This window comes from Pinus tabuliformis, chromosome 1_2, assembly GCF_031772625.1.
Source record: "Pinus tabuliformis cultivar Carrire ecotype Pingquan chromosome 1_2, CPIR1, whole genome shotgun sequence".
Lineage (NCBI taxonomy): Eukaryota > Viridiplantae > Streptophyta > Pinopsida > Pinales > Pinaceae > Pinus > Pinus tabuliformis.
In genome coordinates, this window is record NC_142298.1 from 917,994,669 (window position 1) to 918,066,757 (window position 72,089).

Genomic DNA, 72,089 nt, shown 5'->3' on the forward strand with positions numbered 1-72,089 from the left:
ATCTAGGGTGAGTCCAATTATTCCTTTAAGTAAGAGTTGTCAATTTCTTGGCTGCTGATGACTGACGGTGGGAACCACATCCTTAATTCCTCCAATTGAATTTGGCATCCAAAACACCAAACACCAAATTTGTTAAATATCTATCGATTTCTAAAGTGTTTTAGGTGATCTGATCAAAATTGATGGTAGATAAGTCATTACCCACCCCACCTTGACTATCTAAAACTTAACAGGTGGGTCCACATTTTTGTCTTATGTGCAATTAAATATTCCTTGACTTTTTAAAGTGCACCTTGTGATCTCATGATATGATCAAAATGGACATCAGAGAAGTCACTTCACCCCCGGCCCACAACTATTCGAACTATAATAGGGGGTTCATTTTTTTCCTATGCAATTTACTACTACACAACATGACATTGCATGAGGTTAATGAGGCTCATTGCATGTCACTACTCCTATGCACCAATGGCTTATGAATGATGGGCCATGTTAATTTGAAGTCACTCCTCCATCATTTTCTACTAAGTTTCATGCCACATTACCAACTCATCATTGTCACATGTCACTCATAAAATTTCTACTTGGCCACCTAAAAAGGCCAAACCCACTTGCCACACCACTCCAACGTAGTACTACCTGAGTGCCACATGTTCTGTCATTTGGATACCATGTGTCATATCCTCCTGCTACCATGTCATTGACATAATGACCACATCACTTCCACTTGTATACCACATCATCTTACCATGTCAGTACACTGCCACATGTGTTTTGATGTCATGTTGGGTCCACTTGGTGCTAATCGTTGGGAAATCTAGGATTCAACCATTTTCGTCATTCATTACATATTGAACCTCTTGCACCTCAGATTCATGGATAACCTCAATAGGCCTAGATTAATCCGAAGATTCCACCCATCCATCCTATCAATTGAATAAGAGAACCTTGCCTATCCCGGACCCCAAATTCGCAGATGCATTGAATCCATCTCTGCTTGCTAACACTACCTTCACTTAAAAATAGTATTATTTTCATTCTTGGGGAGTTATATTAAGTTCCATATACCACTATAAATATCCCTAAGAAGGATGTATAATGAAGCACTTATCATACTCTTTTGATTAAGATAATTACAAGCAAAATTTCTACCAAGTTAGCATGTCATAAACATTTTCATTCGTGACTTCAGTTAAAAGAATATGCAACATATATACTCAACAATCGAGGACACTAGACACCTTAAACATAAATGACAATACTATCATTATAAATACTCAATAAGCTCCCCCCGAGTTTAACATCACTTGACATCAATAACTAAACTTGACATTAATGACAACAAAAAACTACCAAGAATCTCCCCCTTTTTTATTGATGGCAACTACACTAGACATTGTTGGTCATTGATGGTTGTAGATTTGAATCCCCTTGTCAAGTTGTTGGAATTCCCACTAACTTTGAAATTCCATTATTAGCCCAGTTTTCCTTGCTTTGAGTTACCAATGTTTACTAAATATTCCCCCTTGACATCAATGAAAAAGGACTTTAGTTGTTCACTTACCCAAGTGATGTGAATAATAAGTATCTCTAAAATTCATGTACCAGAGTACAATTAGGGTTGTTACAAGGGAAAATTTCTCCCCGCTACTTCAATATATCATATTGTTGATGTTGTTAGGCTACCATAATGAATAATATGAGTCATATAAAAATAAAAACTTTTAATTTCATCATGTTGAGTGAAAATCTCATCCCTTGAACACATGCTACATTTGTTGAGCTTGCAACTCCTCTTAAGTTGATTCTATATCCTTTCTTGAGTATTTGGCATACAACTATCCATGCCACATTTCAATAGATGCCCTCTTTCCTATGTAAGAAATTTTTGGATGAGATGAGAAAGATGCCATTCTCAATCTCTATATGAGATACTCAAAAGGGTCTCTCAGAAGAGGTTTAGAAAAGATGTTTGCAATCTTCTCCTTATTAGGTACATATTCTAACTTAACTATTTGACCCAATACTTGTTCTCTAAGAAAATGATATTTAATAGGAATGTGCTTTGTCTTGGAGCGCATTGCAAGATTCTTTGATATATTAATTTCACTTGTGTTTTCACAAAATATAGATGCATGTTTAGTGAAATCTATCGAAATATATTTAATATTTTTCATCATCCATAGCATCTATGTACAACATGATGCATCTCAATGCATTCTACTTCAACAGTAGACAATGAGATTGAGCTTTGTTTTGTGTTGAGCTAGGAGACAAGAAAATTTCCTAGAAAGAAAGCTCCACCACTGGCACTTTTCGTGTAATTATTAATTCATGCCCCATCAACATTAGTATAAGCTTATAGAGTAAATTTGGTATCCTTGGGAGACCATAAACCAAAGTCTAAAGTTCCTTGCAGATATTTAAATATCCTCTTGACTGCCTTGAGATGAATTTACTTAGGATTTGACTGAAAGCGTCCCACCAATCCAATTGTGTGCATAATATTAGGTCTTGTAGTTGTGAGATAGAGTACACTTCCAATCATTGATCTATAAACATATTGATTAAATTATGGGGATTTTTCATCCTCACTGAGGTTGTAGCCTATTACCATGGGTGTACTTATAGGTTTATAGTCTTCTATCCCAAACTTTCTTAGAATTTCTTTAAGGTACTTAGTTTGAGAAAAAAAAAATTTCCTATTTGCTAAACTTGTAGTACATGAAAGGACAATTCTCCAAGCATAGAAATTTCAAATTCTTGATGCATACCTACTAAAAAGACTTGACTCATTGATTCAATATTACTACCAAAAAATATATCATCAACATACACTACAACTAATAGCAGATTATTGTGTTAGGTCCCTATACTACTAGTGTAACACCTTATTGTTATTAGTGCAACCCCCTTATTGTATTATTGTGCCCCATAGAATTAGAGCCTACATAACAATAATATTGTAGGGGCACAACAATAAGAATAGTGGGCTTCTATGGGGCACAATAATAACAACATGGGGAGTACATGGGCACAATAATACAATAAGGGGGTTGCACTAATAACAATAAGGGGTTACACTAGTAGTATAGGGACCTAACATATACCTTCAACCTTGATGTAAATATTGTTGTTAGTTGTTCCTTTCTTAAATCCTTGTTGCTAAAAATATTTTTCTAACCTGTGATACCATGTACTTGGTGCTTTCTTTAATCCATACACATAATTCTTGAGTTGACATACATAATCTTTATTGTTTCTTAATAGAAAACCTTTTGGTTGCTCCACATAGACTTCCTCTTCTAAGTCAACATTTAAAAATGTTGACTTAACATCCATTTGATACACTTTGAATTTTTTATAGCAAGTAAAACCTAAAAACATTCTAATGTTTTCAATTCTTATAATAGGAGGAAATGTTTCTCCAAAATATATTCCTCCTTTCTAAGCATAATCCTTACAAACAAGTCTTCCCTTGTTTCTGACAACCTATCCATCATAATTTAACTTATTTTTGAAAGCGAATTTAGTCTGTATCACATTTTTATTCAAGGGTCTTGAGACAAGGACCCATGTTTTATTTTCCCCTATATTATTTGGTTCTTCATTCATTTCCTTAATCTAGTGCTCATCTTGGTTTTCTTGTGCAAAACTATGAGGTTTTATCATAGATAACAATTCTTGATTTGCATGATTAGAAGTTCCTAGGAACTTTATTCCAATTTGTGATCCGAATCTAAACAAAAACGCAAAAAATTATAGAGATAAATGTAAATACATAGATACAACAGAAATAATACTTCATTTAATTAATGTAAAATACTGAAATATGATTACAAACAGAAATGGAAATAAACTATCTCGGGCAATGGTAGCTTATCTCTGAAGAGAGATGTGGCAGCTACATGCCTTTGAACTGTATTACAATGAGGTTCGAAGGCCTATTTATTGTTGAGAAATAATGGAAAACACTAAACATCCAAAACCCTAACCCTAGGAGATGAAGCGCCAAACTATGGGCCCCGTTTTGGGTAAATTGGTACATCAACTTCCCGGGGTCGTAACTTTGGCATGCGATCTCCATTTGATGCGAACAATACCTCATTAGAAAGATCTATCCGAGGACTAAAACTATGGGAAGAGAAACATAGGTCCATGGACCCATGTTGCTCCTAGTTTTCCCAAAAAACGTCATTTAGGTCCTTAAATGGCTCCGAAAGTTTATGACCTGAAAAATTGCCAAAAATAGTAAGTTGTGCTACAAATAAGGAAACTGAAAAATTGAAAGAAACAATGGTGGGGGTCCAAGTGGAATTGGTGGGTGGCCACCAATATCCACTTCGATTAGTTTGTGTTGAAATATGTAACTAGGTTCAATCTTCATAAATGTATTTAAGTCACAATGAAATGTACTTAACAAAAGAATGAAGAAAATATTATTTTATTATTATTATGACTTATTAAAGCATGGGTTTCATGCTTGGGTCATATTGTTTTAGGTCAAGGTCCCCATTGAGGACTTCTATGATTTATTATGAGTCATTAGAGTCATTATCCATTTAAAGAGTCCCTTCTTGGGCTTTTGAATCATGTAGAAATAATCAATATTGAGTCAAATATGCTATTTGTCCCCTCCACACCAAGTTGGCCTCTAGGCAATCAAGTTGGTCTCAAGAAGGACAATTCGACCTCACTAGAAGGTTATATATACAAGGCAGTTTGAATTCATTTGGAGAAATTCACTCTCTCTCATATAGTTTGATATCTAGCAGTTGGAAGCTAGGAAGTGCGAAGTTAGAAAAGAGCTGGAAGGAGGCTGGAAAGAAGTGTGAGATTTTGGAGGAATATGGAAGACACCAAGATCGAAATTTTGGGCCATCTATCTCTCACTTCTAAGGAGTATCTAGGGAGATCAATTTTTTCTGTCTAGTTGAAGTTGTTTCTACTACTACTACTAGGTTGAAGCTGCTACTGCATGATGATGCTGCTAGGTCGAAGTTTCTTTTGAAGAGTTATCATATGCAAGAAGCATTGAGGGATGAATTGGTGTGGAGGAAATATTTTCCTAGGTCAAGAGTCTTGTATTATCTCAAGAAACTATTGAAGGAAGAATTGTTAACTAGGTTTTCCCCTAGATAGGGGTTTTCCCCTTGTTGTCCGCCTACATATGTTGTCCCCGTTCTATTGTTTTGGTAATTTCTTGATGAAATAACAGATAAAAGAATAACATAAATATAAAATAATCACAAGTAATGATCTATATAAGAAAATATTTTTTCCTTTCTGATTTTCTAACATGGTATCATAGCTAAGGTGGAAAAGGAAAAAGGAAGTTTAGAGAATCTACTAGAAGGAGTCTAAAAGGATTGATCAAGGGATCATATAAGGAGCTCTTATAAGGGAAGAAGCTCAATATCTTTAAGGACAATGTATAACACAATAAAGAGTGAGAATAAATTGGAAGGAGCATCAAATCACAAGGAATGGAAGAAGATAATTGACCTTATTCTTGAAAAGAACAAGGTCTTGGATTTGGTTAAAGGAAAGGTGAAGAAACCTACCAAAGAATCCAGTAATGTAGACAAAGTGAAGTATACAGAGTCATAAATATTGGCTATGAAAGTGATGGTAGAAATCATAAAGGACAATCTTGTCCCATACATTTCCAATATAGACCATGCTCAAGAAATGTATGAAGCCTTATCAAAATTGTTCATTATCAAGAACATCGGTCAAATAGAAAGTTTGAATAACGAATTAAGGAATACAAAAATGAAAAAGGATGAAATTGTGGCTTCCTTCTTTGTAAGGATATCTAGAATTAGAGTTTAACTTTAAGCCATAGATGAAATTGTACCGGAAAATGAACTAGTAATCACTACATAATTGGGATTACCACCTACTTGGATTTCGTTTTCTTCAAGTTGCAACAGTTGGAAAGAAGCTCCTAACTTTGAGAAATTATGGAATGCTTGCACCCAATAAGAAATGAGAATCTCATTAGTATCAAAAAATAAAGAAGAAAAGGTTTCAAATTCATACTCCACTTCTCACAAGAAAGGGAACTTCAAGAAGTAAAAAGGGACAAGAAGGAAGGTCAATATGTCCAAGATAGAATGGTACCAATGTCACAAAATGGCCCACTATAGAAGTGGCTATCCTGACAATCTGAAGAACAAGAAAAGAAACAAAGACCAATCCAATGTTGCCGAAGAAGGATCTCCAAAGAAGAATAATCCCGAAGAACTGGATACAAGGGACTTACACTACTAAGTCCTTTGACCTAATATTTAGTTATTTCATATTTTATTTTTAGTAATTGTAGGTTTAAAATAATTTGGAAAAACATTTTTTATTTGTTCTTAAGGTTATATGTATCCCTCAATCTTGGAGGGAGTTCTCACTAACCTCCAAAGATAAGTATCTTATTAAATTTTGATTTTTTGTTTTCCTTATTTAGTTTTTCTTGCATTAAATACTAGTCACATTCCTATTCATATTTTCCTTATCTAGGAACTTGTTGAAGACTCAAGGATTATGAAAGAAGGCCTTACGAAACAAAGCATTGAAATTACAAGGTTTGTTAAGAAACAAAAGGGTATGTTTTGAACTACAATTTTTTTCTCTCTTCATATTCATTATTGATAAACTATTACTAAAACCATTATGCCTAGCTTTCTTGAATCTTAAAGATCCTTGTTTGGGTGATTAATCATTAGATAAATCTACCCTCCTTATATCTTTGATTAATCTTGTGGAATACTAGAAAGGTTCTTAGTGAAAACCCTAACTTAAAGGTGTATAAATGAAAATGTGTGAAACCCTAGCCTACTTAGGGTTATTGTTGAAAAATTCTTGATGCTTTGAAAATGTCATGTTTGGGGTTTTGGTATGGTTATGAAAAACCCTAACTTGTTAGGGTTGAATGGTGATGCCTGAAATCCTGAACCTTTAAAGTATTGATAATTCAGGGTTTCTTATGTTTTGTATTGAAAGCCTAGATCATTAGGGTTTGGTAGGGTTTATAAGCAAGACCCTTATTTAGATATTGTCCTAGCAATGAAATCCTAGGTATAGGTGTGTTGGTCCAATCGAAACCCTAGTCTAACCAAGCTTGTGATATGTCTAACTTTAATATATTGATATTTGTGTCAATGGATTTTAATAACACATATTATGATATGTTTGTGCATGATGATGAGATCTTAGAGATGTATGTTGACCTAATTGTTAATGTTCATAAGTACTAGGGTTTGAAACTAAGCCCTAGTCAAAGTTTGATTCTTTAGGATGGTCATGTTTATGAAATCTAGGGTTTCACACTAAACCCTAGTAGGAAGTCTAATATATCAAATCTAAAGTTGTTAGATGCGTTATAGAACTATATTTGTTTAAATTTCATCTAGGATTTGAAGTAGAGTATGTAATACCTTTGGAGGAAACATTGAAACCCTAGATGTAATGAAGGTTATTATGAAATGCTCAAAGTCTTGATGATATAGTCTAGGGTTTATAACAAAAACCCTAGCAATAAGTTGAAAGGTATGTGTCTCTTTTTTATAACTAAGTTTGGGTATTTAATGTCTAAAGTTGAATGCTTCCATTATTATATGATTTTGATATGGTTAACTTCATGCTTCTATAGATTTGGTTGTACTTGCTATCTAAGTTGCGCAGGTACATAATCTTCACTATGATGAAGATGTTTGTACGTAAATTTGATATGATAAGCATGATTAAGAAATTTATAATGGTCATGATAACTCTGATGGGAAGGATGGAAGCCATGAAAGATTCTCAAATGTCATAGAAAAGAAAGAAATATCCCTGAGTTAAGAGGGATCTTGGATGAAAGAAATCTCCCTAAGTTAAGAGGGAACTTGGATAAAAGAAATCTCCCTAAAGCTAAGAGGGAGATTGGATGAAAGGAATTTCCCTAGTTGAGAGGGATGTCATATCATAGTCATGATGGACACCTTGAAAGAAGAAATTGGAGAATGTATTTTTTAGGGGCTGCTAAAATAAGAAAAGCAGGATATAATTGAAGAACGTGTTGCTGCATGTGAAGTAGGAAAGGAAAATTTATGATTGAGGAATCTTCTGTCAAGATTCATTTGAAAGTCCTTCTGTGATAAAATTGAGAAGACACATCTAGTTGTCTGGAAGACCCCGAAGGTTTTCATTTACGTATGTATATATTTGAAAGTTTGTTACTAATTGGGGTTGTGTTTGTACAGGTAAATATCTCTGAGGTCTGATAACATGTCGGTTACATAAGAGAGGTTTGTTACCAATTTGTTTGATCGGGAAGGATTTGATACCAATCTATTGGATCGAGGAGGAATTGTTACCAATTGAAATAATTGGGAAAGTTGACACTTTTTGTTTGAGACACATTGTTGGGGAGGGCATCTGGTTGACACTTTGTGTTGATTTCTAGTTCTCAAAGTAGAGAGGGTGACATTGGTCATAGAGCTCTAATCTCGGATACACACCTAGATCCCCGAGTTGATGGTTAGCAAATAAGCCTGATGGTACCTAAAGAGGTTGAAATATTTAGTCCATATTAGTCCCACCTGGATATATTCCTTGGTCTAGAATCTATTCCATGGCATTGTGAGTGCCTAAACTGCTGGAGGACCTTAAATAGATTTCCCTAGTTAGGAATCTATTCCATGTCATTGTGATGCCTAAATTCTTCATGGTTCATGTGTTCTAAGATCTTCCTTACACTTGTACTTATGAATACCTTCCTAGTTAAGAGGGAGTGTTGAAATATGTAACTAGATTTGGTACTCATAAATTTATCTAAGTCACAATGAAATGTACTTATCAAAAGAATGAAGAAATTATTTTTATTTTTATTATTATGACTTATTAAAGTGTGGGTTTCCTGCATGGATCATCTTGTTTTAGGTCAAAGTCCTCATTGAGGACTTCTAGGATTTATTCTAAGTCATTAGTGTAATTTTCCATTTAAATAGACCCTTCTTGGGCTTTTGAATCATGTGAAAAGAATTAATATTGAGTCAAATATGCTATTTGTCCCCTCCACACCAAGTTTGCCTCAAGGAGATCAAGTTAGCCTCAAGAAGGAAAATTCAACGTCACTGTAAGGCTATATATACAAGGAAGTTCAAATTCATTTGGATAAATTCACTCTCTTTCATATAGTTTGATATCCAAAAGCTGGAAACCGAGAAGTACGAAGTTGGAAAAGAGTTGGAAGGAGGCTAAAAATGAGTGCGAGATTTTGGCGGAAGATATAGCACACCAAGATCAAAATTTTGGGCCCTCTCTCTCTCACTTATGAGGAGTATCTAGGGAGATCAAAGTTTTCTTTGTTTAGTCGAAGTTGTTTCTACTGCTGCTACTAGGTCGAAGTTTCTTTTTAAGAGTTATCATCTACAAGAAAGATTGAGGGTTGAAATCGTGTGGAGGCAATATTTTTCTAGGTCAAGAGTCTTTTATTATGTCGATAAACTATTGAAGGAAGAATTGTTGACTGGGTTTTCCTGTAGATAGGGGTCTTTCCCTAGCTGTCTGCCTACATATGTTGTCCTTGTGCTATTGTTTTGGTAATTTCTTGATGAAATGAAAGATAAAAGAAGAACATAAAGATGAAAGAAACACAAGTAATTATCTATACAAGAAAATATTGATGCCTTTATGATTTTCTAATAGTTTGTACCCCTATTTCTTTATCTCCAAGAATTTGACTCTTAGGATGATGTTTTTGTACATACCTCAATGGTTTCTTTTGATATAGATATTATTATGCATCTTTTTCCTCTGATTCTTCACACTCCTCTCATTCTTGATGCTCTTTGACCTCATTCTTTGGTGACTCATAGTTGATGGATTCATTATGTTGAGACTTTATTCTAGTGTGAACAAGTCCTTCATCAAATTTTACATATACGTTTTGAATAATATTCCTGTCCATATCACTCATGTGTGTCTTATTCCAACTTTTGTACAACATTATAAACAAGATTTGATTGATCTATATGAACATTTTTACTCAATAATTATCATTTCTACTCGTTTCAGCCAATGACATCAATGAAGCAAGGTAAATAGAAGATGGAGGCAAATCCTTCACAGAAAGAGCCTTCTAGACCCAGGAAAAATGTTGGGAGACAACAAATTATAATATTGAAAGAGTTTTGCAAGGCCAAGCAAATATGAAGGAAAAGTTAAATCAGATTGAAGAACAATTAGTAATATTGAAGGTGAAGTTACAATCGACACACCTTTTATGTCTTTCCCTCGGGGTTGCTTCAAATCAGTTCGAGGAGAAGATGGCTAATTTGATAATTCTTCAAACAATATTATATACATTTTAGAATCAAATTTTACAAGAAATGCAACTTTAAGGTATTTTTTGTTTTTGTTTTTATACTAAAATGTTTCAATTCCATATATACAATTAAACCTTCTTAGCATATGACTTCTGACTTAAAGGGAAAGAGTTATGCACTGTAATGTTATTTTTTTTAGTTATAAGACCTCACTTATTTGATGATATGGTTAAGAATTTGATAAATATTCCATTTATTTGATTTTAATTCTATTATTATCATCTCATTTTCACACACACACACACACACACACACACACACACACATTATTTTGGAAAACTTAACTCGTATAACATATATGTTTCATTTTCCATTTAAATAGTTCAAGACCACATGTAAAAGTTAGATTATTTGCAATCTTCCCCTTATTGATTTTAAAGGATTTGAAAATAATAGAGTAGTAAGCTTTAAGAATCACAAGAGAATCACAAGTATGATATTCATCTCAAATGTAAATTCAAACTGACACTAATTGAGAATAGTTACTAGGGATTTTGTGCTTCCCTTTTTTAATAGAATTACATGACTTTCATAAACCGAATGTCGCTCTACCACTAGAGAGTGTCCATATCCCATACGAAGTTTTCTACTTTATTAAATAAGAAAATTTACCCTTTCTCTTTTCTTTATGTAAAATCATGTATCATTAGAAGTTTCGTTTTTTTTTTCTTTTTTCCACAGGAAAAAAGCGGTAACCTTTTATTTAAACAATGAAAAGTTACACAAAGCATATGCATTGAAGCATTTCCAGAAGTTTCCCATTGGGCTCGAGTGCTTTCACACACAATGCAATGTAGCGAGGCTGCCATGCATTTAGAAAGAATGAAAGAAAAGAAAAAAGAAAGGAGGAAAGGATAGAAAAAACTGGTTCCCGGGAGTGAGTAGAGGACTCACACCTCAAGTTTTTCTCCCCTTCTTCTTTTCGACCTTGCGCCACTCACCTTGGGTGGGCTCGATCGAAGCTAGGACTAATTGTGTTTCTGCTTTCTGTGGAGCTGTATCCTTGTCTGAGTTTGAAGTATCTGACGGGTGATGCCGTTTGATCCCTCCCATACTCAGATCCTCGCTTGTCTTCTCTGCCTAATTTGAATGGAGTTGTGAAACCTTGTTGGCTGATATGTTTTCCTTTTGAGTCTCCTTTCCTTGGGTAGGCTCCGTATTCTCTGTGGGGGTAACTTCCTCCTCTGCTTCTGATTCATCGTCCTTTGAGTCAGGAGGGGGGAATTGCCACCCTTTCCTCTGCTTCTTTTTACTGTTTGCTTTCTTGGCTTCTGGGCATGTACTTTGCAAGTGTCCTGTCAGCCTATAGTTCCTGCATCTGAAAGCAGTGTTTTCGTAGTCTAGTCCCTGCAGCCAGTTTTGTTGCTTGTATACCAGCCTTATACTTTCCGGCAGTCCTTAACTTAGATCTACTTCTACACAAATGCGTGCAAAGGTGTAGATCCTTTCATCAATCCTTTCCATATCTGTTTTGATGTATTTCCCTAGGTTGTTCCCAATTCCTTCCAAAACTTGTTCACTCGAAAAGTGAAGAGGAAGGTTATATAGGTGTACCCAGACCGACATTTTGGAGACAGTCATTTTGTTTGGATCAAAATCTGGAAAACATGGGGTCATAAAAAGACCCGATGTTCCCCAAAACTAAGGCCCTGCACTGATTATTGTATCTCTGACTTCCATGGATGCAAATTTAACAATGAAAAACCCATTGGAGCATAGATGTATATCACATTCCATGGTCCAATTGGTGAAGATCCAGTGAAATAGATCCATTGCCTTTGGCAAAAAACTGTTAAATCGGCAGATTAGGGCCTGTGCTTCATATGACTTAACAAAATCTTCAAGTCCTGTAGAATCAAAGTTTAGGGTTGGGGTTTTCCTTAGCTGATCTACTATGTATGGCCTAGGTGTATATTCACCTTGATCTGGAGGGGACCCTAGATCTCTGTTACCCTGTAAGATGTTTTTGTAAGAGGAGCCTCCCTTGGGTTGATGCTGATCTGTTGTCTTTTTCCCCTTGTCTCCTCCTGAGGAGCTTGAATGTCCCTGGGGCAGAGCACCTCCTCTTAGCCTAAGGTTTAAAGCAATGGTTGTTTCTGGGCTAATATTGTAGTTTTTTAGGGTTCTACTATCCTGAAGGGACCACCTACCACTGATCAAATGTTGGATCTGAACAGGGTATCCCATCAATGCCCATATTTGTTGTTTCAACTGCATAATGGTGCTTTCTGCATGTACCCACTCCACAGGGGGTTTAATAAAAATCTGAAAACAAGTTGATGTTACCTATTGCCTGGGTTCTGGCTGTGATCCTGATCCGCCTAACCAGGTATCGCGCATATATCCCTTCTGCTGTTGATCTGCCCTACAGGTCAGCTTCGTGTGCTCTGAGTCTGTCGTGCCAAGTGCTGTTCGCCCTTCCGGCCGATGATGCATGCCCCTCGTTGACTCTGTGGGAGGCAGGGGCGTGGTATTTTGTTCTACCCTTTCTCGTACAGTTATTTCGGGCCAAAGCCCTTCTTCCTCGTCCTTTAGCGTGGCACGAAGATCAACCCCGAGAAAGAAATTTCTATTATTTTGCTGATCTGGTCGATGCTGGGGAATGCTGTTCATATCATATGCAGTTGCAGTGAATCCACAGGAAACCCAGTGATAAAAACCCCGATACAGGTAAGAAGATCACGTTCGTGGCTTGAACGTGGGTCGATTTGCCGTAGGGGATCGATCAACCGTGGGAGATTTGAGATCTGCATTCTCAGCTCCTTTTCTGATCTACAGTGTGACGACTGTGGCACAGGGGAGATCAGAAACCCTAGCCATCTCTCCAATCAGTCAAGTATAGATTGATACATACCCGTTTTTTTTTTTTTCCTTGTTAATAAGATGATTATACATTGGGAAAAACCCAATACCATAGATATTTCTCCATTACCAATGAGTGTCCATAGCCTGGATAGCATTATATACTTCCCCTATTTCAAAGAAACCTATTTAATATGGGAAGATTATGCACTAAGAAAAACCTAGTACCACAGATATTGCTTTGTTTCCAACAAACGTTCATAGCCCCAAAAAATTTGTATGCTTCCCCGTTTTTGAGAAAAGATAAATGTTCTATTATCCAAAGAATAATATTAGTGTTTAAGGAAGGTCACATGAATAGATTAATATAGTGAATAACTAGTAGCATCAATTAGTTTTAGTGAATATTCTATTTTTTGGATATGATATTTTACAAATATCAAAACATGTATTCATAAAATTTTCATTCTCACAGAGTAGTGTTGTCCATTATGACATTCATGGGAAATGAAATGCAAAATGTACTATAAATGTGGTCCAAAATCTACTTACAATGAGTTGAGAATAAAAATGCTTTGAGTTATCTCCATAAAGTTTTGATTATGAGATTGTAGAAGGTATCATTTTTTTTCTTATTTTATTTAGTTTTATTTATTATTATTATTTTTACAGTAATTGTGATTAAGAAGGTAAAATAATGTTTTAGGAACTGGTAATTGACGGGTGGATCAATTATTTCATTTTCAAAAATTTCTTTAAGAAAAGCAATTTTCTCCCCTAATTTTATCAATGATAAAAGAGCCCAACCATACATTATCATATGTTATCAAATTTATTGTGTTTACTTGATTCTTATCATTTTTTGTCTCATTTAAGTACTTTATATATTGGTTCAAACATTTTACCTTGAGCTCTCCTATCAAATAATTTTTTCATTTTTTTCTAATGTTTGTTTATCTTTTCATAAACATGTTCATGATATTTGCAAGTAGTTTGGTTCTTCATTAGTTTTTTTTAACAATTTCATAATTCAGAACCTAAACGTACACGAATGACAAAATCTATACAATACATCAAATGAAAAGGATATGTTCCTATAGATATTTTAATGTTGATCAAATCAACTCAAAAAACATATTTTAGTTCGACATCCCAATTTTTCTTGCTAGACCCAAAATATTTTATAAGGATTTTCATTAGATTTTTATTTCTAGATTCAACCAACCCATTTCCTTTTGGATAGTATGTGATTGAAAGTCCAAGTGTAACATTTTAGTTTTCACAGAAATTCTACAAGGTTGCAGGAGAGAAAGCCTTGGCATTATCTGCGATTATCCTTCAAGGACAACAAAATTGAGAAAAAAATATTTTCTTCAAGAAATTTCAATACTTATTTATCATTCATTTGTATTACTAGTATTGCCTCAATCCTTTTTGTAAAATAATCTGTAGCAGTGAAAATCCATCGATACTGACCACTAGAATGAGGATTGATTTCTCTAATAAAATCCACCCCGATGCTTAAAAGGGACTTTGGTATGAATGGGTTTCAAAGGTAAAGCAACTAGATTCTACTTGCTAACAAAAAAATGATATTGATGGCAAGCTCTTACCTTTTCATTCACATTTTAGAAAAGTGTTAGCCAATAGAGATTGCTTCTTAGAATTTTATGAGTAATTGCTTTCCAAGCATAGTGGTATCCATAGAATCCGTTGTGGTGTCTTGTAATGAGGTGATCAATATCATCTTGTGATACAAATTTCAAAATAATTCCTATTGGATCTTTCCAATATAATTTATTGTTTATAATATAATATTTTACAACTTTTAATTTTAAAGAATTAGCTTGTGATTTGCTCAAATAGTTGAAGATTGTAAATTCTTAAGGTAAGTAATAATAGGTGCATACTAGCAACATGAAAGAAATATTTCATCCATGGTTGGAGAATTTTGATTAGGTAAAAGAAACCCTAGATATATATCCCTTTCTTCCCCTTCGATCTGAGCAATTAGACTCATATGAGTTATTTTATTGATTTCTAAAGCTTCAAAATTTGTTTTAGTTAAGAGTTTGGCTAATCTTAGTCCCTTCACTATTTTTGTGGGATTCCACACCAAATCATACTCTTGTATTTTAGCTATCCACTTTCCTCATCTTCCTTCACAATCATGTTGGATTAGAATCTCTTTAATTGCAGGGTTAGGCAAATAGGGAATGGGTTTTGATTGTAAAATATAATATCTGAAGGTTTTTAAAGACTTAATTAGTGCATATAGTTTTCTTTTCCATTATATTATATTTCAATTTAGATTCTTGTAAATATTTACTAAAGAATCCTCTAGGTTTCTCAAAACCTTGTTGGTTATTTTGAATGAAGAGAACTGCAATTGTATGCTTAGATGCAAAAGGAAAAATGATAACATCTTTAGTATAATATAGACTTATTAAAACAAGAGCTTGCCTTAAGGACTTCTTAATATGTGAGAAGGATTTTGAGATGATATTGTCAATTTTATTTCCTTCTCCCTTTTTAACATATTTGTAATTTATTTAATTATTTCAACAAAGTTCAGAATTATTAAAATGCCTTAAAAAAATTATGCCTCCTAAAAAGATTGAATTTATATTTTTTGTTCTTAGAAGTGGAATATTTTCAATATCCTACACCCTTTCAGGATCCACTTGTACTCCCTATTTAGAGAGCATATGGCCAAACAATTTCCCTTTAGTCACTGTGAAGAAATATTTTCGAGGATTTAGTGAAAAACCATATCTCCAAAATTTATCAAATACTCATTTCAGGTGCTTTAAATGTTGTGAATATGTGTTAGAAAGTAAATCATATCATCTAAATAAATGACAATGAAACGATATTTCTCATTTGCAAAGGCTATGTCCATGGTTCACTAGAAGGTAGCTTCGACATTCATTAGACCAAAGGGTGTTTTTTCATACATAAATGTTCCCCAAGGAGTGGTAAAAGCAGTTTTATATTTGTCATCCTTTTGAATTACTATCAGATTATATCCTAAAGAAACATCCATCATTAAATTATGATGAGCTTTGACTACCCTATGTAAAATGTGATTCAATAATTTTCCCATCATAAGCTTTCAAATCATCCTAACCTTGAGAGAAAATATACATTTATTATTTTAAAAGAGAAATATATTCCCTCTTACTTTCTTCTAACAAATTTTTAGATAAATTTCCTAACTTTGGATTTCACTAGTTTTAAGATTCGCCTCCTCCACATATTTATTCAATGGTTTTAACATGGGATATGATATAGCATTTTCCTAGCCAAAAATTTTCTATGAAGGGATTAACTCTATAGGAATACACTTTTTTCTTCAGATGAACAACATCATGATTAACAATTTTCATTTTTAAGGTTGAAGTATCAATATTTACATTGTTGTTGTCTTCTTCCTCATATTAAAATTAATTGTAGAAATTATATTTTTTTGTAAAATCCTAAATTTGGTTCCTATATGCTCTTAAAGGTGGATGTTTGTTTTGACACTTTTTAGTGACTTATTTTATAGCCAATTTAGAATGTCCAAAAATTTACAAGTTTTGAAGATTTAGACTTTGGCTATACAAGATTCACCCAGTGAAAACTATTCTCTAGAAACTAATTCTGAAATTAATGTCGTAGAATTCTCTACTAGCAAGAATCAACCGTTTGGAGGTAAAAGAAGTTGAAGGTAAAACAAAGCACAATGCTTCTCAGAAAGAAAACTCAACCAAAAATGAACCTTCTGACGAGAAACGAAATTCTCGTTATCCTTGTCTGATCTGTAACGAAGATAATTATATGAAGGAATGCCCACATTGGGCAAAAGTTACTAAGTTCACAAAAGGTTCTCCAAGTCTTGTTGTTTTGAATGATCCTTTCCCTTTTCAAGATAGTAAAATGGTTTCACATAATCCATCGTCTTATTCCACATTGGTAGATACCATGAGGATGTCTTCGCAAGTTCTGGTAGCAACAAGATCTAAAGATTATGGATCTAAGGGTCCTATAGTAAATGGAAAAGATGCCAGCCCATATAATCAACCTACCACTTCAATTCCTTCTCCTTTTGAACCATTACAAATTGAGAAACCAAACTCTGACATGGTGATTCGACTGCCTCCCAAAGGTGTTGTTCGAAAATCAACTTTCAAGCCACATGCTAGAGCTTCTCAAATCTACAACATTATTGATGATTCGGCGATGTCTCCTTTAGCAATGTCAGCTCTTGAAGTGTTGCAAACATGTCCAGCACAAATAAAGCTACTTTTGTCATCTATTGGAGCAATTGATCCTCAATATTCTAATATTATCATTTTTTATCTTAAAATTCATATACCTAGACTCCCACATCAACTAGCATTCCGAATACTAGATTTGTCAAAACCAAAAGCATTTTTCGTACAGTAATTGATGAAGGAGCTTGTACATGTATCATGTATATTTCTTGTTGGGAAGCTTTGGGTTCTCCAACTATCAATCAATCTCCTACCACTCTGAAAGCCTTTAATGGAAGAGTATTTTTCCTTAAGAAATCTTAAACGAACTACCAATAGAGTTAGAAGGTAATACTGTCACAATCGAGGTTGAAGTCATTGATGTCCAACTTGATTACAACCTTTTACTAGGTCAAAGTTGGACTTATGTTATGTCTACAGTGGTTTCATCACTTTTCCGCATGATATTATTTCCTCATCAAGGGAAAATAGTAAAAGTAGACCAGTTATCTTATTATACTTCTGACCCTAACTCTACAGGTAGTGTACCTTTTGTGGGGAAAACGATTACTCCCTATGAGAATATTGGTCTTGGTTTGATTAAGGATTCATCAATGATGGGAACTTTTTTACTCCCTCCACCGAAATTTGGTTCTAATGTTGTCGAGATTAACATGATCTCATCAAGCACTATCAAATCTTTTGATCCTTGGACTATGCATTTAGAATCTTAATTGACCTCATATGGAAATGAGATGTCTTAAAGTCCATTTGAATTAGCTTATCAGGTAGTTCAAAAGTTTTCTAATCCACCAACCTCTAAAATTGATCGAGTGAATGTGATCACTGATGATTATTCTCAACTATCTTGGTTAGATCCAATATCATTCCCTGATCCTTTCAATAATACGTTTCCAATCGATGAAAGTATTATGGAAATTAGGAATTTGGATGAAATGTCATGGGACGAGCATCATCATAGATCATATTTTATTCTGAACCTTGATAAAAACAACGTAAACTGTGAAACGAGAAGTGTAAACTCAAAATGAGAACTCTAGCCAAAAAACTCCAAAAAAAATGAAAAACAACTCGAAAACGAAAAATGATGACGCTGTAATAAAGTTTTTTTTTTCAACATTTTTTAAAAATGGTAGTAAAAACCAATAAAAATCAAATTTTTTTGTGCAAAAAACACATTGAAAACAAAAAGTGTTGATGTTATAATAACATCTATTTTTTTCCTAGGTACATTTTCAACATTTTTTCACAATGATGTTAAGGATAAAACATCATGACTTAGAAAACCCTTAAAATTTTTACAAATTTTCAACCATGGAATTAAAACCAAAGATCATACCTACAAAAAGCCTCAAGTTTTCAACATATTTCAACCATGGCATTATGAAATTTTTTTATGACTAATTAAAAAAAATGAATACCTGAATGAACGAGTCATTATAAGAAGAGTATTTTTTTTTCAAATGCTAAAAATATAACAACTTCAAAATATTAAAGACAACTTGACACATTGCAACAAAAATTTAAAAATAAACCATCAAATTGACAAGCAGTGTAGGCGCACTGACCCATTCTAATGAAAGCTTAAAGACCAACCATTAAATTGACACATTGTGGGGTTGGACTCGATACATTATAACGAAAACTTTAAAATCATTTATCAAATTGCAACGTAATGGGATCAGGTTGTTAGTCAAGGATCCACACGAACCTTGCAGGAAAAAATAAAATCAAACAAAATAATAAATAAATAAAAATGAAAAATACAAAAGAAAATAAAAATTAAAACATTGAAAAAAACAAAAAATAAAGAACAAAACACAACAAGTTTAAAAAATAACAAGAAGTAAATAAAAAGATATATTAAAAAAGAAAAATTAAAATAGTGAGAAAACTAAAAACTAAAACAAACAATTTAAAAAAAAATAATAAGAAAGAAAAATATATATTAAAATATAATCAAATTAAAAACATGAATATATATATATATATATAAAATAATAATAATAATAATAATAATAAAACAAAATTAACTTAAAAATGATAAAAAAAATTAAAAATTATCTTTAAAAAACAAACGAATCAATTTTCTTTTTCAAATACAATAAATTATTACTAAAATGAAATAACAAAAATAACAAAAAAAAATGATAGAAGATAATTAAAAAATAAAACACCATTAAAAGATTAAAAATGATAAAAACTTAGAAAAAACATTAAAACAAAAAAATAAAAAATAAATAAATATTTAAAATATTTAAAAGAAAATAATTAAAAAACTTTGAATCATAAAAAGGTTAGAAAACATAAATCTTTAAAAAAAATAAAAATAAAAAATAAAATATATGGCCTGCCATGGCCGCACCCCGCGGCCCAACAGGTCCTAGGGGTTGGAGGCCCGATTGTCTCCACCCCCTGGGGCCGCATTTAAATAAAAAACCATTTTAAAGAGTTATGTTTAATAAATTATTTATGATTTTGTTTAAATAGGTTTAAATTTGTAATTTTTAATATATATATTTTTAATTCTTTTATGATTTTTATTTGTTTTTTAAAATTATCTAGTAACATTTTTTTTTGGTTTATTTTAGAAATAATAATTATTATTTTTTTTTTGTTTTTTTTTACAATTTTATGTGTTTTTCATATGTATATATATATATATATATATATATATATATATAAAATCAAAATATATATTAAAATATAACCAAATTAAAAACATGGTATATATATATATATATATATATATATATATATATATATATATATATATATATATATATATAGAGATATATATATATATATATGCCATGTTTTTAATTTGATTATATTTTAATATATATTTTTCTTTGTTATTATTTTTAATTTTTTTTTATTGTTTTAGTTTTTATTTCTCAATGTATATTTTTTTTAAGCCATGTTTTTTTCTAATGGTTTAATATATATTTTTATTTATTTGTTATTATTTTTTAAGTTTGTTGTGTTTTGTTTTTTTCTTTTTCTTTTTTTTTTCAAAGGGATCTCATTATTTGTCAATTTGATAACTGATTTTAAAGTGTCAAAAATGAGGCTTTTCAAAATCTAGATGAAAATTACCAAAATAAAAACAATATTCACACCTAATACATTAAAAAATTTAAAGTGTAAAAAATAAGCGCTCTAAAAAGGGGTTGATGCCTCATCAACACTTTTCTTTTTTTGCTGAATTAAGCATTGGACCTTCTATTCAAATTTATAAAAAAACATATTACAAAATGTACAAACGAGATGTGGGTTGCATATAGCCTAGGAAACCGAGCCGAAGGCCCACTATCCGGGCTCAGGGCCCACAAAAACATGACATTGAAACCATAAAAGATATTCTAACGCCCAGATCGAACATCAGAGATCTAACGGTCATGAACAATATCGGACCACTAACAAGCATACCCTTTAACTCTTGAATCGGACCCGATACGCATTTAGAGACCGTTCTATAAAAATTTTGGGTCCGTTTTGGCTGATAACCCTCGCGCATGTAGTCCGCCCAAAATCCACTAGATGCAAGCGATTCCCGCTAGTCTGAGTGACTTGTTCGATGTTTAACACTGCTTTCAAACCCGAAGCCTAATAAAGCTATTATTAAAGTTGATTTTGGGTCCGTTTGGCTTGGTAACCACCTTGCTATTTGTCATGCGGAATTGATAAGATTTCTGCTATTTCTCCTATCTGCTCGCACTTTAACCAAGCTCCTTGCATAGCTAATGAAAAGGCAATCTATAGTATAATTCAAATTCATGTAAATACTTGTGCTGTCAATTGAAACCCGCCTGAGAACCTTGGGTTTGTAGAGTTCTGGGGCACAAACTCCGGCCTAAGGACCGGTCATAATTTTCGTTTATATCCCTAAACTGCTGCTTCATGTGGACTAAAATTCAACTGTTTCCAGAAGTCTACAACCTGCTAGTATCCCCTGCTTTGATAGAGCTCCCGGTCTATGTTCGCCTGTCTAAGACACTCTTCCCTCAATCTACCCCGGGGGGTCTCTATCCATTTATGTTTATTGTTGCTTTTAGCACAGAGTATGCCTTCATTAGCTAAGATTTTCGCTAATTTGTTGGCTGTTCGGCACACATGAGTGAAACTTAGGGTTCTCATGTTTTGTAGGTGGGATTGAATCCTTTGATAGACTTGCAGAAGCCTCCAATGTCTCGAAATTTTTTCCAGAGCTGAGCCATAGAAAATTTTCTTGACCGAATTGATAATCAATTTGGAATCAGCTTCAATTATAATGTTATGAAGATTTGAGTCCCTCAGGATTTCTAAGCATTGCTCAAGGGCCATGAGCTCTGCCATATTGTTTGTGGCTTTCCCCAAATTACTATGAAAGATGATTTTTATACAACCCTTTTCATCCCTTATCACTCCTCCATAACCAGCCATGCCCGGGTTTCCTTTTGAGGCCCCATCTATATTGCATTTCATAAAACCTTGAGGGGGAGGTTGCCAGAAATCCTTATCAGCAATTATGTGATTTGCATTTTTGTTTTTTCCCTTTGGGATAAGCCCCTGCAGACCCAACTGTATTAGTATCTGCACATTAGTATCTTTAGGTTGGTTCTCAGGGGGGTTTTTAATGAGGGTTCCTACTGTCTCATTGAGTTGTCTTAAAATCTGTGCCATGATGCTCTGGGAAGAACCTTTCTTGTTTTTGAATATTCTATTGTTGTGTTCCTTCCAGTCGTCCCAGATTAGAAATCTTGGAGCTAAAGCCCAAGCTTTGTTGACTATTTCATTATCAGAGAAATTTTTCCTCCACTTCTTTAAGGTGCTGGTAATGTTTTCCATGTCCCTGTCTGTTTGTCTGAATATTGAAGTAATCCAATTCCACAATGTGGATGTGAATGGGTAGAGGTTGAGAAGGTGATCCATAGTTTCTTCTTGTAATTCACATAGTGGGAATTTGGATGGACCAACTACCCCTCTTTTCCTTAGGTTTTCCCAGGTTAGAATTTTTTATGTTGCACTACCACATGAACATTTTGATCTTCATCCAACTTTGGTTCTGCCATAGGTCCTTCCATACCTAATCATGGTTTGGAAAGTCAAACCCAAGGGCTATGCGCTTGGCCTCTTTGAGGTTAAAGGTGCCTTCATTGTTATTGCTCCATCTCAGCTGGTCTGAATCTGTTGATATCAAAATCTTTCTCTGTTACAAGATGGCTATAAGAGATTCTACCCGTGCCTTCAAGGGGGAGTCATCACTATATACCAGGTTCTTCCATATCCTCCATTTTCCCTCACTTTTTTCCTGATCCCAGAAGTCATTTACTCTGAGTAACCTTTTGTTGTCAGTATCGTTCTTGAGATTTGCAAATTCTTCTCTTAACAATTTAGGTTCCTGTTGCCACTTATCCTCCCAAAACCATGCAAGGTTTCCATCTCTAATTTCCCAGAAACTGTGTTTCTGAACAATGGCTCTATTCTCCCAAGCTTTGTTCCAAATGTGGGAGCCTTTGATGATCCCAGACATTCTAATGTGATCCTTGTCTTGCCAATTGTTTGCATATTTCTGTTTCCAAATTTGGGCCCAAGGGGAAGCTGAATCTTTTAGCCATCTCCACCATAGTTTTGCCCCCAAAACTTTGTTTAGCACTTCAGGATCATCCAGTCCCAAACCTCCATGTGTCTTAGGTTTATAGATTTTTTCCCAGGCTACCAAGGCCCATTTTTTTTTCTCTTCCCCTTTGCCCCAAAGAAAATATCTTTGGATATTTCTGCATAGTTGCATGACTCCTTTAGGAGCTGGAAGGGCTAAAAACATAAAGATGGGGACAATTTGTAGGACAACTTTTGTGAGAACTAGTCATCCTGCTAAGTTCAAAGACCTACTTGTCCATTTCCGTATTTTTTCATGTAGCTTATTAATCACAGGTTCCCAAACCATCTTGCTCAGAGGTTTGTCTATTAGCGGTACTCCCAAATATTTGGAGGGTAGCATATCTCTTTGAAAGCCTAGAATTATGGATATATTTCTCTGAATAGCAATGTCTGTATTAAAAAAGAAAACCTTTGATTTAGTAAGGCTTACTGTGATGCAGGAAAGTGTTCCCTCTGCGGACAGAGGCAACCCCTCTAGCCCTAGAGTGGGTCTAGTCACAAACAAGGACAAATCAGCAACAATTTTCCTTAAATAGTTCAAGTTGGAGGCCTACCTCAACCGGTGGTTGATGGAGTTCCATTGTGCTGCTCCAACTTCTGCTTCCTTCTCCTAGTGAGTAATCAACCTGAAACAATGCAAAGGAAATACAACAAAGCACATAACCGGAATAAAAATGATCTATTTACTCATAAAGTCAAGAAATCATGAGCTATCTAGTAAATTACATACAAGACATAGGAAAACATCATTGATTGCATTAATTATGAAATAGAGTAAGCTTACAACCAAGGTCTTGACGTCACAAGCCTTCTCAGAGGGATCCAACTAGCATGTTCCTCCAGCATTCACTCTTAAAGATGGATCTCCCAATACACAAGTCTCTCTCACTCACAAGTTTTACACAAGATCAAAGGCACTTCACAACCTTCCTCAAGCTATCAACAAACCACACTTGTCACACTCACACCAGCTATCTAGCAAACTCACAGTACTATCAGCAACACTCCAAAGACTAAGAATTCCAAAACTCCAAAACTAGCAGCACATAGCAATGGTGAGAGCTTAAATAAGAGAAGGAGTCCCCATGAAAGGTGGGAGGATGAGATTATCTCCAAGGAAGGTAGCACAAATGATGGAACAACCATGCCAGAGAAAGGAGGGCGACATAAACAAGGCCAACAACCAGGTCTGGAGTCATCTGGAAGGCCGACTATTGGAACAAATTCACCCAATCTGGATCATCGCGGGCACATAACTGGTCTGTCGTGCTGACATCGCTATTGAATAACGTAGCTAGTCATGTCATCGCGGGGAACTACAAGCGACAGTTGCGCTGGCACATGAAATTTGACCATCGTGGGAATCACGTGTACTTCCACGATGGCAGCGCTTCTGGACTGTTTTGGAGCGCCCTTCAGTGCATTTATTAAGCCAACAGACGTGATGAGGCAGAAAACCTTTGGAAAAGTGGGTCATTTGGCAACATCAAAGAGCATTTGTCTAACATGAGCATGTATGACTTGGACACATGACATGGTAGGAAGACTGGAGTGAAGACAATGACAAATTACTGTGTAACAGATGCCCCCTAAAGTTTAAAGCCCGAGAGAGAGGGAGGGGTGAAATGCTTTACGAAACTGACTGAACTGGAACACCATCTGGAAGAACCTACACGCAAGTACAACTGATATCTTTGATAATGAATTACATGTAGTCTAGGCATGGGCGTAGCCATCCAAAAGACATACGAAATAGGTCTGTGGTATGGACGCAACCATCTAGCAAAGGAGACCATGATGATGATAAAGGTATGGTCGCAACCATCCACAAAGACTCAGGCATGGTCGCAACCATCCATCAATGAGTCATGTAACCATAAAACTAATACACGCAGCCTGAACATGTGTAATCTGAGTTCGGGGTCTTGAACCCATCCGATCAGAGTACAAATCTTAACATGCGAACAGATGTGCTGAGGTTGAGAATGATATAACATCGCTTGATTACTGGTCAATGATGAAAATCGTTAACAAGCACGAGAGAAACCACCAATAATGCCAATGGCTCTTCAAGGTACTGTTTAGCACAATCCACGAAGTGTGAAAAAGGAGTTGATGTTGAACACTCGTGGAGTCACCTAATCGACGACCAATGATGAAAGTCGACTGTCAGGTGTGAAGAACTTGCTGTTGAGGCATGCAAGCTCTAAGGTACCAAAGGGGATCTCTAGGTCAATCTCTTGGATAATGAGCTGATGTCGACAGGAGATGACCTGTCGCAGGAGGGCCATAATGTTTCCCCCATCAACAACACAAGATAAGGAACAAGTGGTAGATGGCGAAACAGAGTACCAGAGGAGAAGGTGAGGGTGTAAACTGCAGATATACTCTTGAACATATCGGCGACACGAATTCGGAGGGGGGTGGCAACATTCAGGCACTAGAGGCTCGAAGGAGACGGCATGAATTGAATGGAATGAGGCTAGAATGATAACCCAAACCCGCGGAAGGTCAAATGAAAATGTATGGATGTCCCAACCCGACAAGAAGCAAAAGGGTTGATGTTCAAGAGTGACTAGTTGCCATAGACAATCAATGATAAACCTGTTGTTGAATCCAACCTAGTAATAGTTTAACGAGCCCTAGGAAGGAGAAGCTCAAATCTCGTCATGGTGACGAGTCCAATGTCGTCAGGGTTTAACGAGTTCGACATAGGTAAAACTCAGAGTCTTTTTCATGTTTAGAGAGTTTGAAAAAGACACGGAAAAAAAAAAACTCCAGGGGGGGGTCCTTTTTTGTAGAGTTGTGTCTCTCGAGCCTGAAAAAGTATAAAATGATACTCGAAAGAACCACCCGATCATTACGATCGAGGAGTACTTTTCGTAGGTAGTGACTTCGACCCGAAAAAGTAGAAAAGCGGTCAGAAGCACGTCGTTTCGCAACCGATAACGAGCTTGAAATGACAAAGGCCCAGCAATATTTTTGTGTTTAAACGGTCGGAAAAGAGCTTAAAGGCGACCGCCTCTTATTTTCTTTTAACAAGTCAAGAGGGAAAACTCGACAATCTTTTCGTCTTTAAACGGTCGGAAAAGAGCTGAAAGTAGACCTCCATTTTTATTCTCATTAACGAGTCAAAAAGGGAAAAATACTCGGCAATCTTTTCATCTTTTATGAGTCAGAAAAGGGCTTAAAGGTGACTCGTCCTAGAGGAACAAGTGGTATAAAGGGTAGCAACTGGTTCCAGCAATGGTGGAACTGCTCAAAACATGTAATGGTCAAGAGACTAGCTAATAAAACCACTCATTGCTGCAGTTCCTCAAGAAAGGGAAAAAAAACCAAGTGAAAGCATATGATTGGCCAAAGAGATGCTGGCGATGGAATGAAACAACCAAGGCTCATCTAGCAGAGTTTAGAAAATAAAAAAGACAATCATGAGGTGTAAATCGGGCATGAGTTCATTTTTACACAAGCTTGAACCATGGAGAACTTTGCTTGGATTCGGTTTCATTTTTACACAAGCTTGAAACGAAAAACTATGCTTGTTATAAGTTCGCATGCCCCCAGCATAATAACGCAAATCGAGGTACATGCCCCCAAAGCTTCATTGCATTCAATGAGGTGGATGGAATGAAGGTTCACTGTCGAGATCTTGGAAAGACTCGACTTGGATTTTACGAGATCTTAAACAAAGACTCGATTTGGAAAGGGAGTTGTTTCATTTTTTAATGAGGTTGATACAGGGAAAAAGAACTATCCTCATAACCCTTGTTTCATTTTTTTAATGAGGTTGAGACAGGAATAAACTATCCTCATGACACCTTGTTTCATTTTTTAACGAGGTTGACACAAGATCAAAACTATCCTCGGGACTCCTTTTTCATTTTTTAACGAGCTTGACCCAAGATCAGGAACTATTCTCGTAACCCTTGTTTCATTGTTTAACGAGCTTGACACAAGATCAGGAACTATCCTCGGGCACCTTGTTTCATTTTTTACCGAGGTCGACACAAGAAAAGAACTATCCTCGACACTCCTTGTTTCATTTTTTTAACGAGGTTGACACAGGAACAAACTATCCTCATTACACCTACTTATGGGCCATACAAGAACATGGATCCCAAGAGGGCTTCACGGGATGGAAGAAACGCACCCTGGGAGGAATACATGTCATGATGCACCAATGATAGATCGGGTTCCAATTCCCCCAACATATGATGTACGAGACCATCTGCATGATCATCAGCAGAGGCAAAGACGGAACAGGTAGCCACATAATTGACCTATGGCAAGGAAGGCACTGCTTGCGAGCAAGAACCGAGAGGGGATGACTACTTTGCAGGAGGCATCGGGGGACTAAAGAACGATAATTGATCTATAGTCACTATTCTTCCCTCGTGCGGAAAACAAGCCACACGGAAAAGTGAAGAGACAAGGGCCCCCATGGCATAAATATAGTCACGGCCAAGGAGAAGACTAAAATTCGCACCTTGGACAACCATGACGTCGATATAGACGGTTTTTCCCCCCAAAGTAACAGGAAACTTTGGGAGGATACTGAGAGGTTGACAAGGCTCTTCGTCGAATGCCAACATATTTTGTGTAACCGGTACAAGTTGTGGGGAGCCCGAAGCTTGCCAATTAGTGGAAGGCATAACACTGACAAATGTACCCTCATCCAGGATAGTGCCAGGTACTGCCTTATCATAGGCGTATACTGTAATCTCGAAAGGCACATAGGATGGAAGGCAGAAAGCAGTCAAGTGACTCCAATCGAAAGTGACTGCCAAACTACTTGGTGGGGGAATCGTATGATTTCCCCCGTGCTCTACAGGACCCGAAGAAGGACTCTCCGAATCAGCTGGGATAGGAGTGTCGTTCTCGGACTCAAGATAATCTGACAAGATGAGAAGAACATGAGCATGACACTCTTCCGAAATAGAGTGATCAACAGGTGGTGAACCCAAGTCGACACTCGCTCCAACCAATGGTTGGTCTAGAACAAGCTTAGCACAGCCAGGCTCGGAAGAAAGAGGGCAAGCAAGAGAAGAATCTGAGTCAATCTCTTTGTCCATGGAGGGAGGGTCTAAAGAAAGCCGTTGATAACCAATGGGAAGTTGGGGGGGAGAAGTTGTAAGACTTTCCAAAACGACAGAAGCTTTATCCATGAGCAGACAAAGGTGAAGGGGATGGATGCCTTCACATAGCCTACAGGGGAATCAAATCTTCCCGTCCTTCTTACCGTTGCTAGTTGCCAGAACAGCATCGCCTTGAGCTTCAGAGGACGATGAGGGATGAACTGGATCGTGAGACCATACTTATAGGATCCTTGGAATGCCAGGACAATCATGAAGAAGATGGTCACCCTTGCACAATTTACAAGGAACCTTAACCTTTCGCAGAGGAGCAGAAGGTGGTTTGTCCTGGGAAGGACTCAGAGAAGTAACTGCACAAGTGGCCTTGGATTTATTGGACTTCTTCTTCTTCTTCGTCTTCTTCTTCTTCTTCTTAGTTGCCTGGTTACTAGATATGAAGCTTTCACCAGGTGCAGGAGGAGAGGAGGAGGAGGAAGCAGGGGAAGAAGGCGTAGGCTCAACCTTGGATTCAACATGTCTTGGTTCGGACGAAGGAGACGGTGGAATAGGAGTCATAGCACTCGGGACCACCAAGGTTGAAAACAACCATATGGGAAAACTGATGGTGAACCCAGGCAAAGACAAGGTTGCCATATATGGAGCACCAGCATTTCCAAAAGGACAAAATGGACTAGGGTTTCCATTGGAGGGAAAACCTTGGCCGGTAGACTCGAGGAATGTTGCCATCAAAAACGGGAAAGAACCCTACTTAAGCTAACACAAACAAGATCTAACCGGGTAACTGTAAATCGTTGCTGAATAAATTTTAAGACACAGGAACACAACTTGACCTTTTCATCTTTAAAGAGCTGAGAAAAGGACAAAAGATGACTCTAGTCACCTTCGAATATTTAATGAGCCTGAAGTGACAAGTGCTTAGATGGACCTTTTCTTTTAGGGAGTCTGAAAAGGAATGAAAGTGACTACTCTGGAGAACTAGGCAAAAGTTTTACCAGAAAAATCCGTAAAACTGCATATACACCTTGGCAGTCATATGAAAACCAAGGACTTTCCGTACGGCAGTCAATCTTCCTGAATGCTATGTTCGGTGCGTTACGGCTTGTAAGGTGGCAGACATGGCCTCCTATGGATAAAGGATGATAACCTAGTGGGGTCTCCCAGCATATACTTGATGGTACATGGGAGCACAAATCCGTGCTAGACCACTATTGAGTCACAAAAGGAGGAATCACCCAACCTTGAGTGGAAGCAAAAGTGACTAGGTTTAATAACGCTGGAGCACGTCTCTAGCCTAGACCTCTAAATGTGTGCGTTATGTTCCAATGCGTTGTTAGATTTATTCAATTCATTTTAGAGTTGATCTTGGATTATGTTTCAGTTTCCAGGCCCTACCATATGTATATCAAAAACCTAGGATGCAGCTAGAATTAAATAATATTTCATTTCGATGAACACCTACTTACGAAAAGGTAAAGAGTTCATTCCCAAACCAAGACAAGCGAATGCAAACACTAAGAAACACGATGCATCAATACACTAATCTCACGATGCATCGATACTAGTAATTAAAGGTTTAAAATTTGCTTTCCAATTTCTCAAACATGAAAATTCGTAATGCAAATGTACTTTCACTTTCGCATGCTAAATGAATGCAAACTTTTAATTTTTCTTTTGTTTTTTTGTGAATTCAAAGAGACAAACAAGCAATTTTGAACTGATCGATCCAAACAATTGTGATCTATGTTTGGTAGTGAAGAAATCGAATCAACATAAAAAATTGGTTCAATAATTGACACTAAAAATCAACCAGCAAGAAAACAAGCAATGAAAAAGCCTCAAGCAAATCAATAAGACAGTTGTGGATGAACCTTGAACAGACAAGTAACCCAAGAAAATGGTTTCTCGACGAAAATTCTAAAGGGCTAGGTCACATGGTCTAAAAAACACAAGACTCACTCAAATGAAATCAAAGAGACGGTACCCTAACCAAAAGCATTTAAAACAAGCTAATGAGAGATAAGAAACAATAGGGGATAAGCAAGATTGATGAATTCAAGAGGTAAAAGTTATAAAAACAACTTTTCAAGAATCATCGCAAGATGTACACTGACAACCCAAGATGATCGCGGAAAAACACCTATTTCCACGATGATGCGATTTCAAGAGTCATCGTGGGAATTAAGCTAGTATCCCAAGATCATCATGGGTAAAAAGCTACAAAGTTGCGATGACATCACGACTGTTAGGCTTTTTTCTATGATGATGCAAAAAACAATGACAAATGAACAAAAACTCCCAAACCAAAACCAGTCAACCCTTCAATCAAATAGAGGTATTTCCCAGATCAACCCAGGAAACTCAAAAGACTGATAATTAATCCCCAAACTTCAAAAGAGACCACAACGAAAATCAAAACAAAAGCAAACAAAGGAAGAACAAAGGCCAAGATCCCCAGTGGAGTCGCCAATTTGTGATGCAGGAAAGTGTTCCCTCTGCAGACAGAGGCAAACCCTCTAGCCCTAGAGTGGGTCTAGTCACAAACAAGGACAAATAAACAACAATTTTCCTTAAATAGTTCAAGTTGGAGGCCTACCTCAACCGGTGGTTGATGGAGTTCCGTTGCGCTACTCCAGCTTCCGCTTCCTTGTCCTAGTGAGTAATCAACCTGAAACAATGCAAAGGAAATACAACAAAGCACGTAACCGGAACAACAATCATCTATTTACTCATAAAGTTAAGAAATCATGAGCTATCTAGTACATTACATACAAGACATAGGAAAACATCATTGATTGCATTAATTATGAAATAGAGTAAGCTTACAACCAAGGTCTTGACGTCATAAGCCTTCTCAGAGGGATCCAACCAGCATGTTTCTCCAGCATTCACTCTTAAAGATGGATCTCCCAATACACAAGTCTCTCTCACTCACAAGTTTTACACAAGATCAAAGGCACTTCACAGCCTTCCTCAAGCTATCAACAAACCACACTTGTCACACTCACACCAGCTATCTAGCAAACTCACAGTACTATCAGCAACACTCCAAAGACTAAGAATTCCAAAACTCTAAAACTAGCAGCACATAGCAATGTTGAGAGCTTAAATAAGAGAAGGAGTCCCCATGAAAGGTGGGAGGATGAGATTATCTCCAAGGAAGGTAGCACAAATGACGGAACAACCATGCCAGAGAAAGGAGGGTGACATAAACAAGGCCAACAACCAGGTCTGGAGTCATCTGGAAGGCCGACTGTTGGAACAAATTCGCCCAATCTGGATCATCGCGGGCACATAACTAGTCTGCCACGCTGACATCGCTATTGAATAATGTAGCTAGTCATGTCATTGCGGGGAACTACAAGCGACAGTTGCACTGGCACATGAAATTCGACCATCGCGGGAATCACATCTACTTCCGTGATGGCAACACTTCTAGATTGTTTTGGAGCACCCTTCAGCGCGTTTATTCAGCCAACAGACACGATGAGGCAGAAAACCTTTAGAAAAGTGGGTCATTTGGCAACATCAGAGAGAATTTTTCTAACATGAGCATGTATGACTTGGAAACATGACACGGTAGGAAAACTAGAGTGAATACAGTGACAAATTACTGTGTAACACTTACCTCTATGCCCGTAGCCATTGCAAAGTCTTTCAGGATTTGTTTGTATGCTAGAGCTTCCTTGACCGTAGGTGTACCCTGTAGCATAGTATCATCCACACATTTTTGATGGCTCAAAGCCTCTCTGTTCATGGTGAGTTTGAGACCCTGGATTTTGCCTTCTGCTTTGGCAGATTTGATAGCTTTTCCTAGCCTTTCCATCATGAGAATAAAGAGGAAGAGTGAGAGAGGATCTCCTTGTCTGAGACCTCTCGTAGGATTAAAGGGCTTGGATGGTGAACCATTTAACAGGATTGGAAAACTAGAGGTAGTTACAAGGGCCATTACCCGTCTTACCTAGTTATGGTCAAATCCATATGCTAAAAGAACTCTCCTTATGTAAGCCCAACTTAGCTTATCATAAGCCTTTTCTAGGTCAAGTTGCATAATCATTCCCGCCTGCCTATTGCTTATAAGTGAGTGAACCACCTCGTGTGCTTGAATGATATTGTTGAGAATTTGTCTGCCTTCCACATACCCAGTTTGTTCCTCAGATACGAGAGTTGGAAGAAGGGTTTTAAGTCTATTGGAAATTATTTTTTACACCACATTGCATAATGCTATTGTTCTAAATCTGTCTAGTGTCATAGCATTATCCTGTTTTGGAATTATGGATATGAAAGAGGTATTGAGTGCCTTCAAAATAGTTCTATTTTTCCTATATTCCTCCACCACATCGAGGATATCCTACTTGATTATTCCCCAACATGCTTTAAAGAAGTCAACATTAAAACCATCCGGACCTGGTGCCTTCCCATTTTGCATTTCTTTGATGACTTCGCTGACCTCCTCTTCATTCATAGGCTTGTTTAGATTATGATTGTCTTCTCTTGTAACAAGCTTAGGAATGTGCTTTGTAAAGTCATTAATGAATTGTGATCTTCCTAAGAGAGGTTCCTTTGCTATGCCTTGGAAATGTTGAACTAGCGCAGCTTCTATTTCTTTGTGGGTATTGAGTTGATTTCCTTGAGAATATTTGATTTTTGAGATCCTGTTATGAGACCTGTGATCCATGGTAGATTTGTGAAAAAACCTTGTGTTCCTTTCACCTTATTTTAACCATTGTACCCTTGATTTCTATTTCCAGAATATTTCCTCTTGTTTGCATAATTCTTCCCATTCCTATTGATGATAGTCAGCTTGTTCCTTTCTTCCCCCGCTGAAGCCATCTGTAACGAGGATCTGGTTAATTTCATGTAGCTTTTGTTCAACCACTTTTTTGGCTTCAAAATTTTTCCAAACTCATTCTTATTCCAATCTTTAAGCCTGATTTTAATATGTTTCAATCTTTTATGCATGAGGAACATTTTAGCGCCCTGAACTTGCATATTCTCTGTCCACCATTTTTCAATATTGCTGATAAAGTCCGAATGGGTGAGCCAAATGTTTTCAAAATTGAAAGGTCTATTTCTTGGAGTTCCTATTAAGGACGCTTCAATTTGAATAGGCCAATGATCTAAGCCACCAAAATGGAGTATCATCGCTGACAAGTTAGGGCCTGTTACGATAAGGTCCTCCGAGATAATAAATTTGTCTAGTTTTGAGGCCACTTGAGACTCTCCTCCCCTTTTTTTATTCTAGGTAAAGATGCCATTACTTGTCTCTATGTCTACTAGCCTCATATTGTTTATAAAATTCTGAAATGCTATGGAGTCTCTGCCTAGTGATCTGGTTCCACCTTTTTTTTTCTAACAGGGACCTGATCATATTAAAGTCCCCTCCCAAAATCCAGGGGATGCTCGAATGTCTGTCTCTTAGATTCTCCAGTGAAGTAAGAAGCCTTAGTTTATCTTCAGGCTTCTGTGGACCATAAACATTTGTGATTAAATAAACTTCTTTGTCCCCAAAAGGTTGAATAACCACTGATAAGTAGTTCCTAGATGCTTCAACATCTAGGATACCTAGTTTCTGAGGGTTCCAAAGTGTGAGAATTCCTCCTGTTGTTTTGTCTGCTTTAACTTCTAGATATTCATATTTAGTCAGCCATTTGCTGTGTATTTCTCTTATTTTTTCTACTGAACATTTTGTTTCCTGGATGAAAATCATATCTGGTTTTTCTTCTTTCATTCTATTGCTAAGATTCCTTTGTTTCCTTTTACTCCCTAGACCCCTAATATTCCATGTTGTGAGCTTCATTAAGAAAGATTTGTAAATGAGTAACTGGTTAGGTCTTTCATCTTACCTGAATCAATCATGAGTTTTCCACACTCTATCAGCAGCTCGTTCTGTTTTTTCCTACCTCTTTTCCTGCCTGGGTTCCTAAGAGCTAGTCTCGATGTTTCCTTCATTGTTTTCACCCCTTCGTTGTCATGAATCTCATGGTTTCTTTTGACTCCCAAACCTTTTTCCTGAGTTCTCCATATGAACAATTGTTGCACTCTATTGAACTCCTCTTGTGGTAGAAAATACATTCCTTTGGATGTTCCCTGCTCCAGAAACATTTCTAGATCTAGATGCTCCCTATCAAGAATATCCTGCAGTTCATGATCCCCTGTTCCCACTTCGCTCAGGATCATCTCTTGGTCCCTATCAAGTTCCATAGTGTTCAGCAGATCCTCCTTTTTTTGATTGTTGTCATGTGTGTTCTCCATACTCTCTTCCTTTTCCTTCTCCAAAGGGTTATCCTCCAGAGTCTAATTTGTTTTATCGTGCTCCTCTTCTTCTTCTAGTACCTTGTACCTATTCTGACTTGGCTGCTTTTCCTTGTTGATTTTATTTTGGTACTTTCTCCCTCCTTTACCTCTATTTCCCACTTTGTTGAAGCTTTCAGTTTCTTTCCCTGAGGTAGCTTTAGTTTTGCTTTCCATTTTGTCTAAGGGGAAATCCCTGAATAGATGCCCATGTTCATGGCATTTGCGGCATCTAAAAGGAACATGCTCAGAGTCCACCGCTTGTACCCATTCTTCATCAAAAACTTCCAAAATTACTTCATCCGGTGGAGCTCCAGAGAGGTCCATCTCTACGCATATATGGGCAAAGGAGGTATACTTTCCCCGCTTACTGGCCTATGATATTTTTACAAAATGCCTTGGTTTATTTCCTATTTCTTTTAATGATTCTGGCTGCCAATAATCTAGTGGTAAGGAGTAGAGTCTTACCCAAACCGGTACTGAAGTGAATGTCTCACGCTCTGGGACAAAATTCATCACCCAAGGCTGCATATAGAGGCCTGCAGCATGATAGAAGTAGGGTCCTCCTTCAAACACCTTGTCTTTATCCTCAATGTTAGTAAAAACTACAGTGAAGAAACCCTTTGATCCAAGGTGCAGATCTATATCCCCCTTAGGTTTCCAATGATTCTTTATCCATGCCTGTAAAGCCTTCTCCGTTGGCCATAACCCCATGAATTTACAAATGACTGCGTAAGTCACCATGTGTTCCCTATGCGCCTGTAGCGCTGGATCACTTAACACCACTCTGGGTGTGATGGTTTCCCTAGGCTTACACGGTCCAGTTCAATTTCTGGTGTCTGCATTATGATTTTCTCCTTCTATTAATTTTTCTCTTCTAACTTCTTCTTGCATATTTTCATGCACCAGTGTACCTCTGTTGTTATGTTTCCCTCCTCCTAAAATTCTGGTTTCAGCCTCCAGAGGTTTCTTAAAATCATTAGAGACCGCTTGACTGTAGGATGGAGTGGAACTCCCCCCCTCTTTCCTCTCCATGGTGCCCAATGTTTAACTTCTATTACAAACCCTAGCTCTCTTCACCGACCACTCGCTTCAATGCCTTTCGAGTGGTAAACATCCGAGTGGAATGCTATTATCAAAATTGTGTGGAAAGATATATTGCGTTGGCTTTGAAGAACTAGTACAGTGTTTGAGTTTGATGTTGCACGGGGATACAAAGATTATTCCAAGGATTGAAGGAAAAATAAAGGATATCCCCTCATCAATACTTTTCAAAATCAACATGAAAATCATTAACATTTAAAAAAAATGTTCATAAGAAAATTTAAAGTGTCTAAAATATGCTCCAAATAAAAAAAGGTGTATTCTGAATCAACACTTTTCAAAATAAAATGATTTTGTTGTTACCTTAAAAAAATGGGTAATCGTATCAGTTCACATTTCAAAGTTCATGTTTTTTAAAAATGAAAATGATTTTTCTACCATATTTTTGTCTAACATCGTAGATAATCTTGAATGTCCTATGTCAATTCTTCAATTTGAATTTGAAAAGAACTTAGGAATTATATCTACAACCATTCCAATTAATATCTCAGTCAAATATGGAATTATCGAGAACATTCACATAGGTGCTTCATGCTCACTTGAAGAAATTCAAACATACAAAGCCCTATTTCAAGAATTTCGTGACATTTTTGCCTGGTCTTATGAGGAAATGCCAAGAATTGACCCGAGTATTGTTGTTCACGAAATTAAGACTTACCCAAATGCTAAACCTATTAGGCAAAGATTACGTCCAGTGCATCCACGAAAGGCTGCTACTATCAAAGTTGAGGTTGAAAAGCTACTTAAATCAAGTTTTTATCTATCTTGTTCCCTTGATTGATTGGGTTTCCAATATTGTTCCTGTTAACAAAAAGAAAGGGACCATCAAAGTATGCATAGATTATAGGGATATTAATAAGGCTTGTCCCAAAGACAACTATCCTACCCCTTATATTGACCAAATCATTGACAATTGTGCCAGTAATGAAATATTCTCTTTTATGGATGGATTTTCCGAATACAACCAAATCAACATACTCCTTGTTGATCATCATAAAACCATATTCATTTTTCCATGGGGAACTTTTTCTTATCGGAAACTCCCATTTGGATTAAAGAATGTTAATGCAACCTTTCAACGGGCCATGTCTTACACTTTTCACGATATCAATAATATTGTATAACCTTATTTGGATGATTTACCAGCTCAGTTATTGAAGCAATAAGATCATCCAATGCATTTGAGAGCTAGTTTTATCAGATGTTGACATTACAATACATGCTTGAATCCTCAAAAATATGTTTTTTTGTGTAAAATTTAGTCGATTACTGGGATTTGTGTACCAAAAGAAGGCATTCATGTCAATCCACTTAAGGTAGAGGCTATTCTGAATTTGCCTCCTTCCAGCGTGCACCAACTCCAAATTTTGCAAGGGAAAGCAAACTTTTTACGTCGATTCATCCCGAACCATGTTAAGCTAACTAAAGGTTTTAATCGACTGTTGAAAAAGAGCATATCTTTTACATGGGATGAAGTTGCTAAAAAAGCTTTTGATGCACTCAAACATGTGTTGATTCATACATCACTGTTGCATCTGCCCGATTATCATCAATATTACTTTTTGTGTTTAGTTGCATCCGATGTCACCATTGGCATGGTTTTAGTTCAAGAATATGAGTTGAATGATGAAAATGTGATATACTATTTGAGTATAAATCTTACAAAAACTGAGATAAAATACACACACGGAAAAATTGCCTTTGGCAGCTATTCAAGTTGTCCAAAGATTTCGTCACTACATTCTCTTACATAAAACAACAATAATTTCAAATTGAAACCATATGGTTTACATTCTTATGAGACAATTTCTAGGGGGAAAATATTCTAAATGGATAGTTATCCTACAAGAATTTGATTTAGAATTCATAAAATCTAAGTCCAAGAAATCATTGGTGTTTTCTAAATTGTTATGTGACTTTCCCTATACTGAGATAGAAACCATGGCAGAGGATTCTCTTCTATATGAAACACTTTTTCTTATCAACACTTTAGACCTTTGGTATGGAGATATTATCATGTATCTTCAAATTGAGACTTTTCGACCAAAATTAACTCGAATGGACTGTCGCCGTATTCAGTACCAATCCCAACAATACATTATTTTTGGTGATACACTTTATCATCATGGTGTTGATTCCATCTTTAGATGATGTTTGACTCATGAGCAAGTTTAAAAAGCATTGAATGATTGACATTCTGGAGTTTGTGACAGTCATATGTCATGGTTTTCCACTGCCCAAAAAGTCTTGCACGCTGGGTATTTATGGCCTTCGATGTTCAAAGATTGTATAACTATGGTCCAGAAATGCCACAATTTCCAAATATACCATCACAAAATTCGTGCACCTCCAGCTACTCTTCACCTAATCATTGTTGTCAGTCCTTTTACAAAATGGGGCATCGATTTCATTACATGTAACCCTCACTCGGTCAGGGGGAATGGGTATATTATCCTAGCTATGGATTATTTTACAAAATGGGTCAAGGTGATGCCTGCATATAAGATGATGGTGAAATTTTCACTATTTTCATATTCAATCATGTGATTTCTAGGTTCGGTGTTCCACAAACCATCGTCACAGACCATGTAGCTATTTTCAAAATTTTATGATGACCGAACTTACTTCAAAGCTAGGCTTGCATTATGACTATTCCAATCCCTATTACCCACAAGAAAATAGACAAGTAGAATTCATAAACAAGATTTTGACTACCATGATTAAAATGATTGTCGAAATTAATAAATGAAATTGGCATCTGATGCTCTTTCTAGCCTTGTGGGGATATTGTACCTCAACAAAAACTTCAAGTATTTTTACTCCCTTCCAACTGGTTTACGGTCTAGACATAGTTTTACCTATTGAATGTGAAATCCCATCATTAAAACTCGAAATTGAATTATTACTAGCCACTTCTGCAAAGGAGAAGCCTTTTTTATACTTAGCACGATTAAATGAGACTTGTCATGATGTTGCATTAGCTAGTGAGACTCATAAGAAATGAGTTAAGGCACATTTTGATCAAAATGTAAATCCTCTCTCATATTTGAAAGGTGACCTAGTCTTGGTTTATGATCAAGAGCATGATAAATTAGGTGTCGGTAAATTCGAGCCCATATGGCATGGTCCTTATATTGTAAAATGTGTATCGGAAAAAGGGGCTTATGAGCTAGTTGATTATGATGACATTTCCTTAGGAAAGCCTAGAAATGGTCTTTACCTAAAGAAATACTATGCTTAATTCACTCCGTGAAGACTTTGTACATTGTTGTATCATATTTTTTATGTGGTTGGCAATTTTAGCATCTTTTTACAATTTTCTGCTACTTCTCCTACTTATCTTGTGTTACAATTGATTTTCAAATGTTGACACTTCCTCAAACTTACATTGGCTTTATTGATGGTGCTAGTCATAGTACTCATAATTTTTCTTCCGTAGCTTGGGTTATTTATTCACCTACTTATGAGTTAGTTAGTATTCATGGAATATGCCTTGGTCTAACAATGAATAACATCACAGAATATAGTGTAGTTATTGAGTTGTTGTGTGATGCCATTTCATTTGGTATTTGTTGATTGATCATTAGGTTAGATTCTCAACTCATAGTATTACCTTTAAATGGTGTCTATTTGGTAAGAATTTCTACAATGTTAAGAACGTTTTTGCGGGTTCATCTCTTGGAGAGAGAATCTGATTACATTCAATATGAACAAATTCTAAAACATTTAAACACATTAACTGATGCATTCGCTAATTATGTGTTAAATTGACATTTATAACATATGTAAGAAATAAAAACAATATCCATCCACATATTGTACAAGATAAACTGAGATAATAGTAGTAGTTTCCATTAATCAAAATGTTTGTAAAAAGTGTGGCTTTACAAAATGTCATCCAAGACATATGAGGCCCTGTGGCCTTTATTATCTGAACATGTTGATATATCAAAAAACAAAATCTAGCCCTATGACTAGCAGATAAGCATGATGATCATGGTAACAGACAATGGTGCGAGCTGCTCATTGTGGAAAGTGACTGATCGGCCCAGGAACTCCCACGGTATGCCTCTGGTAATGGATAGGAAAATCATCGATCCCAACATCTAGGATATCCAAAATCAATCTCTCCAAGTTGTGCTCAAGCTCACTTAAATCCTTTGATGCATCAAGGTTCGGTACCGTAGGAGTTGTTGGTTACTCACCATGTCCTTCAAATCGACGTAGTCCTGCTAGTTTGACTAGGGCCACATCTGCATGATTATTTTAGATAGTTATTTTTGGATTGCAAAAAACAAAAAACAACCAAAATGTATGTTTTACTTATGTCACCCCACTACATTCCTGCAGGAAGTGGGATATATGGATCACCAGTGTAATACATGCTTGCATACAGAAAGTCCTTGATCATGATGATTTGGCGTTCCAAACACCCAAAAAATTTAGGAGTATATCTCACACTCGAGCCATCACCACCTCCGTGGTGTGCCATCAATGAAACCCACGGTAGCATATGAGGATATAGAGGTACTCCTACATCTATAGATACTTGTGGGGCAAAAAGGGGAATCCTCTCTAGAGCAAGTGAGATCACGATGGCAACATACCCAAATTTTTTGATTTTTACAGTCTTTACTCTAGTCAGTTGCCCTTTGAGATTGGCAAAAACCCCCTCACACCAGTTGAAAATGGTAGGATGTGCACATTCCATAGAAATATGCATTTGAGCCTTAGTGAGCACATGAAGCGATACACTTCCACACAATCGTGCAACAATGAAAGCAATGGTCCTCAACATAAGCCTCTTAATAGTTTTGATGTCAATCCATCCATCTTTGAGTTGCCACCCCCCCTCACCCCCCCCAAAAAAATGTTGTTGTAGGTAAGTTGATGTTGTTTTTCCACCTTGTCTATGCCCATATAAAGAAATATCAACCCCATGGTGTGAAAGCCTAGTTAGAAAATATATGTCAACAACATCTATGGTAAGTTTGTGGTCTCCAATATTGACACATTGTTCCTGAACATTCCATGTTCTTACCATCCATGCCAATAAATCTAGCTAAGCCTTCATGCCTAGGATCATGAAAAATTTGCATAGACCACAATCTCTTAAGGTCTATAGTGTTTCTGGGTTATTTAAAGTTGTTGAATCTTGATCTTCGTGTTCTCTCTCCCTCGATTCCATTTTTGCAAAGAAAATCCTTGAAAATAACCATGGAGGATGATTAGAAAAAAATGTGATAATTTTTGCAAAACATTTTTAATGCACCTGCAACTAAGCTCAATCCACCGAATTACAAACAACAGTCTTCAATATACATATAAATCAATATTCTTTACTGTTAAAATACCGAACTACCAGAAATAAACCTCTGTTTCTCCAATGGCATCCCTTGTCATACCACGTGGTGCATCACTTGTTGAAGGCTTTGATGGTCGAACCATATCTTGTAGAATTTGATAAACTGTCACAATTTTTTTTTGAAATGCAGCCTTCACAAACTGGATTTCAAGTTGATGCCGTAACAACAATCTATTTATTTCACAGGAGGTTCCACTTGCAATTTGATCCAGTCTTTCTTGATGTTTTCAGAGAAATGGACGCAAGTATTTCATGTATAAATGTATCGAACCACAACTAGCTGGAAGCTGAAGCCAAATTAGGAATGCCAGTTTCGCATGGTAATAGAAAGGAAACCAAGAGAAAAGCTTGTCTCGAAAAACTTCCACAATGCTGAAACTTCCGTAAACTGCCCCGTAAATCCGCCATTGATCTTGGTCTTTTTTATTTTTTCTCTCAATAGCCTTAAAAGTAGAGTACACCGGAAAACAAATCCCTACAGAGCAGCATGCTGTTTGAACTACAACATTAGAAACAACAGGACTCAACAACATCTGTAGTTTTACGGTTTTGTATCTTTGCTGGCCTGGAACACGTGGTCCAAACTTCGGCGTCCATTAACTTAGAATCCTCTGCGCTTCCTCAATCTAATTGCTGGAATTTTTTGGCTGCTACTATTGAATACTCCGTCTATTCTATCACCACCGATCACTCCTCGCTGCACAGCAGTTCCAATTAATTAATTAAAATCACAACTGACATTCAACAGCTTCCAGGATTTGTTGCGAGATTTTAGGGGTCATGAAACCACAGTTCGAGCTGATTTAGAGAACTGTCAACGGATAAGTCTGCATGTCATTAACACGAGTCATATACATTCCATTCAGAACGCAGAGCAATCATAACACGTTGGCGCAAACACTATTTGTTTTATTCATAACCAGTGATGAAACAGAGTTTAGCTTTGGCGTCCTTTCACAAAGGACGATCTCCAGTTTTATTCAACAACACAGTCTACCTATTTAATTGGAGTTTTTTGCCCACAAAAAAAACGGCCACCCCACACCTACGCTAACCTTTTTTTATATATCTCCTCCACTAACTGCTCTAACACACAGCTAACATAATATCCTACTATTAGAGAAAATCTCAATAAAAACAGTTGCATGTATCACTAAAATAACAAACTATATGAAAAATTGACCTCTATAGTAAAACTGAGATTGAACAAACAGTAATAAATTCGCCCTGTCAGACCACAACATGTGGACAATTTTCCACATTGTTGGTCAGCTCCGATGCTCCTGCATCAGACTCCCGGAGAAGAAAAGATTTATTCTTAAAACTTCCAGGATTTATGCCGTATTTCTGCAATTCAGTTGCTGTCAACCAACTGGAATCTTCCATTGGCTGCTCTTTCCACTTGACAAGATACTGAAAATATGTCTGTCCTCGCGTTTTCTTGGATATCCTTTGATCTAAAATAGCTTCAACTTCTTTCTTGGATGTTTTTGGTACCTGTTCTTCCCAATCCACAGTTTGAACTTCATCACCTATAGTTTCAGTCGGCAACTCTATTTCTGCCTCTTTAAATGGATACAAGTCTGCAATATTAAAAATGGGAGATATTCCGATCCCTTCCGGCAACTCAATCTCATATGCATTGGCTGAAAATTTCCTTTTGATTTTACAGGGTCCTATCTTCTTCAGTTTCAGCTTATTGTAAGTTTTTGTAGGAAATCTCTCTTTTCTCAAATATGCCATGACCAAATCTCCTACCTGAAACTCTTTTTCTTTCCTTCTCAAATCTGCTCTCTGCTTGTATCTCTGGCTGCTTTCCTGTAGTTTACCTTTAACCTCTTCCTGTAGCTTCTGCATTTGTTCAGCAAAATCTTCAGCACTTGCACTTCTGGCTTCCTGTTTCCCCAAGTCTCTTAGCTCATATACTCCTCTCGGATGCATTCCAAAGACAATCTGAAATGGACTCATTCCAGTGCTTCAGTTTGGTGTGTCATTGTAAGCAAATTCAGCTTGAGCTAATGCCAAATCCCACTGTTTGGGATTCTGATGTACTAAACTTCTTAATATATTCCCCAAGCTTTTGTTTACAACTTCAGTTTGTCCATCCGTCTGAGGATGGTAAGCTGAACTAAAACTGAGTTTAGTTCCCAGTTTCTTCGAAAGTGTCCTCCAGAAATGCCCTACAAATTTAGTGTCTCGATCTGATACAATACTTAGAGGCAAACCATGCAATCTTACAATCTCTGAAAAGAACAAATTTGCTATGTGTGTGGCATCATTAGTCTTCTTACAAGCAATAAAATGAGCCATTTTAGAAAATCTGTCTACAACAACATAAATAGAATCGTTTCCTCTCTGAGTTTTTGGCAATCCCAAAACAAAGTCCATACTCACTGCATCCCATGGTCGATCTGGTATAGGCAATGGCTGATATAGTCTGGTATTTTGACTCCTTCCTTTGGCATATTGGCATACCCTGCATTTCTCAACATACTTTTTAACATCAGTTTGCATTTTAGGCCAATAATAAAAAGCATCCACCTGAGCGAAAGTTTTGTCTTGTCCAAAATGACCAGACAATCCTCCACTATGCTTCTCTTTAATGATGTTCTCTCTCATTGAACATTTAGGAATGCATAGTTTGTTGCTTTTAAATAACAGGCCTCCTTGAATAAGATAATCCATCCATTGACTTCTGTTATGGCTCACTAGATTCTGCACTGTTGTGTAGATGTCTTTAAAATCCTCATCATCCTTGTACATTTCTATCATTTCATCAAATCCTACAACACCCACTTTAAATTCTTGCAAAAGAAAACTTACTCTGCTCAATGCATCCGCCACTTTGTTAGACTTACCATTTTTATGCTTTATTACAAAAGTGAAACTTTGCAGAAATTCCACCCACTTGGCGTGCTTCTGATTTAGCTTTGGCTGATTATTAATAAACTGCAAAGCATGGTTGTCTGAATATAAGATGAACTCCTTCGGTAGCAAGTAATGCCTCCACTTTTTTAATGCCTGCACAATAGCGTAAAATTCTTTATCATAAGAAGAATATTTTTTCTTTGCATCATTTAACTTCTCGCTGAAATATGCTATCGGCCTTTGCTCTTGGCTTAGCACCGCACCAACTGCTTCTCCACTTGCATCGGTTTCTACTTGAAAAACTTTCTCGAAATTTGGTAAGGCTAGAATAGGCTTTTCTGTTATCTTTCTTTTCAACAAATTAAAATTCCTATCAGCTGCTTCTGTCCATCGAAATGGCTGATTGACCTCCTTAATTGTCTCAAGGATTGGTGCACAAACTTGACTAAATCCCTTTATAAACTTTCGGTAGAAACTAGCAAGTCCATGGAAACTTCTTACCTCAAAGACACTCCTGGGAGTAGGCCAGTTTTTGATTGCTTGTACCTTTTCCGGATCCATTTTCAAACCGTCTCTGGAAATCACAAATCCCAAATATACCAGCTCCTCTTTCATGAAACTACATTTCTTCAGATTGATTAGTAGTTTCTCTTTCTGCAGAGTTTTCAAAACTAACTTCAAGTGTTCCAAATGCTCCTCTTTACTTTTGCTAAAAACTAGGATATCATCAAGGTAAACAACAACAAATTTACCTGTATATTCTTTCAGAACCTCATTCATTAGTCTCATGAATGTGCTGGGTGCATTAGTGAGCCCAAAAGGCATCACTAACCACTCATACAATCCACTGTTGGTTTTGAAAGCTGTTTTCCACTCATCGCCTTCCCGAATTCTGATCTGATGATACCCGCTTTTCAGATCTATCTTAGTAAAGTACTTGGATCCACTTAAACAATCCATTAAATTATCCATCCTGGGCAAAGGAAATCTATACCTGACTGTTATCTTGTTGATAGCTCTGGAATCGGTGCATATACGCCATTCTCCTCCCTTTTTCGGACTAAGCACCGTTGGCACAGCACACGGACTCAGACTTTCTCGAATCAGCCCCTTGTCCATCAGTTCTTGAACCTGTCTTGCAACTTCTGCATTTTCCTGAGGAGTTAATCTATATGCAGCTTTGTTAGGTAGACTTGCTCCTGGTATTAAGTCGATATGGTGACTTATACTTCTAACCGGTGGTAATTCATTTGGTAATTCATCCACAATGATATCCATGTAACTATTTAACACAGATTGAATTTCTTCAGGCAAATCATTTAAATTTGTGGAGGTTAAAATTACCTTTGGCCTTCCCACGATAGCGAAATGCACCTCTTCGCTTTTATCAACCTCCTGTAGCAGTTCCTTACCACTCACCAACATGATACTATTTTCAGGCAGCTCTTTATCAGCATCATTCTTCACTGGCAGCAACGTATGCTTAACTCCATCCTTTTCTATGGTGTATGTATTTCTTCTTCCATCATGAATCACCTTTCGGTCAAATTGCCATGGTCTCCCCAATAACAGGTGACATACGTCCATGGGCATTATGTCACATAAAATCACATCTCTGTATGTGCCAATCTGCATTTCCACATTACATTGTTCTGTCACGGTGACTTGATGACCCTTCTGAAGCCAAGATACTTTATAAGGTGCAGGATGCGCTTTCTTTGTTAACCCAAGCTTTTCCACCATCTCTGTAGACACAAGATTGTCAGTACTCCCGCTATCAATTATAACCTTACAACACTTACCCTTTGATTTGCATGTAGTTCTGAACAAGTTCTTCCTTTGCGCAGGTTCTCCAATCTCTTTTTCTGATCTCAACAAAGTTCTTCTGAGCAGCAATGATTCACCTTCCTTTGGTGGTTCCTCCTTCTCTACAAGTCGAGGTGGTTCCGGCTCTACCTCAGCCACATTTGCACCTCTCTGGTTTGCTGATTTGTTATGAGGACAGTCCCACGACATATGTCCCCATTCTCCACAGGTATAAAACCTAACATCTCTTCCCCGCCCTCTTCCTCTAGGCGCGAATCTCCCTCTACTAGAGTCACCCATCTGTAGTGATCTGCTGCTTGAACTTCCTGCTTCAAACTGATGCTGTGTTCCTCTGGATCTGACTGATCCTCTACCTCTTGCTGAGCTCTTTCCTCTGTTTCTTTGACTCTGTTTCCGCAATATTTTCTCCTCTGCTTTCAAACTTGCTTGATAGGCATCTTCAACAGTTTTCAAACTTAACAGGCTAATCTCGTCTTGGATCTCATACCTTAGCCCATTAACATATCTGGCTACTTTCTCCAGATCATCTTCTACATGCCCTGTTCTGATATTTAACCTGTAAAATTCTTCAGTATATTCTTTAACAGACATTCCTTTCTGTTTCAAATTTTGCATCTGCTTAAAAAGATTCAAATGATAGTCTTTAGGCAAAAACTTGGCTTTCAGTTTGCTTACCATCTTATCCCACTGCTTGATCTTAGATTTCCCCTTTCGCGTTCTTGATGTCTGTAACTCGTCCCACCAGATGGCTGCATGGCCCTTCAGTCTAGTGACTGCAAACTTCACCCTCTTATTCTCCTCAATCTCTTCATAATCGAAATACTGATCTATGGATCTGATCCAATCCATGAGCTCCTCGGCATTTAAACTTCCTTCATACATAGGAATTTCTATCTTGGGTTTGCTTCCAACTTTTGCCAGCATCTTGAGGACTTTGGCAGTTTCATTTTCTTCTCCTGCTTCCGCTTCTTCCTCAGATTCTTCGGAAGAACTCTCAGCTCCCTCATCAGGTGCTCTTCTCTGGGCTGTTTCCATTGTCTCCATTCGTTCACGCAGTCTTCGCACTTCGTCTATCAGGACTGCATTTGGTTCTGGTCTTCCTCGACCAATTCCTCGCCTTGGCGGCATCTTTTGCTGCAAACACCTGCTAGTTTGGCTCTGATACCAAAAATAATGCACCTGCAACTAAGCTCAATCCACCGAATTACAAACAACAGTCTTCAATATACATATAAATCAATATTCTTTACTGTTAAAATGCCGAACTACCAGAAATAAACCTCTGTTTCTCTAATTGCATCCCTTGTCATACCACGTGGTGCATCACTTGTTGAAGGCTTTGATGGTCGAACCATATCTTGTAGAATTTGATAAACTGTCACAAAACTTTTTTGAAATGCAACCTTCACAAACTGGATTTCAGGTTGATGTCGTAACAACAATCTATTTATTTCACAGGAGGTTCCACTTGCAATTTGATCCAGTCTTTCTTGATGTTTTCAGAGAAATGGACGCAAGTATTTCATGTATAAATGTCTCGAACCACAACTAGCTGGAAGCTGAAGCCAAATTAGGAATGCCAGTTTCGCATGGTAATAGAAAGGAAACCAAGAGAGAAGCTTGTCTCGAAAAACTTCCACAATGCTGAAACTTCCGTAAACTGCCTCGTAAATCTGCCATTGATCTTGGTCTTTTTTATTTTTTCTCTCAATAGCCTTAAAAGTAGAGTACATCGGAAAACAAATCCCTACAGAGCAGCATGTTGTTCGAACTACAACATTAGAAACAACAGGACTCAACAACATCTGTAGTTTTACGGTTTTGTATCTTTGCTGGCCTGGAACACGTGGTCCAAACTTCGGCGTCCATTAACTTGGAATCCTCCGCGCTTCCTCAATCTAATTGCTGGAATTTGTTGGCCGCCACTATTGAATACTCCGTCTATTCTATCGCCACCGATCACTCCTCGCTGCACAGCAGTTCCAATCAATTAATTAAAATCACAACTGACATTCAACAGCTTCCAGGATTTGTTGCGAGATTTTAGGGGTCATGAAACCACAGTTCGAGCTGATTTAGAGAATTGGCAACGGATAAGCCTGCATGTCATTAACACGAGTCATATACATTCCATTCAGAATGCCGAGCCACCATAACACGTTGGTGCAAATACTACTTGTTTTATTCATAACCAGTGATGCAACAGAGTTTAGCTTTGGCGTCCTCTCACAAAGGACGATCTCCAGTTTTATTCAACAACACAGTCTACCTATTTAATTGGAGTTTTTCGCCCACAAAAAAAACGGCCACCCCACACCTACACTAACCTTTTTTTATATATCTCCTCCACTAATTGCTCTAACAAACAGCTAACATAATCTCCTACTATTAGAGAAAATCTCAATAAAACAGTTGCATTTATCACTAAAATAACAAACTATATGAAGAATCGACCTCTACAGTAAAACTGAGATTGAACAAACAGTAATAAAATTCACCCTGTCAGACCACAACATGTGGACAATTTTCCACATTGCTGGTCAGTTCCGATGCTCCTGCATCAATTTTGGGCATTTTATTAATTTTTTTTGAAACCCTCGTCACTCTGCAAAACCTTCTTTTATAAATAGTGCGAATTTGTGTGGTTCCCATGTGAAAAACCATGCAAATCATGATTTTCAGTAGTACAAAAAGGGTCGATGTGCACATACCCAATGAGGAGTAACTACGCACATCGAGGGAAAATTTTAAATTGAATAAAACCCCCTAAAAATGCTAAATATATGGTAAAATGAAAATTGTAAGAAATGAAAATGAAGATAATGGAAAGATCTCTTACCTAGAGAAAGAGGTTCATGATTTGCTCCATCGGTTTGGTCAGAATCCGCCTTTGAATTTTTTGGTAAGAATGAACTCTCAGTAGCTCTCAAATGGTAAAAACACAAATGGTAAAACTTTTTTACTTTTTGGACTTTTATAAGCTTTTTAGGCCAATTAAATATTATTTTTGCCTTGGCTTCTAAAAATTCAAAAATTTTAATGCTTTTACTACGTTTTTGAGAAGTTATGACAATTTTTTAGTTTAAATGTGAAGAACACAGGTTTAATTACGAAAATGAATCATTTTGTAGATGAGTAAATTTTTATCACTTTTTCAGACTCATGGAAACTTACAAAAAAGTGAAACATTGGAGTTCTCTTTAAGCCCTTTTAAAACTCCCTAAAACATGAAAATATTTTCGAGAATTTGACCATTCAAACTCATAAAAGTAAATGAACAACCATCTATTAAGTATAATTTTAACCCTTTTATGGACTGAACTATACTATTTACGAAAAAGGTATACATTGACTAATCATGGTCAATAGAGTTTTGTCCTGCATTATTTTACCCTTTTCCAGGCTTGAGAGACTAAATTTACGAAAAAATATATTTTAGAGTTTACTTATGTTTTTCTCTTGATTCCCTAAAAATGAAAAACGCAGAGCTTTACTTTCTTCAGGCTCATTAAAATTTTACGTTGAAAGAGTTGAATGAGTTTTCTTTTCGTGTCTTTTCAAACTCTTTAAACATGAAAACAACATCAATTTATCCCTTCATTGGAATCATAAAACATAAACAGTGTAGGACTCATCCATCATGACAAGACCGAACCACTCCTTCCTAGGGTTCATTAAAAAGACTCCGAAGGACTCATCTGAAGAATGAACTTATAGGACAAGCATATGTTATCCTCCTCAAGCTTGCACAAAAATAAAGAGGTACTTTCCACTAATGGTGGGGGAAATTTTGGAAAGAACGTTTGTTTTTATATTACAAAAGGCAATATGTCGCTCTTGAACATGACACTTCATCACCTTTGTGTATGGGTTAGGAAATCCATTTGTCTCTTAGTTGACCATACCTCATTGTAATTATTCAAACCGGTATCTCATCCTATTTTTGAGTCAAATGCTGCCAAGTCAAAATGTCATGTCGCCGAAGTGTGCAAGATAATTCCAACCTCAGTCAAAATTACCTTGCAATTTGTAGCCTTCAATCATGTTGGCCATCCCTAATTCAGTCCTGGATTACTCCAAATTTGTTCTTCAAAACTTAATACTTATTTCGTGTCATATGCCCTCCTACGACGAGTTTCTTCCTATCGACTTCAAATCATTATTTACGAAGTTGATCTAGAAACCTTCTTTAGTACCTTGGAGCTTGCATGCCTTAATGACAAGTTTCTCACCTTCGACGACAGGTTATCATTATTGATCTTTGATCAAATGATTCTATGAGTGTTCGACTTCAAGACATATTTTCACACTTCATAGATTGTACTAGAATTTCCTTGAGAGCCATTGTCATTATTGGTGGTTTCTCTTGCACTTGTTAACGGTTCACATCATTGAATAATAATCAAGTGGTTTCTACCATGTTTGACTATGAGAAATTCATTCACATAGTTAGATTCGTACTACAGATCGAGAGATGGAGATCAATACCTTGGATCTAGTTTCATCCATATAGGCTACTTGGAGTTTTTAAATGTTCATGATTGTAAAAATCGATCCATATTTGATGGCCGTGTCCATATTGTGTCTTCTATTGACATGGATATTTTTTTATTTTCCTACTAATTCATTGAGATATTTATTCTTTGAGTATGGGAATGCCTACCTCAATGATTATTATACATTGTATTGTAACCATTGATTTATTGTTTCAAGTCTCCAACCGTGGTCTCTAATCCAAAATTTGGCATGATAAAATGTTTTAGTCCTCAAACATATTTTATGACTTTTCACTTTAGGGGGAAATCTGTTACATGTCATTTTTTCACCATTAGGCAAATGACATCAATCCGGATCTTTTGCTATCCATCAAAGTGTTCCAAAGCATTCCCCTACAAGGCTATAAGCTAAAAAAATTCCAAAGAGAATGAGAATTATGGATTACATGGTATAAAAACCTATTTTTGAGTACATGCATAGTTCCCAAGCTAGTTTCTATATTAAATTCAGTGCAAAAGTGTGCTCTATCTTCCACTATGAACTGCGCACATGACCTAATAGAAGTAAAAATAAAAAAAGTAAATTCTAGAAGTGTTTTTGGGCAAATCTTTCCCAACTGAAAGCTTTGAGTTGATGCTTACTCAAGCCTAATACCTCTGTTCATGGAGCTAATTCCATATCTTTTTGGATCCCTAATCTCACCTTTTGAGGATCTCATCCCTTTAGAAGAGGATCTCAAAACTTCTCTTCTTGGCCTATAAATCAAACACGGACCAAAGGGTTGGGGAGGGCCACTAAAGGTAGACTTATGTTGCTGAAATAGGGATAGAAGGCTTGTCATCCAAGGAGAATATTGGACACCTTTTGAAGAGGCTTGTGACGTCAAGGCAATCAGGTTGTAAGCTTGTTCTCCTTTGAATTCAATACAAAGAAATTTTTCTTTCCTAATTGCATCTATTTTGATGTCATTTGTGAGATTCCTTGATCACTCACATGGATTATAACTGTTTCTTGATTCAACTATATGTTGTATGTTAAGTGAATAACTTCATTTACCTTTGATTTTATATGCAAGATTCTTTGATCCCTTTAAGTCTTTTTGTCTATGCATATCTCTTTTGTAGCATCATGGATAAGTTGTGGAAACCATTGGGAAATCATCTAAGGCATTGAAGAAAATATGGATGTGGAAAGCATTGAAAGGAATTCAATAAGCACTTTTATAATAGGTAAGTGATTCTTTGTGTACTACATGTTTCATTTTTTAGTCATAAGCTAAGGAAAGGTAGCAATTCCTTTTATGTTTGTTACTAGGTTTTGCTGGAAATCTAGTGAGATTCTTCTTGTCCGCAAGAAGGATTAGTCTGCTATAACAAGGTGTTATTATCTTGACATGAAAGGATGATGCTCAAGGAGGATACCAAGAAGATCATGCAAGAAGACACATGTGAAGTTGGAGATACAAAGAGATAATCAAGATAATAGATGAAGGGACATTAGATCATGACAGAAGATTGAAGTTAAAGATCACATGGGAGACTCTATATAACTAGCCTCTTGGAGTATGAATATAAAGTACTTGCAATATCTATCATGAAGATACAAAAAAAGAAATAAGGAGAGGAAAACTTGAAATTTACACACCACAATGAAGTTCCATGTCATCATTGCCAAGTCATGGCTTGTATAAGGGTAACTTAAAGAGTCTTAGGTGTCATTGTGTTTTTACACATCACTTGTGGATGTAATTAATTTCAAAAAATGTGAAAATGTAAAATGTGTGGAAGCCTAAGGGTCACACCTAGAATGTGAAGAGTCATATAAAATCTGAAGGGTCTCATAGGAATTCAAAAAGTCACATAGGAGTTCAAGAGTCATGAGGGAAACTAAAGAGTTACAAGGGAGGTGGAGAGTCACCTCATTTGTTATATATACACCCTCATAGCTCAAGCAAAGGAATTTTCACCTTGGCTTCTTAAACTAGGAATACTAGAGAATATTAGGCTTTCGAGAAGAAAGTAGTTTCTTAACGTTCCACTATTGTAACTGGTGCTATATCATTGTAATGGTGTATCTTGTGACTTTCACTTTATAATTTGAAGCTCTTGGAGCCAATACACATTTCATACATATGTCGTGAACGAGTGTACGACTATTCTTTCATTGTTTGTAGTGTGTGTTTATGTAAACACATACTAATGAAAATGAACTATTTCGTTGGATTTAGTCTGCATATTTGAATCATGTGTCTCTTACTTTCATGATCGTTATTTCTTTGTGAACTATTTCACAAGATTATTAATGATTGTTTGATATATTTGTGTGTCTTTATTAGGATAGTACTATTATTTTTCTCTCCCTTTCGGTGAAAGAACTATTATACAATTTACAACTGAATACATTGTAAGGCTAACTAAATTGTTTATCCCAAAAGTAGATGCACTTCTCTTGTTCCATTTATTACAGCCAAGGATAATATTTAATATTATGGCAACCAGCCTAAATTTTTGGCTGGGGATCTGTTGAAGCCTCAGATTTATGTTGCTCCAACATGGGGGATAACCACCCAGTCTGGACCTTAAAGACAACTCCTTTTCTATTTGAAGTGGTGGCTCCGACTGGGGATGATGGGACCAGTTTCCCAGTGTGGGTTTTAAAATGAGAGTGGGTGGTTTTCAAGCGATTGCAATAAGGATAGTGATAACTAAATGGCCTATTCTATCATGCAAATCTCTAGCTAACTTAATCTAATACAAACACAGGTATTCTATGTGATATGCGATCTAAAAAGATATATGTTTGACATGTGATAATAAAGATCAATCATGCATTAAACAAAGGTGATAACGTGTAAAGATAATTTCTTTGACTAAATAGTTAGTCAAAGAAATGTATAAACTATATCGCATATATCTGATGATTATATATGAAAATAAACAATTTCAGCTAGGCATCATACAGTAGTGCAATTAACACATAACAGAAAGAACATATCTCATATACAATTCATGAAAATGAAGTGTTATCACTAATTAAACAGAAACAAACCTAATCATACAAGATAAACGTACAATATGTGTGAAGTTCTGCTCATTTGACCAATGACATAGATCAGCGCCTTTCTTCAGATCAAATTATCTTCCAAGTGTACAATAGTGCACCAGCAAAGGAAAGTAATCTGATATTTAAAAAAAAAACCATGTTCCATAATTTCATCAAGGTGTTCACAAACTTACAGAAGTGCATTCTTTGCAAATGTTTTTGATAAAATTCTGGACCCTTCTCTAAATGCAGGAGAAGGGTATAAATACTATTCTAACTAATGTTCAAAAATAGATTATACAAAAATTTGAGACGGTTTTAACAAACCTTCCTCCTAACTAGTCAACTAACTCTAAAACTAATAGTGACTTGATGATCAAAGTTTATAATGATGACTTGCTTTCTGCTAGCTTCTCTTTTAAATCGCATATATTGGTCATCAATTTAACTTGAGGAGGTGGCCCAAACTGTGTTTTGACCTGTCTTGTGAAAATAACATCTGCGAGAGGTGGCATCATCCATTGAGTTGAATGGAGTGAGTAGTTGAGGGTCATGATTTGGCTATGTGGCTTGAGAAGGTATTGCCAATACACTTCCCTGTCAGTCTTTTCTAAATTTGTGATTGCTTCCATTTGGATTTCCACTCTTTCCTTCTAGCTTTTATGCAAGTCATTTAAATCTGGTAGTATTTTCGAGTTACCTTCTTTCACTAGGTTGGTGGCATAAAAAGTGTGGTTTATTGCTATTACTATGTTCTTTGACACCCCTACTACTCTTGCCACTGTTAATTCAGCTTTCTTGATCCGCACATCCCAATTTGTGAATAGAATGTCCTTATGTGTCTCCTCAATCTTGGGAAGATTAGCTCTCCTTCCTTCTTCTATTTCTTGTCATTCAATGAATTCTGAGATCCTTGTATTTAGATCATTAAATTCAGTTCTTTGGTCAATCACCTTATCCGTTAACTAATCACTAGTGATCAGATAAGGAGCGATATGCAACATTCTTTGGAAAAATTGCTCTTGCTATTTTGATAGGAGGGAATTTAGCTCTAGTGCCTCTTTGATGAATTCATCGACAGTAGGGACATCTTCATATTTTTCCATGGCTTCTTGCAATTCTTGAATTTGCATGTTCTTCACAGAAATGTCTGCTTCATGGCTTATCTTTAACACTTCCATATTCTGCTGCAATTGAGCGATTTGTTCAGCAACTTGCTGGTTCACATTTGCTTTTTCAATTTGCAGTTGTTGCTCGAGCTGCGCTATCTTCTCTTCCTTCTCCCTTAACAAAATAGATATCTCTGTAGCTTTATCCATGGTGGTAGTTGCATATGCCCCCATAAATTGCGACAATCTGGTTAAATTTTCTGCTAGATTGAAAGGAATATCCTTCCAGACTATGTCCATCAACTCATTCCTAGGTGGGATCTTGGGTGTCTCTACATTCCTTCTTTTCCTCTGTCTCCTTACTACAGCCTTGTGAAGTGGGATGTATAATGCATCTAAAGGAGGAATTTCAGTCACCTTTAGGACAATTTCTGATGTGGGCAAAGAAGGAATGATTTTTGTATGCTGCGAACTTGTCCCTTGCTCATCCATCAGCTCAGACTTCATAATTTCTTGGGTATGCAGAGGAGTGTGATATTCCGTGGTTTCTTGGGCATGTGTTGTCTTAGGAGTTTCTTGTAGTATTTTATTGAATTGGTCCCATTCCTGCTCCAAACTACTACTTTTGATCTCAGAAAATGTATTTTAGTCAGGTCACTTATGACCTGCTTTTCAGTTGACCTCTTGCTGGATTCTACTGTATTCTCAGTGTCTTGGGCTTTCCCTATATCCAATGCTTTCCCTATGTCCAGTTGTTGGGAACAAGTTCCCCCAAGAGAATTTTTGGGGCTAAAATCCCATATTTTGGGACAATTTTGTAATAAAATTGTAAAGTCTCTGCATTTTGTGGTCACGGAGCACGAAGGTGTCAAGAGTCATAAAGGGTTGTCTACCCTTATTTTGTAAAGTGTCATGTCGATTGTAAAGATCTACCCATGGTCCGTGGACCATGGGATTGTATAAAAAAGAGCTAAGTAAGCTCTAGGCAGTTGGAGAAGAAGAAAGCATTGGAGTTTTGGTAGAGAAGTCTAAGTGTTTTCGGGTCTTAGTGTAGGTAGAGGTTCTGCTGTTGAGTGTACAGAGGCCTAGGGTGGAAGTCTGCAGCTGAGTGTGTGGACTCCTACAGCTATGTGCACAGGGCGGATAGAGTATGTATTGAACTGGAAGATATCAATAAAGAGAAGTATTCTGCAATTACTATGTATTTAGTCTCTATTAATGCATCTGATTATATTGCATTTTGGATTTAATTTACAATGTTCATTTGATGCGCTAATATATGTGATTATATCTGTTAATTGAACGCAAGTGAAGATATCAGTTTACACAATGGTAACTGTGATTGATTAGTAAGATAAGTAAAACACTTGAGATAACTTGGGAACCTATATAATACATTTTCATAGCTATGTGAAAGTACCTAAACCATGGGTTAGTGCTACGTGAAGGTCAATCATACACCTTCATAGAGGTACTGAAGGGCGGAATAAAGGGTAGACTGATAGATCCCTAAGGCTTAGCGACCTGTGTGAAAGTAGGGGCAGAGGGTATAAACTAACATCACGACCATCTCAGGGTGTGGAAACTTGGTTCTAGCATCCCCCCATATTGATTCGGGTGAGACTTCGGTCCACGCTCTGCGAGCTGATGCCGAAAGGGCTGGTAGTGTAGGGATTTGTTTAACTGACTAATGCTGAACCTAGGTCAGGGCCCCTAAAGCCAACAAATGGTTTCGTTGCTGGGCTTGAAATCTACATGAGAGATGTGTGATTTCGTATCACTGGAATCCAACTAAGAGGGAGGTTGAAGACTAGTTGGATAGGAAGATCCACGAATTCACAGCGTAGGAAAACAAAAATCCATGGCCGAAAAAGGAACAGTGGCTAGATAGGTACTTGTATACAGAAATCCATGAGATCTTTTTCTGTTCCTTTCCAGTTGAGTTATACGAGTGGATCGTGAAGATAGCGGATAGCCAAGGAAGGTGGAGGCTTGACGGTCCTATTGTATGGATCCCAGAGTTAGTACAGAGACTGGAAGCCTCTGAGGATAAGATCGCCCGTGTTGTCGATCATTGGCTCGATTGTATCATAGGGGGGCTTGTGATAGAATTCGTGATCGACACCTCAGTGAGTTACAGCGAGGCGGAGCAACATTTTTTCAAAGGTCCGTGAGGTAAGTACTTGAAGTCTTTAAACACTTGGATTAAGATGTTATGATGCAAAAAATGGGTTATGTGGCTACCTTGATGTTCGAAGCTGCGTGAAGTGGAAAGACTTACAGGAATGAAGAAAGAAAGGGTCCTGAATATAGCCCACTAATTTCACCCCCTTCAAGTGATGAAGAGGGAGTAGTGTAGGTTTCTCTGTGAAGTGTAGTTGAGTTGATAAAACAAGGGTTCCTGCGACTACCACCTCCACCCACACCACCCCCACCTTCACCGCCATTGGCACCTGTGGCTTCGCCCACACCACCACCACCTCCACCCCAGTTCAACATGGCGAATTTAGTGAAGCTACCTTTGTTTAAGGGCTTGGGAAATGAGGACCCAGACCAATTTTGGTTTGTTGTGAAAGTTGTATGGGAAGCTCAGGGCGTCATAGACGATCACATGAAGAAGGAAACATTGGTTAGTGCTTTACAGGATCAAGCACTAGCTTGGTACATCAAGTACTCTAATGATAACCCAACTGCCGGGTTGGCAGAGATCTAGACCGCGCTGAATAAATAGTTCAATAGGCCTGAATCTAAGGCATAGTCGATTGTGGGATTTAAGGAAATCATGATGAAACTAGGTGAGACACCTTGGGAATTGGATCAGAGATTGAAGTGTAAAATCCGCGAAGCTAATATGAACTTAACAGATGGACAACACTGCGAGTGGTTCGTGGCTTCACTCCTGCCTCACCTAAGGGTTGCACTATCACAAAAGAAGATTATGACTTAGGAAGATGCCTAGGAGATTGCAATAAGACTACATGAAACATAGATGCAAGATCCAAATCTGGGGGTTCAGCAGATCCATGCGTAGTTGTAAAATCTTTGCCTTGAAATGCAAAGTTTGAAGCAGGACATAACAGTTCAACTAGAGGCATGGGAAGAGATATGGTGCCTAAAATGTAAAGGTCAGGGGTATGACAAAGACCATTGCTCGATATTTGTGAACTATATTGCAGGAGGATGATTAATGCCTTTAAGGTTGGAAGCACAAGTAGGACTGAGCGTGGGACCTGCGTTGTGGTGCGCTATATGTCATGTAGCATGGAAACATATGACTGATAACTCTCATTTTCTACAGAAGTTTGTAAAAACACCACAACAATTGTTCTGTAACTTCTACAGGTCAGTAGGGCATGATGAGTGCAACTGCCGAAGTTATGAATTGATGATGGACAAAACACCCACCTATAGAGTTCAGGCAGAAACGCAGCCTCTTGACCAGAGTGCTGGGATGGCGTGAATAGGATTTCAGGGGTGCGGACGAGGCCGAGGTGGAGGAGGACCTAGCAGAGGTCAGGGACAACTGATTTGTTACAATTGTGGAGGACCAGGACACTATGCTCATGAATGCACTAACCCAACGCGTCCATTGTGCAAATATTGTACTCAGTTTGATCATGAGATGGAGGACTGTCCTACACTAATAGTGAGGATACGTGACAAAGGGGTGCTACCACTGCAACCGACTTAGAACCTGTAGATGATGAGGGCTGAGCCTCACGAAGAGGATCCGAATGTGAATATAGTGCTCCAAAGTGGAATTGCAATGGGCGACGATAAGGGGAAACAACCTGAAGACAATGCATGGGTTCGCAAAGCTTCGACGAAGGAGGTTGAATTTGATTTGGAGCATGCACGTGAAACGTTCATGGAAGCAAAGAAGAGCTTCGCTGAGGCCTCTACCTCAGGGAGCCGGGATAAGCCTATTCAGGAAATGGACCCTTCTATGCTTATGACCTTTCTAGAGACCTGCATGAAGTTGTTGTGCGATAGCAAGGCTGTGAAGGGGTTACAGGAACTTATAAATAGATGCGCTGGAAGCACTTTATGTGAACCGCACGTGGTACGGTATATTGGTTAGAATAAAGCAAGGATAGGACGTGAGATGAGACTGACCGCATAGATAGGAGAATATAAAATGGATCAAGTTATTCTGGATCTGGGGTCAGACATGAACGTTTTGCCGAAGTAGACTTGGGAGCGGATGGGGAGACCCACGCTACAGTGGTCTTCGATTCAATTAAGGATGGAAAATCAGCAAAAGATCATCTCCATGGGAAAACTGCAAGGAGTAACTATAGATATTGAAGGCGCAAGTGCATTGGCTGACTTTGAAGCAATAGAAATTGTGGATGACAACAACCCCTACCCTATGCTCTTTGGCATTGATTGGGCTAGTGACATGAACAGGGTAATCAACCTAAAGAAGCAAAAGATGATATTTTAAAAGAAACCACTTCGTGTAATAGTACCCTTAGATCCTACTGAAGGATCGTGCTATACTGAACCAATCTGCGATTACGAAAGCGGTGATGATTTGGACTGAATATATAAAATAACAACGGGAGACCAATATTGGGTGAATCCGACAACAGATGGATGAATTACATGGGATTGCGAGAGTTCCTGCAACTCAGACTCAGATGAAGAATTAGAGTGCTGGAAGAATCGACTACATGAAGTAACCACTCTGAGTTGTAATATGTGACCCAGTCGCTATGCTGTGTGTTGTTGGAGGTAAGAAATGTGCTCACATATGATGGCTTGAATGATGTGGATGTGTTTTTGGATGCATTTGAGAGGGATTGACCAGAGAAGCAGTGCTTCCAGGCTTTGGACTAGGCACTGTGCGCTACACCTATGAGATGGTGGGGTACGCACAAGGGTAGTTTTGACAATTGGCGTGAGTGTAGGAGGATGATGAGAACACGCTTTAGGAAGCCAAAGGTACGAGTGACAGACAAGTATGACGGGAAGGACAATCTGTGTGCACACTTGGCCAAATGGGCTAAGGCCTATGGAGCGAAGCTCCAACTTGAATGGGTGCACTTGTTTTGTCACACCTTGGATGTCATCCCGATGAACTGGTACTTGGAGATAGAGCTCTTCCATGGAACAGGTGAATAGGATATTCTGCATGAAGGGTTCATAATGACGTTCAGCTTCAAAGATGGGTTTGACTGTATTAACGAAGCACTATAAGAAGTTAAAGCAGCAATATTTAGGATACTAGAGGATCCTTTGGATCTGATTCAACCCAATTGGACTACTCAGTGGGTCAATAAGCCTATGTTGGGGGGGAGAATTTGTATGTGGTTTTTATTATTCCAGGAGTATGATTTTGAAGTTATTGTGAAGCTTGGACGACTGAATGCGGGACCAAACCATCTGTCGTGCATCGAAACGGGGGAAGAGCCCACTAATTTGGAGGAGGGATTACCTAATGTGCAGCTCTTTACAGTGCGCATCGCAGATGGTCACTTTGAAGACATCATACACTTCCTAATGACAGGAACTACCCTAGAAGGCTACACCATCTAGTAGAAAAAGGAGTTAGTGGTGCATGCGACAGACTTTTCTGCCATTGCCCGACATATGTACAAAATGGGCTCTGATGAAGTATTATGATGATATGTACTTGAGTTTGAAAGGAGCGGTATCCTTATGGACACTCATGGGGGCACCACGGGAGTGCATTACACAGGAAGGGTGATCGCATAGAATATTCTACGTGTAGGATTGTGGTGGCCAACCCTCCATCAAGATTCAAAAGCTTACTACAAGGCGCGTGACGTGTGTCAAAGAACTGGTAGGCCATCGCAAAGAGATGGGCTGCCCCTGAACCCACAAATGACGCTACAACCTTTCGAGAAATGGGTGATAGATTTTGTGGGACCCATTCAGCCCTAAGGAAAGAAGACGGGAGTGGGGTACATTATCACCGCAATTGAGTATTTGACTTAATGGCCAGAGGCACAGCCTGTGAAGGACTGCATAGGCGCGACCACCGCGAAGTTTCTCTTTGAGTATGTACTGACGTGATTTAGGTGTCCAAGGGTTTTGATGAGTGATTGCGGTACGCACTTTCTGAATGAAATGATTAGTGCGCTGATGGAGGAATTTTAGGTATATCACCAGAAAAGCATGCCTTATCACCCACAAGCTAATGGGATTGTGGAAGCATTCAATAAGGTACTAGAGAACGTGTTGACCAAGGTTTGAAATGCTCAATGAAGTGATTGGGACCTGCGCATAGCTATAGTACTATGGGGCTATTGAATGACATGCAAAAATTTGATGGGACAGACACCCTTTAGGCTTGTATATGGTGTTGAAGCAGTGATGCCCATGGAATACATTGTGCCTCATCTATGCATAATGGCAGTCACAGATCATGGAGCCCTGGAAGAGAGGCTCGCGTAGCTTGCTGAGCTTGAGGAAGAAATATTTCTGGCTAGATTTCACCAACAAGTCCAAAATTAGCGTGAAAAAGCATGGTATGATCGGCACATTAAATTGCGCACCTTAAGGTAAATGATTTGGTTTTGTTATATGACAGCAAGTTTGATAAATTTCTAGGGAAATTCAGAATGCACTGGCTAGGGACCTATGTCATTAAGGAGATTACCGACGGTGGAGCAGTTTAGTTGGTTAAAGTGAAAGGATATCCCTTCCCAGGCAAGGTGAATGGCAGTTGATTGAAGCCATACACTAGTGATCCAGCCAGGTGACTATATGAAGGCAACATAGTCTTAGCACTCCAGGCAGCTAAAAGGAGGCACGGGACTATAAACTACACTACCCAAGTCGGGGAAGTGCGCGATTGGAGGATTGTGCGGAATGAGGAGGTGTCACAAGGTTCGCGATAGTGTAGAGTGTGCTGTGCTACCCAAGGATAAATCGCACAGGTCAGTCGAAAAGTGACCGTTAAAGTCATTGTTCATGATTTGATGATAAGAATGTGGCTAAATGGAATGGGCGACTGACATTTAAGACAAAATTTATGGGTAAGATCCTTGTAAATCTGCCGCCAATCTGGCATTAATGAACTGAATGTGGGGGGAACAGTTAGATTTGAATTCAAAATGGCCTATAAATTACAGGTGGAGGCCCAACAAAAAACACTTGGCATTTTGAACATTGAGTTGGTGAGCTCTCAGATGTGCATGATCCATGCATTCTTTGAAGAATTGCTTGACTACCCAATGTTTGATCGATTTCCTGAGTCCAATCACAATTTCATCCGTGATTTTATCCTAGGATCTGAAGCTATGGATGCTGAAGCAGTGACAACAGAAGGGGCTATGCCGGAGGTTGTTATGGAGGCAGAGGGAGCTTCTCCGGAGGTTGTAAAGGTACTAGCTGAAGTCCCCAAGTCACCACGGATGCCTAGATCGAAGCCTACCCTGACCAAGGAGAGTGTGAAGGATAAGAAGGGAAAGCAGGCTACGATACTGGTGCACGCGTCACCTAGAAGAAACCCATAGAAGGACAAGCCCACCGCACAGGAAAAGGGAAAAACCATTAACTTGGAGCTAGAGGAGGAAGAAATTGAGGACATCCCAATGGATGATGAGGATTTGGGGGTGGAAGTGGAGGACATTGAAGTCGAGGGTTCTGACCCTATCACTAAGTTTCCCAAATACGTCCCTTCGCACAAAGGCAAGACCAAGGTATCGAAGGACATTGACAAAAGCAAGGTCACCTTGCACATACCTCTGCTACCGGACGAGATTGTCTTTGAAGGACCACGCTTGGGGCAGGTTCTGCTGTTGAAACTAGAATATTGGGACTTAGCTGACACTGAGAAGTTCCCACACTTGGCGACAAAACAACTAATGCACCATGTTGTTCACACAACCACCGGGATGACTACATTGGAACCACGGAAGTGGCTCAGGGGAGTAGACAAGGCAGGTCTTCTCAACCTGCTATGGGTGCCACACTACAATCGCACACCCATTACAGTATTGGTCATCAAGTAGCTACTATGCTTGGTGCATGATGGGTGTCTGTGGCTGGAGGAGACGATACCCATCACCGACAGGATGATCCATAGGATCACGCGGCTACCCTATACAGGGGAAAATCCTGCCATGATGTTTGGCAGAAGAGGAGGCGAGCAGGCTATGCCATCTTGAGTATCTACGATCCTACGGTCAAGGTGGCCATGTAGATCTTGGTAGGAAACGTTATGCAGAAGCGTCGTGTAGATGAAGTGTCAGCACCGGTCATTGCTCTAGCAGCCCAATGTGCCAAAGGAGTCCAAATTAATTGGGCACTCTATCTCTGCGGTGAGTTCCTTGCAAATTGTTGCGAGGCATAAGAGCTCAGCAAGACCTTCCACTATGCGTGGCTCTTGTTGTCCATTGTGCTGGTAGCCTGGGAGTTGTCAGAAGATAGTCAATTCCCCTCGGTCGCGCTAGACCTTCCAGAAGCAGTGAAGTACGCTTCATTGTGGGTGACTAAGGATGATCAGTGCATCAAGGATAACAAGATCTTCTAGATCTTGATGGAAATGAATATATGCATGGCTATCAATCAGAAACCGTGATTGTCGTCTACTATGTTTGCCAAAATACAGGAGTACGTGGAGTTCAAGGTAGACTTTCAACACGTCATGATTATGGCACGAAAGGTCCTTGAGCAGAAGTGACATGACTTGCCTTACTTGGTAATGGACGACGAGATTGATGTAGTTCTTGATCGTTGGCCAACTGAGTGGTGCACTGCCTCAAATTCGGCGATGGGGTCGAGCAAGTCCACTGCACAATGCAAAAAGGAGGAGGCCAAGCTCAAGAAGGCATAGATGGCCGAGAAGAAGAAGGAGGAGGCTACTGACAAGGCCCACGTAGAGCACAATGATGCCCAGTAAGTGGAAAATCAGACAAGTGGAACAGAGCAGAACTCTGATAAAGGTGCGAGGTCGCCTTCGCCTGAAATAGAGGAAGAAAATGATGAGCAAATAGAGCAGCATGGAGCAGACCTGCAAACAGTGTCGTACCATATCAAACGTCCAAGAGAATAAGAAAATGTGGGGCCCCGGAAGAAATCCAAGGCCAATAAGACGTCGCTGGACCCAATCACCCTAACAGAGAGAGATTTGAATGACATTGGAGACATGGTGCAAGATGTCACCATGGAGGTACTGTAGCAGTTCAAGTAGCAGTAACAGAAACTATTGGGGGCCATCCAGATGGGTTTGCATGAGTTGCAGATCCGCACATCATAGTTTGGCACTGTGTCCACTAGCCTCGCCATTGGTACTTCAAAATCCGCCGAGATGCTGTGTGCGAAGGACTCCCGAGCGGAGTGCTGCCGGATAGAGCATTGACCATAGAAAATGAATATGACATGCCCGCTGTCAGTGCCCTCAAGGGAGTGGGGTTGAACTTGGTAGTGCTTCCTGGTGAGGCACTCCACCTACTGTAGGATGGGGTGATCATGGAGCTGAGGGCAGTGTGCTTTGCAGATAATCAATAAGTAGAAGATTAATAATGTACATATGGCCCTGTAGTGAGACACCGCCCTCACTTCCATGATGGAACTTACTAACACAAATAAGTGCATGATTAAGGCCGTGAAGGAAGCCTGTCGAATGGTCTTTGAATTGGCCATTCCTGAGGATGCGGAGGCAGATGAAGAGGTCTACAAGCTTTATATGGGGGTGCATGATGCTCATACAGAGTTGGCTAAGGTTCAACTGGAGCTGAACCTACAGATTACAGCTTTTCATTTGAAGGCCCAGCCTTCAACTCCGCCAGAAGTAAAGGAGCAATGCACAACCACTCTCACAGAGGTGATAGCGGTAGTGGATAGTGCAGTAGCAGACTGCACATGACTGTTTGAAGAATCGTTCGAGGTCCTAATGAGTCTGCAGGAGGACCCTAATGTACATCAGCTGGAGATAGAGGTGCGAGAACTGTAACAATGCTATGATGAAGTGAAAGGTACAGCATGCACCGTCTCTCTGACATAGAGATTGGTGAAGTTACAGGAGGCCAAAACATTGAAGGAACATGTAGATGAAGCACAACACAAAGAGGTAGCACTAAAGGTGTGCTTGAAGCCCTGGTTGGATGAAGCTTATTTGGTCACGAACTCCATTGAAAGAACGCTTTCTAGTCTACAAGTGACTCAGTAGAAGCTTCAGGCTAACAGTTCAGGACCAGCGATAGAGCAGTTGGTTGAAGAAGTGGGGTAGGCAGCTACAGAGTGCACTGCCGAGGTTTCCATCATACAGGTTGAGCTGGGAGGTCTTTGCACCAAGATCTTCACGCTTGAAGAGTGACTCAAGGGCGAGTCACCATGTTTGTGTTGGGGACCCATTGGGAACGGGTTCCCCCAAGAGTAGTTTTGGGACTAAAAAGCCATATTTTGGGACAATTTTGTAATAAAATTGTAAAGTCTCCGCATTTTGTGGTCGCAGAGCGCGAAGGTGTCAAGAGTCATAAAGGGTTGTCTTCCCTTATTTTGTAAAGTGTCAAGTCGGCTGTAAATATCTACCCATGGTCCATGGACCAAGGGTTTGTATAAAAAAGAGCTAAGTAAGTTCGTTCTAGGCAGTTGGAGAAGAAGAAAGCATTAGATTTTTGGTAGAGAAGTCTAATTGTTTTCGCGTCTTAGCGTAGGTAGAGTCTCTACAACTAAGTGCGCAGAGGCCTAGGGTGGAAGTCCGTAACTGAGTGCGCGGACCCCTGCAGCGGTGTGCGTATGGTAGATAGAGTTTGTATTAAATAGGAAGATATCAATAAATAGAAGCATTATGCAATTACTATGTGTTTAGTCTCTATTAATGCATCTAATTATATTGCGTTTTGGGTTTAATTTACAATGTTCATTTGATGCAGGAATATAAGTGATTATATCTGTTAATTGAACGCAAGTAAAGATATCATATTACACGATGCTAACTGTGATTGATTAGTAAGATAAGTCAAACACTTGAGATAACTTGGAAACTGATGAGCCCTAATTTTTGGTAACAATTTGGGCTCATTTGTCCTACTGACCTTGCTCAACCCTTCATCTTTTATCACTTATGCATTCATTTCTTGGTATATTCGTGTTATTTATAGGAAGAAGGGCAGGCATTATATCTATGTGGCTAATACATGATGATTTCAGGTTTTTTGGCATTAAAGGGAGCAAAGACCATGCAGAAGGAGACAAGGAGACAGCAAAGGTGGCATTGCAGGTTTATAGGGAGGTTGTCTATAGCCTTAAATGACCTCCCTCGTGATCTCCACCCTAACTCCGAGCTCCAACAGCTTTCCCCACCGAGCTTAAAGGCAGCCAACGGATTCTACAGGAACAACAGTTTACAGCAGTTTACTTTTAGTTGGACAACCGAGCTCCACTAATTGAGGAAGCCAGCTTGATCCTCATCATGTATAAATATTAAGGTCATGGCCTTTGATAGGAGCTTTTTGAACTTTTGAACTACTGTTGCAATTTCTAAGCACGAGCTACAGCTCGGTTTTTGCTCTTTGTAAGCCAGTTTTGGCATGTTATTAGACTCATGATTATTCAATAAAGACAGGTAGCTTTGGATTCAATTCTGAGTTTTTAAGGGAGCTATAGCTCTCAGGTTAGGGCCCAACCTGAGAGCAATAGACCTCCTCTTCCTTGTATTGTTACTTGTCTTTCTTTTCAGCACTTTATTCCTCTGTTTTGACATGCATTTAGAAATTACAGTCTGCTGATTTGATTTCTTTTATGTGATTGAGTAGGATTAGTTTACGATTCAAGTGCTTTTAGTTGCTTAGATTAGAGTAGGAGGATCAGCATTCATTAGAGCTCCAAGAAAAGGCTGACAGTGCACTCACTGCCATCTCTGTTTAGAGATTGGGGGTGTAGACCGTACCAGCCACCAAAAAAACGCAGTCTTATACTTTCATTCAAGCTGAAACACAGTCATTTCAATTGTAGATCCATCCATGCATTCTGATCTTGAGCAGTACTTCTTCATTCCAACTCCATGCACGATTTTTTTGAAGTTTACATTGCTGTTCATTGATTTAATAACACAGTTAGGATAGGTTGATGAATTCTCGGTTTTGTGCAGACTTGTTTCCTTTACACTGCGTTGCATCACTCTGTTATCTTCTTCTTCTTCTCAACCGTGCCTAAGGTCACCTACCCAACCTCTGTTCAGCTCGTTTGCCTTCCAACACTTCTACTGTTCACGTAGCTTCATCTTTTTGACCTTTCATTGCTTCCACCCTTCTATCCACCAACCAACTATACCCACTCTTTCCTCATCTCATATCTCTGTCCCTGAGCCATCACAAGTTCCCTTTCCATCCTACCTATCCACCCATACAACTCCTCCACTCCTCCATCACCCAAAACTTCAACCACAGAACATCCTGTAGAAGTTAGCCGACTTCCTATAGAAATCCCGAGCTTCCTGTAGGATCCCCTGCAGGCATCCTGTAGAAACCTGTAACCTCAATTGCCAAGCATCTGAATGTTGTGGACTTCTGTGGAACGACGTTAGGAATCCTCTGGAACCTCCCCTAGCCCTCTTGACCTTTCCCAAGCTTTCTTTCCCTTCGAACTACCCCTGCACAGTCCAACCCTAATAAGAAACAAAATCATAATAACTCCAACCACTTAAGCAAACATATAAAAACAATGTTCTTTTCAGTAGAAGTAGCTTAAATTCATGCATCTCATATCGCTAGAGGTAATGGCATCAGTTCTAGAAGTTTGTACTCCCACCATTGCATCATAGAGATTAGACTAGTCAGATTAGGGTTTACTAGGGTTTCCCTGTTTTGTTGGCTTTCAGTTCATTATTGCAAAGTAGGTTAATTTCCTTTGAGATAGCCTTCGTCCATCATTTAGAAAGCTTCTTCTGAGAGCATATAGAAGTTGGCTTGAGCCCTAGCGGACTTGTGCCAGCTGACCAAGTGACAGCTGCGACAAGAGCTAGTACTTGTGCATACAGCACCGTCGCTTCCAAGTTTGTTACGAACTACCGGGTTGATAAAATTAGAGATAGGGAGTTCCAGGAGTTGTAGCATTATTGCTACAATACTGGAGCCCACCAGAAACTTATACAATACATTGTCATAGCTGTGTGAAAGTACCTGAACCATGGGTTAGGGCTGCGTGAAGGGCAATCATACACCTTCGCCGAGGTACTAAAGGGTGGAATAAAGGTTAGACTGACAGATCCCTAAGGCCTAGCGACCTACACGAAAGTAGGGGAAGAGGGTATATACTGACATCACGACCATCTCAGGGTGTGAAACTTGGTTCCAGCATCCCCCCATACTGCTTTAGGTAAGACTTCGGTCCGCACTCTACGGGGTGATGCTGAAAGGGTTGGTAGTGTAGGGATTTGTTTGGCTGACTAACATTGAACCTAGGTCAAGGCCCCCAAAGAAAACACCACTTGAGACTCTATGCGAGAATTTGGTCCCTCACCGTTGACAGTTACACTGGGTGTAGGTTTGTCCTCTTTTTTTAACAAATGAAATGGATTATTTCGAGCCTTTTGTTTCTGCATTCCTGAAATCTTTCAAAATCTTCAGGACTCATATTTTCCCTTGCCCACTCGAACACTTATTCGAATGATTCAGATGACTATGAAAGGTCATTAGAATTATTAGCCTCATGGTTAAAGGGCTTATTCTTCACTATAGTAGTAATATTATGTGCTATTTTGTCTAGATCAAATTGCCTTTTCGGCAGAGTATGGAGCCTGAGGCTCTCTAGTCTTGGTGATTCCTTGGTTACATGGTTAAAATTTGCTAATGAAAAGAAACCACACCAAATGGGAAAAGATGGCCACAATGACTTTTTATTATGTTTTAAGGTCTTGGTCAAGCCTTTTCCCACAGTATGGTGGTCTATTTTGCTTGCTAATAATTTATCAGAGACATACAAAGGGAGGACATGCGGGTCCGCTGTACTACCAAAAACCCTGACGTATGTAAACCATTCTTCAAAAAAATACTTGCCTACTATGAGAAGGTATGTAGTGGCTTCTTTGGAAAACCTCGGTGTTTTCTTATTAAAAATCAATTGATGCAATGGTAAAATAACAGCATGGTATACTTTAAAAAAATGGGGTATATAATGGGAATCCAAAATTTGTTTATGGCTGAGATGGATAGGGTAGGGGTCCTGCAAAGTCCATTTCCAATCCATGATTGGAAATTTAGTGCAGAAATAGATGGCATCCATGATGTATGCACTGAAATAAAATGGAGGAAGTTTCTTTGTGGAGGAGGATCTCTTTTGATGATACTCAGAGATGGCTGTGGCCAGGTTATCAGATAGGATAGTGGCCCAATTCGTTATGTGTGAATTGACATAGGAATCAATTAAAGGAATCCATTCTATTGAAAAATTAGCATTATTAGGTAATCCATATAGCCTACATAACATAGAAGTTTCATAGTTGTAGGGGTTCACTAAGGAGACTACTGGATACATACCCATTTGATCATATTTGAACTTGTTTTCCAGTACCCTCCTGCCTTGGATCATCTTGAAAGGTTCTTCATTTTTCTTTGAAAAGTTGGCCAAGTATGACTTGTCATATATGTCCCGAGGGTCAGGTATATGGTCCATTTTCTTTAGGTCTTCATCTTTGAATGACCCCATGAGGTCCATCCTCGAGTTCCTGAATTTCGTGTCTTCAACACCGAGATTTTCCACCACCCACCTAATCATTTCAGTATATGGGAGTATTTTCGCTCTTGCTCTTATTATGTGAAGGAAAGAACATGAAACATCTTTGAATTGAACTCCTGAAGGTTTTATTGAGTCATCCATTGCCTTTTTTTGGGTGTGGAGCCTGATTATCTTCTTTATTCAGAGGTATCACCACATTAGACCCCAGTTTGTAATGTGGTGGCAATGCCGCCCGTGATATTTGCGTTGTAAGGGGTGTCTGGGGGGGGCATCAATCTTTAGGAGCCCCCCCCCCAACGGGGGATCGGGGGCAGTGCCCCCAAAGCTAAAAATAGATGTAAAATTGCATTGTAAAAAGTTGTAATTTCGTAGTCAATCTGGGCTGTTCATTAGGAGGAGATATGACGGTAATTTAGGGTTTTTTTCCCTAGAAGGCAACCCCTTGCTATATATGAGGGAATTGTATTGCGTCTATGTAGATCTGTATTCTGAATGAGAAAGAGAGAGGAGATTATGTGAGATCAAAGAGATAATTACATCGGATCTGCTGTAGGTTGTATCTCTTCAATTTGCTGGATAATATAAAAGGAAGGACTGGCTGTTTCCCGTGGACGTAGCCCAAATTGGGTGAACCACGTATATCTGTGTCTCTCTTGTTTTATGTGTTTTCTATGTTTATATTTCTACAATATATTTTATGTGTTCCATTGCTTTGTAATATATAATTTTCTAACAACCAGTATTTGAGCCAAAGGTCTATTTGGCTGATAAATTTGCAAGAGAGAAGGGTTCTTGGTTTGTGTGTGAGCAATGGTGGAAGATGGTAGGTTTAGGGTTGAAAAATTTAATGGCCAAAACTACCAGCTATGGAAGATGCAAATGGAAGATTATTTGTACTAGAAATATACGTACCAACCATTGAGCAGAAAGACAAAGAAGTTGACGAGTATGACAAACAAAAAATGGGATATTCTCAACAGAAAGGCACTTAGAACAATACGGTTGTGCTTAGCAGCGTTGGTAGAATTTAATATTTCAAAGGAAACGACAATAGAGGGTTTAATGTCAGCATTGGCCACTCTATATGAAAAACCCTCAGCCTCAAATAAGGTATTTTTTATGAAGTGTTTATTTAATATGAAGATGTTACAAGGTGGATTTATTGCTGACCATTTAAATGAATTTAATATAGTTACGAGTCAGTTAAGATTTGTAGGGGTAACTTTTGATGATGAACTTACAGCTCTATTATTTCTGTGCTCATTGCTAGAAAGTTGGAATGGTTTAATTATGGCCATTAGTAACTCTATCTCTGGATCTAGTACTTTAAAGTTTGATGATGTTGTCGATGCAATCCTTAGCGAGGAAATGCGACAGAAAATCTCTGGTGAGACATCAGGTAATGCTTTGACTGCAGAGACTAGGAGAAGAAAAATGGAAAGAGGAAAGAGCCTAGGATATTGCAATAAGTCAAGGAAAGGCAGATCCAAGTCCAGATCGGGGATAGTGTGTTGGAAATGCAGGAAGAAAGGACACTTGAAGAAATACTGCAAGTCTCGGAAGGGAAAATAAGGAGATGTGCAACAAGAAAAAAATCATGAAGTGAATGTGACAGGTGATCTATTGCAAGTAGATTCAGGGGCCTCATTCCATGCCACACTTGATAGGAAACATTTTCATGATTATGTTCAAGGAGATTTTGGACAAGTTCGATTGGGTGATGATAAACCCTATAAAATCATTGGAATGGGTACAATTTTCTTAAAACAATAGAATGAAAATCAATGGATATTGAAGGAGGTAAGACATGTTCCAGATCTAAAGAAAAATCTAATTTCAACAGGGCAGTTGGGAGGTGAAGGCTGTGTAACTACTTTTACAGATAAAACTTGGAAGGTCACTAAAGGATCCCTGGTAATAGCAAAAGGAGAAAAGGTTGGTACATTGTATTTATGCAATGGTATTTCTAATTCTATTAATGCTTTAACCTCTACAGGAGAAGATATGACATTGTGGCATCATAGGCTTGGGCACATGAGTGAGAAGGGGATGCAGATTCTTCACTCAAGAAATTTGTTGCCAGGGTTGAAGCACGTTTATTTAAAATTATGTGATAATTGTGTTTATGGAAAACATAAGAGAGTCAGATTCCTTAGAGTTGGGAAATAAATGAAGAGTGAAAAATTTTAGCTTGTGCATACAGATGTATGTGGACCTGATCAAGTATCATCTCTCAATGGCTCTCGTTATTACGTTACTTTTATTGATGATGCAACTAGAAAAACATGGATTTATTGTATTTGAAATAAATCTGATGTATTTGATAATTTCAAGAAATGGAAAGCTTTGGTTGAAAATGAAACAGGAAAAAGGTTGAAGTGTCTCAGATCAGATAATGGAGGTGAATATTATAGCAAAGAGTTTGATAAGTACTGTTCAGAGAATGGAATTCACAGAGAGAAGACAGTTCCAGGAACACCATAAGAAAATGGTGTGTCAGAAAGGATGAACAGGACAATCATGGAGCGTGAAAGGTGCATGAGATTGCATGCAGGATTTTCTTTACAATTTTGGGCAGATGCTATAGATACTGTTGTTTATCTAATAACCAGAGGGCCTTCAAGTTCCTTGGATGGTGGTATTCCAGAGGAGGCATGGACAGGTAAAAAGGTAAACTAGTCATTTTTAAAGACTTTTGGTTGTGAAGCCTTTGTCCACATTAATAAAGAAAATGGAACAAAGCTTGAGGCAAAATCAAAGAAATGTAACTTTATTGGATATGGTGTTAATTATTTTGGTTATCGCTTTTATGATTATGAAAAAGAAAAATCATTAGAAGTAGAGATGTCATATTCAATGAAAAGGTTTTGTATAAGGATCAACTGTAGGAAAAGAAATAGGAAAAAGAAAACAGAGAATACACAGTGCTTAATGAGATCACAGAAAAAGTGATGGTGCCTGAAAATCATAATGATCAACAACTAGAACAACAATAGCAACCACAACAAAAACAAGCACCTCAAACACCCAAGTGGCGTTAGAGGATCTACCAGGATAAGTAGACCCCTTGAATGATACTCTCCTTCATTATATTATGTATTTTTGATTGATTCTGGTCAACCAAAATGTTATGAAGAAGCAGTGCAGGTAGAAACTAGGAAGAAGTGGGA

At 38.0% G+C, this 72,089-nt stretch overlaps 2 pseudogenes; both read right to left on the reverse strand.

Annotated features, from left to right (window-relative positions):
- Nucleotides 1–40,917: 40,917 nt before the first annotated feature.
- Nucleotides 40,918–45,385, reverse strand: LOC149208935 (uncharacterized; annotated as a pseudogene).
- A 1,307-nt stretch (nt 45,386–46,692) lies between these two features.
- Nucleotides 46,693–47,773, reverse strand: LOC149208936 (HVA22-like protein k; annotated as a pseudogene).
- Between the last annotated feature and the right edge of the window lie 24,316 nt (nt 47,774–72,089).